We start from the raw sequence: 72089 nt of genomic DNA, 5'->3' as shown, positions 1-72089 counted from the left end.
GGCTGTGAGACCGGCCTAGCATGTCGGTCATAGCTTCCAGGAGTAGTTGTTTAGCGATGAGGTTCTCATTGGTGTTCTCCGCAATATTTCTTAGAGATAGGACTTCAAGTTGAAGTTGAGTTGCAGAATGCCTTTCTGCTAGAACTTTGGACTGAAGAAGTCGAACTGATTCAGACAACGAATTCTGTGAGCTTGTCTGACCGTTAGTCTCAAGTAACTTGAACACTGCATCAAGACAAGACTTTGGGGTTGTCTCGCTATCTTCAAGATGTTTTGCCTTCTTTGCTGCAATATATGTTGGGTTTGTCTCACAGCCTTCAGCAGACTTGTGCATGCCATCAGGCATATCACCCTGAAACAAAGAAGAGAGATGACAGGTTTTGCACGTGTATAAACAAAGATGATAACTGTTCTATTAATTCTATCCAATTTCAAATTAGAAAATAAAGAGTATGTTCAAAATATCAATAGCATAATTTGGCATTGCTCATAATGCAGGGAGCTTCACCACACTATTGGATTACCATGTCAACATAACAAGCATAGATGAAGGGCAAAGAAAATCATTGTATCTATTTTGGATAATGTGCATGGCATGTTGTTCATATCATCAGCCACATCAGTAAGATAAAACAGGAGATGACAAGGTGCAAACGTGGGCTGCTTCACCACACACTAGATTATAGATCCACAAAAACAAGCATACATATAGGGAGTATTAAGTAATGTGCATGGTATGAATAAGGAATTTGGTTTTACAAGTAAAACTTAGAACTTACGGTTCTTACGAACATGCATTTTGGTAGAAACAGCAAACTAAACAGCAGTAAACGATAGGGAGTATGAGCAAATTAAACAGCAGTTGAGGATAAAGTCTTTAGAAGGACTGACTTACATTAACAGTTAACACCGGCTTTATAATGCCCTTCTCCATGGCAAGGGAAGGATAACTCAAGAATTTCAGCAAAGAATCTTCTTCATAAGCATTGCCTGTACTCTATGATACGTCTCCAACGTATCTATAATTTTTGATTGCTCCATGCTAATCTACTGTTTTGGACTGTATTGGGCTTTATTTTTCACTTTTATATTATTTTTGGGACTAACGTATTAACCGGAGACCCAGCCCAGAATTGCTGTTTTTTGCCTATTTCAGTGTTTCGGATAAACAGAATATCAAACGGAGTCCAAACGGAATAAAATCTTCAGAAACGTGATTTTCTCACCGAATGTGATCCAGGAGACTTGGACCCTACTGCAAGGGATCAAAGAGGTGGTCCGAGGGTGGGGGGCGCCCCCCCCCCTAGGGCGCGCCCCCTGCCTCGTGGGCCCCTCGGTGCTCCACCGACGTACTCCTTCCTCCTATATATACACACGTACCCCCAAACAATTATAATAGGAGCCAAAACCCTAATTCCACCGCCGCAACTTTCTATATCCACGAGATCCCATCTTGGGGCCTGTTCCGGAGCTCCGCCGGAAGAGGGCCGTCATCACGGAGGGCTTCTACATCATCCTAGCCCCTCTGATGAAGTGTGAGTAGTTTACCTCAGACCTTCGGGTCCATAGTTAGTAGCTAGATGGCTTATTCTCTCTCTTTGAATCTCAATACAAAGTTCTCCCCCTCTCTTGTGGAGATCTATTCGATGTAATCTTCTTTTTGCGGTGTGTTTGTTGAGACCGATGAATTGTGGGTTTATGATCAAGTCTATCTATGAATAATATTTGAATCTTCTCTGAATTATTTTATGTATGATTGGTTATCTTTGCAAGTCTCTTCGAATTATCCGTTTGGTTTGGCCAACTAGATTGGTAGTTCTTGCCATGGGAGAAGTGCTTAGCTTTGGGTTCGATCTTGCGGTGTCCTTACCCAGTGACAGAAGGGGCAGCAAGGCACGTATTGTATCGTTGCCATCGAGGATAACAAGATGGGGTTTATTTCATATTGCATGAATTTATCTCTCTACATCATGTCATCTTGCTTAAGGCGTTACTCTGTTTTTAACTTAATACTCTAGATGCATGCTGGATAGCGGTCGATGAGTGGAGTAATAGTAGTAGATGCAGAATCGTTTCGATCTACTTGTCACAGACGTGATGCCTATATACATGATCATGCCTAGATATTCTCATAATTATGCACAATTCTATCAATTGCTCAACAGTAATTTGTTCACCCACCGTAGAATACTTATGCCCTTGAGAGAAGCCACTAGTGAAACCTATGGCCCCCGGGTCTATTCTCATCATATCAATCTCCATCAATTTTATATTGTTTTGCTATTTACTTTGCTTTTACTTTTTACTTTGCATCCTTATATCAAAAATACCAAAAATATTATATCTATCAGATCTCACTCTCATAAGTGACCGTGAAGGGCTTGACAACCCCTAAGCACGTTGGTTGTGAGTAGCTATCGCTTTGTGCAGGTACGAGGGACTTGAGCGTGGGCTCCTACTGGATTGATACCTTGGTTCTCAATAACTAAGGGAAATACTTACGCTACTCTGCTGCATCATCCCTTCCTCTTTGGGGAAAACCAACGCAAGCTCAAGACGTAGCACTCTACATTTTGTAGAGAGTAATTATAGATATGATAATACTGGAAGGGATAGAGGATAATGAAGATAAGATGCGGATTGATGCTACATAATCAACTACCAATCCCTGGAAGTACAAGCGTTACAGGACAAAATGTACTGACAAGAGCAATGGGCTACACTTCTGCACTGGCATTGTCTGTGTATTCTACTTGTTGGTAAGATTAAATATAGATCTGATCTTTTTTAGTAAATGGTGGGCGAGGGAGATAAGATGCAGAATGCTACAAAATGAACCAATCCCTCTTCCCATAATAGAAGAGTGTTTTGAACACTGGTGTACTGTACAAAACGTTCTTATATTATGGGACGGAGGGAGTAGCTGTTAATGTAAGTACGGTGATAGACCATGTTCAGTCCTTACAAGAGGACTGTAGAGCTAAACCTCTTCAAAAGCATTGCTTTGATTCTAAATTTATGTAAGAGTCCATATGGATCTTATAATGTCCACCAAATGGACGATTACGAGGCTAACATGTGCAGTGATGCTACATAATCAAACAGCTATGAAAGTAAGTATGGTCATATAGGGCAAGAGGTACTCACAAGAGCAATGCAGTGTGTAGTATAGTTGCGAGATTATGTGGTCCCTTGAGAACGAATGTTCTTCTGCTAACAGTTTTCATACAAGTCGGACATTAAGGCAAATGCAGAAATGTAGTTCAAATTGTGATGTGATATCATAGACAGTACCTTACGCTGCAGCCGAGACCAATGTGTAACAAGATTATTCCAGTCACCGTCGGATAAATGTAGCACCTGAGACTTTACAGAAATTTCATTCAGAGGCTTGCCATCGAAGTGCGCTTGCCTCAGGTAGGAACGATACTTCATCAACGAGTGCTTGAAAAGCGCAACCAACCCTTGCTCGTCATCACAATCCAGTTTGCACCTCGCCTATTTAAAAGGATGAAATCTTGTGTCTTCTGTCAGCAGAAACATATGCAGTAATGACCATGAATAACATTAGTACATTACTTACGCGTAAGTTGCGGAGGAAGACTGAAAATTGTTCTGTGTCTACGGTATAATCTTTCCATGAAGGAAAGACGCGCACAAAGTTCCTGACAACAACATAAGCTTCATCTTCTAAACTGGGAAGAAATGGAACAGGGGTCCTATTTGCTGCAATTGGGGCTCTCTCTGGTTCAAAAAGGGATTTGGCAACTGGATTTGGTGTACTCTTTGCTGGAATGGGGGTTTTGCGTCGTACAGCTGGTGCTATGTCAACTAGCATAATCATACTGTTTGCTGCAGTTGGGGTCTGCTGAGTTGGGGCATCAGAAATGACCAGTGTAGTAGGGCTAGAGTCTGCTAGAGTTGGGGTATTTTGTGGGTCAGGTGATATTGCAACTACACCTAATGGGCTATTTGATTTATCAGGTGCCACTACCTTTTCCAAATACTTTTCTTGTGCTCCTCCACGATCAGCAATCGCCCTCTTCCTTTTGAACGTCTGATACACAAGTACAGCATTTGAATGGATAAATATGGTATGATGACAGATGGAATATGTACTGAAAATGGATAGGCAGGGCGTATTCACATACACGATGTGTAAACTAAGCTAATGGCAGTTCAACAAAGTAGAAGCAATGCAAAGCATCAGTTGCAAGATATGTGCGAGCAATGTAACCTTGGAAAGTTTGAGCAAGTACCTTGATGGGTGAATAAGATAGGGCATCTTCCTCTGACTCCTCCACTAGGGAGCTACATTGACTTAGGTCTCCCTCTAGCTCAGAATCACTGTTAGGATCATATTCTGAGCATGAATCTGTAGGTGGAGAGTGTTTGCATTGCATTGCATCCAGACTTGATTTCAGTCCCTTAATGCTAAGTTTGACAGCCATGGCATTGTTCTGCTTTATTCTTTTCATGCGCGCAAGCTCGTAATCATTATGATGTTGTTCAGAATCTGAGATTCATGAAAACATAAAAAGTAGTCAGATTATCTATGGAATGCATTGCAGTTTGAACTCGGAGAGTGTCTCCCTATAAACCCCTGCATATGCAAAGTTCACCTCCCCAACCGTGCTGACCAGACCACACACAGAGATACACACCCGAGCGGCAAACATGCATTTTCAAAACTAATTTAGGAACATTTAGCTGACCAATTAAACAACTCTGTTTTAATAATATCAGATTCGTATTTGAACAACTAAGCTTGTTTAGCTTGATGGGTGCAGCAGTGTTATTATGACACAAAGCATGTATTCTGATTGTATAGTGATCATAAAAGGGGGAAACTCTAAGCATATATTTTTTAGCAAAAGAGGGTTTCCCCTCTGATTTCTATTAAAGAAACCACCACGGAACCAACATGATCAATTAAACCCTAAGCATGATCAATTAAACCGTATTATGGTTGTGCCATGGCAGATTTGAAGCTGCAAACCGGAGAAATGATATTTAGCATCCATTGTTTGCTTCGAACTAAGAACTAAATTCTAAGAGCTGAAAAGAAAGTAGAGTAACCAAGTTAAGATCTATTTTCTGGTTGAGATCAAAAAGTTGTGGAGATATGAAGTACCACCTCTCTTGCGGCCCGTGAAGGCATCGGGGGTGTGATGGCTGTCGGTGGCGTTGAAGCAGATCTGCGGCGGTAGACGGGTGCATCGGGGGATAAGTCTCGTTGCGGTGGAAGAGAAGGTCGTGTGAGCGGCCCCGGCAAAGAGGGCGACGGCGTCGATGAAGCGAGAGGACACGATGCAAGGCTATTGGTCCATCGCCGTGGATGAGAAACGTCCATCTCTAGCAGTGGATGACGCGGTCTTGGTAGGCGCTCCGGCATGGTGGAGGACGGTGGCGATGGATGTGGTGGAGGACGGCGGCGATGGATGGGGTGGCGGACGAAGGCTGGTGTGGAAATGGGGTGTTCTAGCGCGGACGGTGTATGAATGGGAAAATGGAGGGAGAGGTATGGGGAACCATGTTTTTTGGACGCGCCTGTCTGAAATATGGGAAAGTTACGAAATTATCCCCCGTTTCAAATTTGGATGTCTCGTCGGTTGGGGATAGGACGGTAATCTCGCATCTCCCAAATATTTGCCGGTAACTATTTCGGGCGAGGAGAGGGTGTTTTGCCGCCCACGGTTGGCGCCCACGGTGTATGAACGGGGCTGACAGGTAGGGCGGTTGTGTCACGTCTGATGGAAGTTACACATCTGCCCCTATTTAAAATATTAGCCTACATCTATTTCGGACGAGGAGAGGGTGTTTTGCCGCCCACCGTGTATGAATGGGGAATGGAGGTAGAAAGAGAGGTCTTTCGGATGAGCTTGAATCAAATGAGTTTTTCCGCACATGTTTGATGCCCACCATGTCGGAATGGGCTCAGATGCGGTCGTGTCACGTCTAATTGTAGTTACTAACCTACCCCTATTTAGAGCAGTGGAAATCGGGCCGATGGATTGTCCGTGTAATGGGTAGACAGTAATTTCCATCTCCCAAACACTTGGCTTCGGGCAGCCGATGTGGGAGTGGACATTTTGCTGTTTCTTTCGAATTTTGGGACAATAAGCATCCATGTTTACCCTGGCAACTAAATTCGAATCCATTTTGTATTCCTATATGAATCTTTATAGATCATTCTATGTGTTTTTATATATCTTCAAAAGGACGACAAAGATGTATTCCACTGTCATATATGAATATGGTTTACAAATGCCGATACTCAAATTCAGAAACTAGAATCCAGTTTAAGGTGAATTCGAATATTTGGAACACTTCATGTCCAACTCAAATGTCACACGCAGCATAATGTGTACTCCCATTTAGATATGTACACAAGCGATGTATCAAGATTCAAATACCGAGTCAATCAACCAAGAATGTACGGAACTAACAAACATATAAACACTTGTAGAGTATATGGATCAATAATATCAACTAACATACATAAGCCAGGCCGTTGTACTTTTTTGGCTACAATAGCATCCTTTTTTTTAGCCAGCATCTTGGCCCTTTCCGATGCATGCCACTTATGGTCCATCTATACTACTATTGCTGAATGCACATTCAGCCCGATTGGCATATTTGTAGGTCTGGCACAGCAATCCAAATGAAATGTCTCCGAGTCTTATCAATTAATACAGACTTGTGCTCAAATAAAATTACAAACAAAAACAAAAACAAATTATTACATGATCTCTAAAACAAATGGTTTGATTGATTACATGAATAGACAACACAAAGGTTATTCAACTATGGAAAGAACATTTCACCTATGATTTACCAAGTAGGAATTTAATTTCCTTTTTTCCTTCAGGACCTTAACAATCTGGTCAGTCTCAGCTTGCTTTGTTTTGAAATCCACCAAATATTTAATGGTTTTCTTGAGTACTGCTTGTGATTGTGTTGTTTTCTTCCTCAACATGTCAACTTCATCTCTAAGTGCAGAAGCAGAATCTCTTTCTACCACTAGTTTAGCCTGTCACCACGATTAGGCCGGTGCCACTGCTGTGGGATGATGCAACGTCCATGGGGACCTCGCTCTTTGATCTTGGGCTAACCTGTTTTGCCATTAAAGTTTTGATTGGATTCAGAAAAGTTGAAGTTTGCAAAACATCTCAACTGGGAGTTATAACAGCAAACCAGTTAAACAAACAAGGAATTAAAGAGTTTCAATTGGATGCTGAAAAGTAGTTATTAACATCATTGTGACCCGCTGTTGCAGCAGCAAAGCAGTTAAACAAACAAGTAGATATTTAAGTTAAGGCAAACAGGTAATTCTTAACAGTAAGTATCAAACACATAGATAGGCGCAGTCTACAATATGATTAATAGGCTGTGCCATTATGTAATCAGTAGCAAACTAAATTAAGCCAAGCAACGTAATTGAACAATTTTGCAATAAGTGGCTAACTAAAATTCCGAGAAGCAGGTAACTGAACTTACGCTAGTTCTTTGTACAGGCACACTGCAACTTCTTTTTCGCTTACAAGGTTGTATGAAGGAGTCCATGGCATCAATTGCTTGGATACGCAGTCCCAATACTTGTTTCTTCCCACACTGCATGGGTGAGTCGAATGGTTAATCTGGTAAGATGGTGCGTCCTTGATATGTTATATGAGGACGTGTAGTCAGACTAGTTGTAGACAAACACATCACACTAGCTTTTACTGTATATTTCATGCGATTACTTTTGGCATATCGAGATCTAAGCAATCTACAATAGGATGAAAAGACTGGCATCCTTCACATTATTGGCGAACTCAGTTCATAGAAACAAGCAATTCAACCATTCTGTGGGTAAATCAAAAGCGCCACTGGAATATTTTTCACTATCCAATCATACACACAAAAAGGGGCGACGCCACCATAGGGGCTGGTATGGGCGGCCGCCTCAGGTGGCTGGAAAGTGTGCACCTAGTTTGCGTCGTCCAAGTTGGCCCACGCTAATTTTGTTCATCCCAACGCACGAGCAGGCAATGTAAAAAATGAAGAAAAATGTTTCAATTTGGATGGGCCAATAACATAAGTGCAAGGCAGGCCCTATAGCAGGCTCGCGGCCCAAACGAGCGCCTCCCATATCGATCGACAGCAAGAAAAATCCCAATTCATTCGCTCCAGCCTCCAGTCTGGTTCGCTCCTAACCTAGCCGCCGCTGGACAGACCGACACAGCACTTCCTCGCGCCCTCGCTTGAGGGCGGTCGCTGGGCTTCAAGCGGACGGAAGGACAAGAAGATGAAGATCCAACCCTGGGTGTAGCCTGCGTGGGAGGCAGCGGCGGTAGCACGGGCATGGCATCGAGCTTGCGCAAATGGGCAGTCATAGCTTGCAAGAGTAGCATGCGCAATGAGTAGGTACATCACATCCCTGATTATATCTAATTCAACTCTTCAATTTCTGTCCAATAGTTAAACCTGACGGTGTTGTAAAACTGCTTGTATGTAGGGAATCTATGAGAAAATGAAAACAATTTCTACTTATTTTATAACTCCCCCAATCAATACTGAACTGACTGAATCTGATGTATCTAATCAAGTTTCCGGTGCAAACATACAAGCTCATGTTGTTCTTGAGCCCGAAGTGTCTAATGAACAGACTGCTAATGAAGGATTTGATGCAAACATTTTACATGCTCCTGGTGATGAACATATAGTGTCTAATGAGGGATCTAATGCAAGCATTTTGCAAGCTCATTGAAGGATTTAGTGTCTAATGATGATCTACTATGTTGAGAGAGACAGAGATTTGCAGGCATTGATGACAAGCAAATTATAGTGCATTTTCATAGCTTGAGGAAACGTCGAGGCCATCTACCAGAAAGTCCCCGTATCATGACAACATAGCATAAATACTTTTCTAATCTGTTGTTTGAAACTATTGGCACACTTGAGCAGGATAGATATATTGATATGCAGTTTGCACACTGGTTATACGTGCAATTACACTTCGATATTTTCAGCCAAAGAACGAATAATTCAAGCAGGTACAGACCATGTTTGTAGTCCTTGTACACCATGTTGCATTTTGTGTTTTTTGGTGCTTGCGTCATTTAGTGTTTATAATGTGAACTACTTTGGATCATTAGCTGGTTTTCAAAGTGCATGTAGCTTCACATTTCTCAAGTTATGTTGATTTCGGAGTGCAAGTGCCTTCGTATTTTTAAGTTAAATGTTCGCCCCTGGTAACTTGAATTCGTGCATCAGCCACTCCACACAAATCATACACGAATGCCAGTACGAATTAAATGAAATGCAGGGACTTACACTAGCTCGTTGTATAGGCTCACTACAGCTCTGCTTGCGCTTGGGATGTTCCATGTACAAGTCCATGTTACCACTTGCTTGGATGTGCAGGCCATGTGCTCCTTGCATCCCCCTCTGCATTTTTGACACAGTGAATGGTTGATCAAATAAGAGGAATCGACCTTGATGTTGTACCGAAGGACAGATACTTACAAGGTTATACGGGTGTGCAGGATGTGTACCAAATCCCGTAGCGTCGTCACGCTTCGCTAAAATATGGATTTGCTTGTTTCAGATGATATCTCCAGAAGAAATAAGAGTTAAGGTCAGAGTTGCATAGGCGTGTAAGCTAAGAGAGCAGTGAAAGGATATCCAAACATCGTCGGAACAGTGCACAAGGGAGTGTTGTGGGGATACCTAGTTCCGGCCGGCGTTTGGGCATGCTCGCCTAGCTAGAGTGCGGGTCACTTCAGAGCCGCTGAGGGTGATGCGCTGGCGTTGGCTGGCCGCGCACGGATGCAGATCTTGAGTGGCAGCGGAGAGCTACGATGCGGTGGACGAGACCGTTGGTGAAGCCCCAACGGCCTCGGGGGGCGGAGGTGCGACGATGTGCCCGGTGAAGTAGCCCCGGTGAGCTGGGAGATGGCGTCGGTGAAGCGCACCTGATGCGGTGGAACTCGGTGTCTGTGAGGCACGTCGGTTGCGGCGGCCGACGTTGTCGGTGGACCACCCGGTGCGGTGGACGAGGGCGTAGATGAGGTAGCTCCGGTGCGGTGGTGAAGCGCGACCGTCGACTTCGTCGTCGTCGTCCGGCACAGAGGTGGGGAACGGTGGGGAAAGAGACGAGACGAGGGGCGATTCGAGGGTTGGCGGCGAATTAGGGATTTGAGCAATCTGGGCGCGGAAGGGGACGGTGGAGAAGAGAGATTTTGTAGGGCTGGAATTGGGGCTGCCAGATATTTCAATCTGAAACATGGAAGCGCGAACTTATATTGTTGTCGTCCTTTGGGGGGGTGGCTGGGTGCTACGCGTCCGTCCGACACACGCGACCACCCTGACAGGACTATGCTTTGGTGCCTTAAGTTACCTGCCTTTGTGTCCATGACATATGGGCCCAACAGGTGGCTGGCCCACATGTCAGTGACCCAAAGGCAGTTGCCTTTAAGGCACCGAAGCAGCGTCCACCCCGACACGACCCTGGTTTGCCGGGTGCGCCTACATTTGAGAATGCAAACGAATCTTCTTTCATTTGCAAACGAATCTGTATGCATTACCATGCCCATGTTTTCCTTGCAATAATTAGTCATTTGAAACGAGATACTCCATCCATTCACTTTTGTAAGTCATTCCAGACAACTTAAAATGAACTGTTTTGCACATTGTATGAAATGTCTTCAAGGTCTTATAAAAGTGAACAGAGGGAGTACTATAAATTAATTAATGAGGAGTTATTTGAAAAAAATTGAAACAGTACCCACGCTAACGTGGATTAGAGTGTGTGTCACATAATTAGTTATTTGAATTAGAGTGTGTATCACGTAGTTAGTTATTTGAATTAGAGTGTGTGTCACGTAGCGATCTCCAATTCTAACGTGGATTTTGCATTTCATTGTATCCATGCTACTTTTTTAATACAAATTCATATGTATATGATGAACACCATGGTAGTGAGAAATTTTTTGGATGGATTCAAACATATGACCTACAAAATAGCACAACAAACTGAGTCAATGTCAACTTTCCGAAACTTAGTATGGCACGAATTTGAAATAATTACCCGTATGCCTGGTCCTCGGTTCAAATCTTACAATGTACACCGAATTGAAACATCGATATTAAGTCTCGTACTATGTACATTCAAATGTTGTTTTTAGCCCCCCCCCCCCCCCGCACAAACCCTACATACTTCCTGTATCGGTCAATCTTCCTCTCCTAACCACCTTAGGAAGCTATCGGTTTCCAACACACGTTCATTCTTTCTCTCCATGTTTCGATCTCTTAGTCTCTCAACTGCACAACCCCTTTTTCCACTCTGTTACCAAATGTATTTACCTCACACACCCGCCATTGCACCCCATGCCGAGATCTCTCTCTCCCCCTCTCCCTCTCACCCTCTCGCGCTAAATACATGCATTGCCTATCTAGCCCCCAACCTCTCATGCATGCACACGCACGCACGTTGTATATCTAGGTCACTCCCTCGAGACTGTCTCACTCTTTCTTCCACACGGCGGGCCACACTCGCTCAATCTCGCTCTCTTTATCTGAGTCTCATTTAACCTCGTTTTCTTTCACACATAAATGATATATCTCCCTGTTCGGGCCTCGATCGACACACTCCATACTCTCTCACACAGATTGTCTATCTAGGTCAGTCCATCCAAGCCGCCACCACTCTTTCGACCTCATGGTGGGCCACGCTCACTCAATCTCTCTCTCTCCAAATCTCTCTCTCTCTCTGTATGTCTCGATTGACCTCGCTCTTTCTCGGACAAAAACGATATATCACCATGTTGAGCCCAATTCGACCTATTCACATTGTATACTCCCTCACGCACATCGTCTATCTAGGTCACTCTCTCCAACTCGTCACACTCTTTCGATCGCACGGTGACCCTATGTGATCGGTTGACCTTGCTTCCTCTCACGCACAAAATATATCTACACGTCTGTGACTAGATCATGTCTCAAGCTCTATCTTACAGCCCTCACCCTTGCCAAAAAGCTCAATCGGACAATATCTCTCCAGAGCATATATATTTGTTCAATGAATGTCGGACCACACTCACTTTGTCTCTCTATCTATATGTCTCTCGATTGACCTCGCTTTCTCACACCATATCTTCCACGCGTTGAAGCTACTACCTCCCCATCCCTCGCAAAGCCGGAGCTATTTACATTGCGAGGGGCACTCCAACCTTGGATTAATTTGTGTAGGCATTTATTCTGGTCGGTTTAGATTATATTTTTGTAGCATTCGGCCCACAACTACTCCAATCACCGTAGCGGGTAATTAAGCTACGGGGAGCACCTAATATGAGCACCGGGGAGCCGTTAGATCGAAGATGCAGCGGCACACACGAGGCCTGAATGTTTTATTTGCAAAAAAATGTTTGGAGAGTTTGGAAATTGCGCATAATTACAAAGACTACTCCCAAGCCATTGGATCTCACTTCCAACGGTGTAAAAACTCATATCACCATAGTATCTAAGCTGCGGGGTGGATGTGATATTCTATGCCGCTGTCATTTTTGTTCGTAAACTTGCAAAAAACGTGTAACTCGTGCCGTTACTTGTCTAACCGCACAAAGTGTTTGTTCAAAAAACCATCCTACACTAAAATATCGGAACAACACACGGGGGTCCCACTTGTCATTAATCAAATTTGGACCTAAAACTAATAAATCTGAAAGACGAGATTCGAACTAGCAACCTGGACTACAAAGCGTAAGTCGATAGCCGGAAAAAACGAACGGTTGTTGGCTTTGTCCCATAACTTGATTTTATACAGTACTTGTGTTGAGTAGAGTAGAGGGAGTGCCTCGTCAACACGTGCATGACCGTTATCTCACTTAATGGTGGGTCCCAGGTCTGCGATCTCAATCTCTCTTCTCTCCATCGTCTAACCTTTGCACGGGCACACACGAAGAGCGGCGCTAGCTTGCCGTGGTGTTATTACAACTAAAAAAACTTGGAAAATAGAAGAATCGCCTAGAACAAGAGACGTTGTGCCTGGTCGAGACGGAGCTAACCACATCTATCCTCCATGCCACGTTTGCATGATGAAGCTGTGTGGCTAGTGGGGTGTTTTCAACCGACTGGCTGGGTCCTGAGGTCGAACCATAGGTACTCTACTACGTCTGATACAGTATATTTTTACACGCACATTTTTCCTCCGTGCCGAGACGTGGCACACCCTACCGCGCGGTTTCGGGGTCCTCCCGGGTGGTGCACGCATATATTCTTCCTGACATGGGACGCCCTACCGCGCGTTTTTTGGGTCCTCCTCGGTCGTAGCGCCGAAGCAAGTAAATGAGTCGTCAAATCACGAAAGACCACCTTTCCCGCTGAGTACATCAGTGAAGCACTGTGGCTAGCTAGTTGGGCTAGTTCAACCGATTAGCTAGGCCACTGCCACATTTGTTTTTTCACCCCTTTTTTATCTACTTGTCGGCGGGTAAATTTAAATATCCACCGCGGCGTTGCTCTGGTGTTTGGGTGCGGCAGGATTTTTAATTTTTTTGATTGACGGGAGCAGGCGCGGCAGGATTTTTAATTTTTTGATTGACGGGAGCAGGCGCGGCAGCAATTAGTCACGATGACTCCGCCTGTACCCACTGCTCCCTGATGTGAGAAGTCGTCGACTGGTGTTTTACCATGGTGAAAACCAAAAGATTCCCCGCTCCCTCCGCCTTCTTGTAGATTGCATTGCCTTTCAGCCATTTCACCCCCTTTGCTTCCTTTCCCCATTGCTTCTACCTGGTGCCATGGCGGCGCAGCAGATCACGGAGTCCGAGGTGAGGCTCCTGACACAGGAGCTCCATGCCCAGGATGCGGAGCTTAGGGCCAAGGACGTGGAGCTCCGTGAGCTCAAGGAGGAGAGGAGTGCTATGCTCCTCCGTTATGTGCGGGAGTTCACGGAGCTTCAAAAGCGGTAGGCGTCCACCACAAAGATGCTCGAGGCGTCGGCAGCGTTGCTGCAGAAAGCGGGAGATACGATAGGCCGTCAGGGAAGCCTGCTGGAGCGCGAGCGGGCCGATCGTGATGAGGTCCAGGATCGCCTCAGCCACTTGGTGAACCAAGTTGCCACGCACGTGTTGAGGCTGCGCTATGCCTACCGTCGTGCCAGCACGACGATGCCGGCCATCGGGCTAAACCCTCTGCATGGGCATGTCCATGTCTCGGCGCAACATGACCGTTGGATCAAACTCAGACGGTGCAGATCAGTCACTGTAGCACAAAGCGTGTGGGTGTGTTTGGTTGCATTCTCATCTCAATATAGTTGTTTCCTCTTCGTGTATTTTTGTCAACCTACTAGTGTGGACTCATGCACCCTTCATGCACTCTGCCAAACACCCAAAAGTGGGTCGAGAAGGGAACTTTTGCTCCCATCCCGTGCACCCTTCATACACCCTGCCTAACACTATTCGTGCTTCATGTGGTTCATGTTTCATGGAGTACTGTAGCATCGTACTCTCCGTGTGCTGTGGACCTAGTTCTGTTAACATTGATCTCACCGTCCATTCTCGACCGGATAGTCGAAAAAGCGGTACTATGTTACATATAGGAGTAGTTGACATGCGCACAACATCATTTTTTATCGTCATATCTTACTACACTAGCAACAAGATTGTGTAGTACTGACGTATGAACCACTGCACATGCCTATTAGTAGGAGCACTGTGTATGTTCAAGTGGCTGCCGTGTTTCGCACTCCTCCGTCGTAAGAGTGGAAACGCTTGCTGTAATCATTTTTTTTCTGAAAAACAATGGACACGCTCTACCGTGCGGATCCTCCTCTAGCCATGCACTAAAGTACTCACTTTGGCCGACGTGTGGGACAGCCAGCATCGGGGTCCACCAGCCATGCACTAAATTACTCTGTAGTAGAGTGACGGTAGACTACCCCGATCGAAGCACCGCAATAATGCCCAATGAGCCGTCAAATCACAAAAACCCCTCCTTTCCAGCAGTAAGTCGGACGGACGAAGCAACCATCATTTCACTCTTCTCTCTCAGCTTCGTCTCTACCCAACCCTCGCTTCTACCTCATCTTTTTCCTCATTTCTTCAAGAAAACCCCGACCTGCTTCTGTCATTGTTCTTCTCTCCCAAAGAAGGAAAGGTGAGCGCATCAATGGTGTTGATTCTGGACAAGGCACGGTCTTGCAACCCCGAGACTGATCCTATAACTCCCTCTCTTTTCTTATTTTGGGTTTGTGATTATGGTTTCTTTTATTTTATTTCTATTTGACAGTTTCTTGATGGACGCTGGAGCACCGGCCGAAGTGATGTCTATGGCTCCGTCCAAAACCGTCGAGGCTCATGGTACGAAGAAGCGCAAGCACCCCGCCGAGACTATCGCAGACAAGCTCAAAGCCATCGCCCTATCCAAGCCCCCCTCTCTGGGATCCCTCATTAAGCAAGTCCAGGTAATATCTCTTCTTGACGATATTTTTCTCGATCTTGATCGTGTTTTTTCATCTAACACGCAGTACTAGTACTAGTAGTACAACTTTCTGGGTGATCTTGCATGTGATTTTTGTGTGCCAAATGACGGTTCTAAATTCCTCTTTTGACCAAAACATGCAAGAGGTTGACACTGATTTCTTATAGATTACTTTCAACTGCTCCCTCTGTCCCAAATTTATTGTCTTAGATTTGTCTAGATACGGATGTATCTAATACTAAAATGTGACTTGATACATCCGTATCTAGACAAATCTAAGACAAGAATTTTGGGATGGAGGGAGTACTTTATGAACATCAATGCTACCTTTTAAGAGGGTATATTTGCCTCAGTAACTTGTGTTATGGATATTGCATGTAATCCCTCTGCTCTCATGCCTTTGAAAATATGTTCTAGTGTCTTTGTTCACTCATTTCTGTGCGTATATGTAGTCATATATGGAGTATAATATCGAAAATCATCTTATATTTCTGAACGGAGGTAGTAATAAAATATGGTTTCTGTTTGAATTAGAACCAGGTCCGCGGTGGAGATGAAGTTCTCAAAGTCATGCCTTGTGAACTGGAAGACCTGATGATGAGTTCTACTGCTGAACTATCCAGCTGCTGTGTCCTTGTCGCCACGTGTCTTGAACTAGTGTTTTCCTGTAGCATTGTTGTCAGGCGTGTTCTCGAGGCTGTACTTGACCACAACAATTTCCTGGCTGTGCCTTCGATTACGAAGGGTGTGGTTCTTGTAAAGCTTCCCAACAAATCTGATGCGGCATGTCTTCATCATCATGTTTATGAGTGGAAAGACCACTCTGTTTGGTTCTCCAAGGTTGACAAGATGGTGATGGTGCATGTAGACATCTCACATGAAGTCCATGGCCCAGTCAGTTATGCGGGGTTCATCCCGTAGGTCGATGGCAAAAAATAGTCTGCAGAGTTTAGTTAGTGCAACTTTGCTTGTCTGTAGTAAGTACCATTGTTCAGTACTTGATTTGTGTTTGTGAACCCTATATTGTTTATTAGTACTGCCGCTTTTGGTGTGTGGTCAGTCCTGAGAACGGTCTATGTTAATCTCTGTCCACTCAATTCAGTCTGTATATTTTGAAGTATCCATATCATATTTTTTGTGAGGACGGTCTATCAATTATGGTTACACTCCAATATCTGTATGCATTGCAGGGTTTATCGCACCCACCAGGATTTCCAGCCCCATGGATGTTCGGTCCATACGATTTGTCACGACCTTTGGACTATCCTGCTTGTGGGAGTACGCGGGGGCCCTGCATTCCATGCGTAGTTGAACGATCAATCTTCTATTTAGTACTTCAACATAGTGATTTCCTGGTAAGGATTCACTCGTGTCACATCAAGTAAATCTTATTGATTTACTGTCTAAATCTTATTGATTTAATGTCATGTTTTCTTTCTTTTCCTGCAATTTTATGATGCAGGTTTTTCCATGTGACATTCATCATAGAATAAACCGTTTGGTTTGCTCTACGATGGCTATTTTTGCAGGTTTCACTTCTTATGTCGTGTCAGTAACGAAGGCACTGTCCATCACTTATATTACTGGAAAAAATTGGATCAGTCTGTTGTCTGAGTACAAGTTGAATCCCTATGATGAACTGCAGTTTGGTTTAACAAAAACGCCACAGTTAGTCCTTCTCGCGTTTAAAAGAAATGAAGAAAAAGACTGGATCACGGTCACGGATCCTAGTCAAGTTAGAAAGTTGATCATAGCAGACCAGACACGATCGCCGTTGTCTCGCATAGATCGAGCACCAACAGTTGCTCTAGCACTGACAGCGGCAGCAGCTCAGTCTGATCCAGCTGAGGATTGGGCACTGACCGCGTCAGCGGATCAGTCTGATCTACCGGAGGATCGGGCATCGACACCGGCACCTGCTCTGACACCGGCACCAGCTCTACAAGGAGCACCATCTCCGGCAGCAGCGGCGGCTTCGGCACCTGCACCAACACTTGCACTTGCATCTGCTCCGGCCCGTGCAGTTGCACTGGCAACAGACTGCGCTGCAGTTCGCACTTCATATACCAAAGTCCTTACAAAAACCGACATGTCCACCTTCTTAGTAAGCATTGGCCGCCCAAGTGCTTCGTTCTTTTTTCTTTCCATGTTGTTTCACATGATTCACTATGTTGATCTAACTGTTTGGGTATGTCTTCTTGTTTGCAAACAGAGAATTCCTAGAGCAACGAGGGAGTCGTTCAACAATCCGGGCGACCGCGGCCAAGTTTCTCTTACCATGCGCAGCCTTGGTGTGAATGAACCTGCTCAATATATCGTAAGTACAAAGGATGGTCGCATGATGATTGATGCTAAAGGATGGTCAAGGTTCAAATCTAAATCATATCTTGCGGTAGGGGATGATGTCAAAACCGAACTTTCTCGGCAAGGAGAGCTGGTCCAAATCAACTTTGAAATTCTTTAGTAGCAGCACACAACTGCCTAACTGATCTATCCTCCGAGAGATTTTGATGTAATAATCTGGCATGGTGAAACAAGTGTCCTGTGTGTATAAGTAGTACTATAGTATTATTTATCACATGGTATATCGTTGATAGAATTGCAACTCTGATTGCTGGTTAGGAACTGTCGTTCGATTTCATTCCAACAGCTGTCGTGCTTTATTCAATTTTGTGTATTCGCCTTGCGACAGGATCTAAAACCAGCGCCGTACCGATCGCTTGCAATATGAAAAGCGCTGAGGTAGAACACATGGGCCCCCAAACATGCAGGGTCGGCCTGCGGCCCAAAGTCCAGAACCTGGTTTCGAGAAGCACTAGCTCAGTGCAGAAGTGGTGTCCTCCTCCTGCTGTGGGTTGGGCGAAGATGAATGTTGATGCTGCGTTATCTCGCAATGGTGAAAGGGAGGCCCTGGCAGTTGTGAGCCGCGATCATACAGGCTTCTTCCTTGGAGCATCGGCACTGGTGTGCGAAAGTGTTACTGATCCAGAGATCCTAGAGGCAATGGCATGTTGCGAGGGGCTATCTCTGGCTCTTGACTTAAACCTGCAACAAGTTCATATTAGCACCGATTGTTCAGCAACAGTCAAGCATATCGGAGAGGCATACTTGGGGCCCAGCAAAGTTATTATGGACGAGATCAAGATGAAGAAGAATATGTTCCAAACCATGGAGATCATACATGAAAAACGCGAGTGTAATGTTGAAGCGCATGTGCTCGCAAAGCTGCTACTTCTTTGCCCTGTGGACGCCATCTTTGGCTCACAGGAACCCCCGAAATTATTTGTATACCTATGACTGTTAATCTTCTAAGCAGCTTTTATCCCTAAAAAAACATCTAAGTATTATATTCTCAGCTGAACCCCCATAATGCCCGTGCGTTGCAGAGGGAGTATTTTTCTCGACAAGGTGAGCCGTGATATAAAAGATTTGTATATTTCTTTACAGAGGGAGTATCTCTCTGTCAAAAAATATATTTATGTGTAACTAGCTACTCTTGTCTTTCTACTTCCTTTCGCTGATATGTGGGGCAACCGGCAACGGGGTCCACGTGCCATATGCACAAATTAGAGTGCACAACTTCACGGTAGACACACCCCAGTCGTAGCGCCACAGTAATGCCCAATGAGCCGTCAAATCACAACCCCCCTTTCCAGCTTTAGTAGTAAGCTGGACGGACGAAGCGGCAATATTTCACTGGGCCTGAATCCCTTTCTCCCTCATCTGCTTGTTCAGAGAAAACCCCCTCTCGGCGATTGCATAGGGTTTTCGCATGGAGAACCAGGTACGAATTCTTCATCCATCCCCGATAAACCCAAGTCCCTTGGTCGCAGGTAATCCTAGGATGGCAGCCGCCGCCGTTGATGCATTTTTCTTCCTACTGAATCTAGTGTGTTTCATTTGCAGTGCCCAAAGTGCAAGTACCCTACAGGTTTCTGCACCCTCAGTGAGACGCCACACTTGTTCCTTCTCATCCTAACACAGCATTTTGAAACGCGCACAGTATGTTCATAGAATCCTCTTTTCCATCCGGGAGGGTGGGGGTTTTTTGAACATGATGTGTTCTCATATTATTTTTCCTACAGTGTATTAGTTGCTCTGCCAGAACACATGTACTCAAGATGCTCGGCCTTGCCATAACTGAATACACTAGTTTAATGGTCATAGTGAAGACAAGCCATGGATATAAGTTCCGAGTTGGGTTCATGAACCAAGAAAATCGCTGCTTTTTTTATGGCCGAACTTGGATAAACTTTCTCAAGTGTTACAGACTGAAAGTTGGCGCACGAATGTTGATGGAAATAGCAGAACCTGGTCTCATCTTCACTGTGATCTTCCACCCCGACGTCGTTCCAATTGTTCATCCATGTTAGTTTTGTATCTGGTTCTTGCTTATTGCCTCGATTACTTCTTAATCCACCTATTCTATCTAACTAATCACAATTTAACTTTAGAAGTAGCAACGAATCTCTCACGAAGATGCTACTTCTAACTAATATTTTCTTATAATTGGTGGCACGTGTAGGTTTTTTCAGAGTAAAGAAGTCTGCTCATTTGTTACTCTGTAATAACTCGGCTGTTACTAATGGCACTAAAGTTGACTGGATCGACATCCATAAGTTCCTACAATTTATTGATTGTCTTGAGGTCCTTGTGGGGCGTTTCAATGGTGGAAGGCCACGTGGGATATGTGTGCCACTGCTGCACTCGTTGAACAGGTCCAACTGTGTCGAGAAACTTATGGTACAAGCTGTTTTGTGTTATATATGTTGTTCATAAACTATTGCTTATACACAGTTTTACAGTTGTGATCTTCTTGAAACAGGAACTGTCGAGTTCTATTGTTCCTATACAGATACCTGACCATGGTCGGGTCAGACTTGCGCTTGGTCACAACATGATGTTTATGTCGACCTACTCAATTCCCCTTGGAGGTGAAAAGATACTTATTCATGGCTGGTCTCAAATAATGAAGGCCCGTCCATCTTGGAGAATAGGACAAAGATTATGTTCATGCTTTTCCATGGCTCTAAAGCGAATATCCTATTTATTGACCACGTTGCGAGATGAAGCCGCTTTCAGAAGGTTGTGGATGCGCGGGGTGGTGCCTGGGCCTTGTCCTGGGGCTTGGCGGCCTCACCCTTGGTTAACTGTAGGCGAAGTAGCACTGTTCGAGGCATGCTTTGTACGGGTTGAACCTGTATAAGTACTCATACTGCTTTCAGCTTTGGTTGTTAAGTGCCCCTGCTGGTTTCAGTTAAGGTTGTTAAGTACTACAGTCTGTCATGTTTCTTCAGTCCTGTCTTCCTCCATCCGCCAAAACCAAACCAGCACCGGCAGGGCCGCCTGCTTCTGCCTCCCACGGCTGGCTGCGCCTCAACGCACGCATCGCCGCCCCACCGTCTCCTAAATCGTTAACGCCGACGTCCTCCGCGCGCTTTGGTGCGCTCGCCATGGCGCCGCCCTCTCGCGTTGTCAACATGGTCAACAAACAACGGGAATCGGCAGAAGTACGTGGAGCGGATGACAGTAGGGGCCCACCACATCAGCGTATAGAAAAATAAAATGCTTCCTCCTAGTGTTTTCCTGACATCTGGGACCCACGACATTGGGAGCGTATATAGTCAATAGACAAGAGAATAGCACAAGATCGGCTGACACCTGGGACGTAGCTACTCGAGCAGTATTTTTTTGTTTGGTATTGTTGAGACGGAGCAGGGTTTGAACTGGGCTGTGGCCCGTCTGGCCCAGGCTTATATTTTATGTTCACCATGTGACCAGCCCAGCTATTTTTTCTTCGTGAAAATGAGCCCAGTTTATTTTTTCTGAAGAATACGCAATCCAGGCCTACTTATTTTTCTACGCCCTGATGGGCTGCAACTCTTTCAAGACGCCTGCAAATCTTGAAAGTAATATGAAATGGGTTGTAAATATAAAAACCGATGACAAATTGGCAATTACTTTATAATTTCTGAATTTTATTACATTTTCAGATTCCTATTTCACTGGGCATTAACCTAATTTAAATATATCTTCAAAGTACTTTAAATCTGGCTGGACATTTCGGTATTAAAAATAGTTTGGAACCCACAGAAATATGCGAATTTGGCCCTGGCCAACCAAAAAAATGACTGCAATAAATTGCATAAGAAGTTGCCATGAGCTATATATAAATTATTAAAAAAAGAGGGAGTGGTCTGACTTGTGGGCCTGTTTAGTTGACGTGTATGCAAGATTTTTTTAGTTATTATATACGTCAAAAAACAATTCTAGCAGACGTAACCGTTGGATGTCAATCCAACGGCCGTAGTGTTTCTTCAATCTCTGATCTTCTTGCTTCAGCCGCCAAAGCAGCACTGGCAGGACTGCCTACTCCCGCCTCCCATGGCCGGCTGTGCTGCCGCGCAGGCCTCAGCGCCCCCTACTACTCCCACCGCTGGCCAGGGCATCCCTCTAATCAACCACACCCCCTGTTATTATACGGCGACGGTAGCCTCACACCGCAACCGAACCGGTGAACGCTCGTACTCCTCTCCGTGTGGGCATCCACTGCCACGTCTTCCCCGGCTCCGTGTTGTCCCCTTCCTATGCCTCGCCGTCGTCCACCGCCGTGGTGCTCTCGGCACCGCATGGTCAATGTGGTCAACGACCGACTTCCATCGGAAGAGTACTGTACGTGGAGAGGCTGACAGTTGGGTCCACGGCAGCCGCAAGGAAGTTCCTCCTTATTACGCGCAAAATAATTATTCCTCCACTTGACAGCGGGGACCCATCGGATGGGCCACCAGTATTTTGTGAAAAAAACGTTTCCCCCTGACTGCTGGGACCCACCGGACGGGCCACCGTATTTCACGAAAAAAACGTTCCCCCCGCTGTCAGCTCGGACCCACCGGAAGTGCCTCCTTATTACGCACAAAAAAAATGAATACTCCCCCGGCTAGCTGGGACCCACCTTGGTGGGAGCATGACTTGTGGGCCTACTAAGTTGACGGGGACGAAGGGCTTTGTCAACTTAGTCAATATGAATGATTCTAGCTCCAGTGACCGTACGATGTCCATCCAACGGCCGTAGTGCTTCTTCAACCTCTGATCTTCTTGCTCCAGCCGCCCAAAGCAGCGCCGGTCGTGCCACATGCTCCTGCCTCCCGTGGCCGGCTGTGCTGCCGCGGAGGCCTCACCGCCCCCTACTATTCCCACCGCTGGCCAGGCCCTGCGGCGACGGCAGCCTCACACCGCAGCCGAACCAGTGAACCCTCGTACTCCTCTCTGCGCGGGCTTCCACTGCCGTGTCTTCCCTGGCTCCGCATCGTCCCCTTCCTAGGCCTCGCCGTCGTCCACCGCCGTGGTGCTCTCGGCGCGGCATGGTCAATGTGGTCAACGACCGACTTCCATCGGAAGAGTACTGTGTGTGGAGACGCTGACAGCTGGGTCCACGGCCGCAGCAAGGAAGTGCCTCCTTATTACGCGCAAAATAATTATTCCTCCACCTGACAGCGGGGACCCACCGGACGGGCCACCGTATTTCGTGAAAAAAACGTTTGCCCCTGACTGCTAGGACCCACCAGCTACATCTTCGCACGCAAGGAAGTGCCTGACAGTCGGGACCCACCTGGTCGAAGCATACGTAGCGTTGTCATTCTGGTCATGAACATGTACGTACATATATACTGGTCGATGTAGAGGCGCGCATGTGTTGTAGTAGAGGCGAGCACATAGCATGTACACGTACGTACAGCGGCCAGGGTGCAAGAAAGATAATACGGCCACGTATGTGTACATACGGGTGGGGTCTCGAACGCCTACTCGCGGATACGTACGGCCAGGGCTCGTGTACATGGCTGGGTAGGAACGGAGAAACAGCGTCATCGTCGTGTTCATGGGGAGGCAACGGAATGCGTCGTGTTCATGGGGAGGCAACGGAATGCGTCGTGTTCATCGGGAGGGCTTGGACGGAACAGACAATGGAAACGAGGCCTGGCGTACTGTAGAACGGAGGAAACGGCCTTGTGTTCGACCGACCACGTTCGAAACAGGATCTTGTTGATCGGGAGGAGTCTCGCGTACCGCAAAACGGAGGAAACGGACCTCCTACAGTCGAAATGGGGGTCCTCTTCATTGGGAGGGGTGTGGCGTACCGCAAAACGGACGAAACGGACCTCCTACGGTCGAAACGGGTGTCCTGTTCATCGGGAGGGTTGTGGCGTACCGCAAAACGGGACTCCATGGGATACTGTTCATCTCCACCGTCGACCCCCTCCAGCCTTCACGAGCTACTGTTCATCCACCGTCGACCTCCTCCAGCCTCCACCTGCGACTGTTCATCCACGGGCTCATGTTCATCCAGCCTCCACCGCGCGCTACTCCACCGGCTACTGTTCAACCAGCCCTCTCCACGGGCTCCTGTTCAACCACCCCTTCCTGCCCTCCACGGGGTGGTCCTGTTCATCCAGCCCCAACCGGCTCGATCGATCGGGGTCCTGTTCATCCAGAGGCAACACCACGGGGTCCTGTTCATCCACCCCCACCGGGAACTGTTCATCCAACCCCCACCCCCCCCCCCCCCCGCAACGCTCACTGTTCATCCAGAGGCAGCATCGATCGGCTTCAGTTAGCAGCAGTAGCGAAGGAATCGCTTGATCGGGTTCAGTTAACAGCCATCGATCGATCGCTCGGGTTCAGTAACGCGTAGACTGCAGTGCAATTGCTCGGGTTCAGTTAGAGCCCAACGCCTCGCTCGGGTTCAGTTAGAGCCAACGCCTCGCACACACGCGCGTATGTTTATGAGAGAAACGCACATCGCTCGGCCCCCGACCTCCCACCATAACCGGGAACTCCCCGAAATTTTCCTCCCCCTCGCTTCTACCACGGTTTTTTCCGTCATGCACGGCCCAAAGAATGTCATGCAGCTGCGTCTCCGACCTGCCCAGGACGAAAAGCCCATTTTCTGTCATGATTTTTTGTCATAGAAGTAGGAGCCCACCACATCTATGATGATACCGGGTTTTGTCACAATTATCGTCATAGAAGTGTCATATGTATGACAGAAGAAAATTTCGTTCGGCCCAAAATGTCATGGATGTGTGTTTTTTTTGTAGTGATCATACGCTGGTAGTGTAGGCTTTAATGCTTCCTCCTCTAGTTGGGGTAGCAGCATGCGCTTTGGGAAACTTTTGGTTGGGTGCTCGGGTTCGTATTCCTCGACTGCCAGGACCTCAGTCCATTTATCCGCTAGCAGATCTTGATCAACTTGAAGCTATTGCTGCTTTTTCTTCAGGCTTTTTGATGTGACTATAAGCCAGCGCTTGAAGCGCTCCTGCTCGACGGGATCCTCAGGCACGATGAATTCTTTGTCGCCGAGGCTCACCTCATCTTCGGAGAGGGGCATATAATTGTCGTCCCCTGGTTCTCCGTCTGTCGCCTGTTCCTTAGGGCTCGCTTGCCCGTCCTCCTGTTCGAAGCATGGCTGGAGGGGATTGTCTTCGTCTTCGGAACTGTCCGCAGCGTTATTGTCTCTTGTGCCGGTATTGCTGCTTTTGCTATGGCAGGGCTTAGAGCAGCGTCGATGACGCCGGTGCTTAGATTGCTTCTCGATGGGGTTATCCTCCATTGCATTATTGCCATTGCTTTCTTTGGGGGTGTCCACCATGTATATATCATATGATGAGGTGGCTGTCCAGCGCCCTGTGGGGGTGGTTCCTGTTCTTCTCCTGCATCGTCGTCCATATCGTCGATGTCTTCGGAGCCGAAGTCAAGCATGTCGGTTAAGTCGTCGACAATGGCTATTAGGTGGGTGGTGGGTGGGGAATGAATTTCGTCGTCCGCTTCCCACTCAAGTCGGACATAGTTCGGCCAAGGGTCTCCTGACAAGGAGATATACCTCAATGAATTTAGCACGTCACTCGAGGGCGAGTGCTGAAAGATATCCGCGGAGGTAAACTCCATGATCGGTGCCCAGTCAGATTTGATAGGCACGGACGCAAGCGGTTCGGAGCCTATGGCCGGGGACGAATCCAAGGGTCCGGTAACACGGTCTCATAGGAGGTGAAGTCAGTATTCGGCTCTATCACCGCTGAGTGTGCGGCCTCCGTGGCGGGGTCTATCCACCCGTCCTCGGACGGCACGATCTGCTCTGGATTAAGGGCCGGAGTAGCCACAGGTGCGATCTCCCGAACACCGTCCGACGGCAGAGCTAAGTCATGCTCGTTGTGACTGTGCGGCGCACCTGACATGGGCTCGAATCTGTCGAAGATCAAGTCTCCGCGGATGTCAGCAGTATAGTTCAAGCTTCCGAACCTGGCCTGATGGCCAGGGGCATAGCTCTCGATCTGCTCCAGATGGCCAAGTGAGTTGGCCCGCAGTACGAAGCCGCCGAATACGAAGATCTGTCCGGGGAGAAAAACTTCACCCTGGATCGCATCGTTGCCGATGATCGAAGGAGCCATCAAGCCTTTATCATGACGGCACAGTGGAACTCTCAATGAAAGCACCAATGTCGGTGTCAAAACCGGTGGATCTCTGGTAGGGGGTCCCAAACTGTGCGTCTAAGGCTGATGGTAACAGGAGGCAGGGGACACAATGTTTACCCAGGTTTGGGCCCTCTCGATGGAGGTAATACCCTACTTCCTATTTGATTGATCTTGATGATATGAGTATTACAAGAGTTGATCTACCACGAGATCGTAGAGGCTAAACCCTAGAAGCTAGCCTATGATTATGATTGTTCCTGTCCTACGGACTAAACCCTCCGGTTTATATAGACACTAGAGGAGGCTAGGGTTACACAAAGTCGGTTACAAGGGAGGAGATCTACATATCCGAATTGCCAAGCTTGCCTTCCACACAAAGGAGAGTCCCACCCGGACATCGGACGAAGTCTTCAATCTTGTATCTTCATAGTCCAACGGTCCGGCCAAAGTATATAGTCCGGCTGTCCGAGGACCCCCTAATCCAGGACTCCCTCAACGTACTCCCCCAAGCTTAGGCCTCCTAGAGGGTAGTAGTTGGGGTACTGAGGAGCGGGCATCCACTGATCCCACTGTGGAGGCTCCTCCTGTGTTGCCTCCTCAGCAGCCTGAGCGTTCCGGTAGGTGATGATGTCTGCAGGCATAATCCTATATCCGCCCCTGGCAATAGAATCAAACAGAGCAGGAGCAGGCAATGGAATAACATCACGAGTCCTCACACTAAAACCAGGTTATACGGAATAGGGATGTGAGGGGATTCGATATCAGTGAAATGGTGGTGATCCATGTGAGGGACTCCTGGACTAAGGGGTCCTCGGGCGTCCGGCCTGTTAGCCATGGGTCGGACTGATGGGCTGTGAAGATACGAACACCGAAGACTGCACCCGTGTCTGGACGGGACTCTCCTTGGCGTGGAAGGCAAGCTTGGCGATCAAATAAGTAGATTCCTTTCTTTGTAACCAACCTTATGTAACCGTAGATCCCCCCAGTGTCTATATAAACCGGAGGACTTAGTCCGGAGGGGGGACAATCCTCATAATCATAGCCAGACTAGACTTTTAGGGTTTAGTCATTAAGATCTAGTGGTAGATCAACTCTTGTAATACTCATATTCATCAAGATCAATCAAGTAGGACGTAGGGTATTACCTCCATAGAGAGGGCCCGAACCTGGGTAAAACATTGTGTCCCTCGTCTCCTGTTACCATCGATCCTAGACGCACAGTTCGGGACCCCCTACCCGAGATCCGCCGGTTTTGACACCGACATTGGTGCTTTCATTGAGAGTTCCACTGTGACGTTGATGACAAGATCGATGGCTCGCCTTGTTCTCAAGGACAATATCATCGTTGGAGGAGCACTGGCCCTAGGCCAAACCCTCCTGCTGGGCGGCTTTACCATGACTGCCCATTCGGCTGTTAATCCGACGATGACCTCCCGAGTCATCGAAAATCCCCTTCATATCGACTCCGAACACTCCAAGCAGATGGATCCAGCGGAGCTTTCGTCTTTAAACGAGCTCCTAGATCGCATCGCCGCCCTGGGGGTCGCCACAGACTATGATCGAATTGGGCTTAAACCTGATTAGAGAGAAATCAAATCTCCACCGATCACCCACCAGATAGCGATAGTCGAGGAGCGAGACAACAACTCTTCCTCCATACTAAAGACGGACTATGTTCGGATCTCCGGCTTCGAAGAGCCGGACACCCACCTGCGAGGAGATGCATCCTGCCCTCCGAACATAGAATCGGATGACGGGCCTAAGAAATCATTGGATATCCCGGAGCCCGATCTGTTAAGTTCGGAATTCCTTCAGACTCCGGATCCAAAATTGGGTTAGGGTTCAGATTTAAAACGACCGACCCGCCCAAACATAAGCGCTCTCATGAGCATACAATAGCAGTCTCAGGAAACGGTCCACCACTTCTAGGCCAGATTCCTTCTTGTCAAAGACAAGATTAAAGATTGCCACGACGAGGAAGCGATCTCAACGTTCCGCAACAATTGCACGGACGAAGCAATCCTCAACGCCATCAACCGCCGTCGCATACTATAGTTCGCTGACTTGGCAACTATCATACAGAAGTACAGCGCAATGGAAAGCACCTGGAAAACTCAGGCAGCCCGTTGGGAACCATCGGTCCCCACTCAATCCCTCATTCAGGCGAAAAGGGCGCACCCTTGCAACACGCCTGGTCCAATAGTAAAGAAATATAAGTCCAGTACGAGGCGTAGAACCGTTCTGGAAGGATGGATCTATGGGCCATGCAAAATACACGCAACACCAGATAACATACCAACAGATAGCCTCAGAGCATGTTGGATACTCCGGCAAGTGGCCAAGAGCGGCGAGGATATCCTCACCAAGAATACCCCAGATCGAACAACACCCCCAGAAGACGACGACCCCAAAATACTGACGGTCTTTGAGACATTCGCCTCAAACAATAGGCGCAAAAGAGCACTGCGCGGACTCGTCGAAGTCTGTCAAATAGCAGCAATAAACCCTTGGAACGACACGGCTATAACTTTTAATGCCGGTGACGAACCAAAATATAGGACAGTCCGAGCACCAGCCACCTTGGTGCTCAGTCCAATCATGGATGGCTTCCGTCTCACCAAGGTTCTCATGGACGGCGGCAGCGGACTAAACCTCATCTACGAATATACACTCCACAAAATGGAAATAGACAGGAGCCGCATTGAGCAAAGCAGCACGACCTTCCGAGGAATCATTCCCAGTCGGGAGGCGCGGTGTGTGGGAAAAATAACACTTGACGTGGTATTCGGCATGCCGGAGAATTATCGGTCCGAAGAAATAACCTTCCAAGTGGCCCCTTTCAACAGCGGATATCACGCCCTCTTGGGGCAGGAGGCATTTACACGCTTCCAAGCTGTACCTCATTATGGGTACATGAAGCTTAAGATGCACGGGCCCAAAGGCATAATCACTCTCGCCAGTGGTCCGGACATAGCACTCCACGCCGAAAATATAATCGCATCCCTGGCCTTTGAGGCATTATCTGAAGCCCTCGCGGCCGAAGAATTAACCGCATTGCGCTCCACGATGGACAGGGACGATGTGATCTTAGACAAACGCCCCAAATCCACCTCCTTCAAGCCAGCGGAAGAAATAGTCAAATTCTAGGTCCATCCAACAGACCCCAAAAAGACAGCATCTATTGGGGCACAACTAGACCCAACGGTCGACGTCGCGCTAAGAGATTTTCTTCGCGAAAAGTGGGATATATTCGCCTGGCACCCTTCTGACATGCCAGGAATCCCGCGCAAACTAGCCGAACACAGCCTCAACATATTAAAGGGATACAAACCGGTCAAACAAACACTGTGGCACTTTTCCGAACCTAAATGTCAAGCCATCGGAGAGGAGCTAGCCAAGCTAATCAAGGCCAGATTCATTAGAGAAATAAAACATCCGGACTGGCTGGCAAACCTGGTGATGGTACCAAAGAAGGATAAATCCTGGTGCCTGTGTGTTGATTTTAAAGACCTCAATAAGGCTTGCCCTAAGGATCCCTTCCCCCTCCCCCGCATTGATCAAATCATTGGTGCTACCGCAGGACACGACTCACTGTGTTTCCTCGACACATATTCCGGATACCATCAAATCAAAATGAAGGAGTCCGACCAAGCTGCAACAGCATTCATCACCCCATATGGGCCATTCTGCTTCAACACCATGCCCTTTGGGCTCAAGAACGCCGGCGCCACCTACCAACGCATGATCCAAACATGCCTGGAGAAACGGATCGGAAAGACAGTTGAAGCCCATGTGGACGACGTCGTAATCAAGACAAGGCGCGTCGAAACACTAATAGACGGCCTACGTCTCACACTTGACAACCTCCGCGCATATGACATTAAGCTCAATCCAGAAAAGTGCATTTTTGGCATCCAAGCAGGAAAGCTGCTGGGCTTCATCGTCTCCAATAGAGGAATTGAAGCAAATCCAACCAAAATCCGAGCTCTGTCACAGTTGGCTATGCCAACAGACCTTAAACAAGTCCAAAAACTCGCGGGTTGCGTGGCAGCTCTAAGCCGCTTTATCTCCAGATTGGGAGAAAAGGCACTGCCACTCTATCGCCTTCTGTGGCGAACCGGTCACTTCGAGTGGACGGACGCGGCAACAGCCGGACTGGAAGAAATAAAAACACTCCTAGCGAGCAACCCAACCCTGGCCGCGCCAAACGTCGGCGAACCCATGCTGCTATACAAATCGGCAACACATCAAGTGGTGAGCGCCGTTCTCGTCATTGAACAAGAACACTGTCCTTACACCATTAAAATCCCGGTACCCCCATTATCAAAAGATAGCATGTGCGGTCTTCATGGCATACTGAAAGCTACGACAATACTTCCAGGAGTGTTCGATCACGGTGGCTTCCGAAGTACCTCTCAACGACATAATAAAGAACCGCGATGCCACGAGCTGGATTGCCAAATGGGCCATGCTATCTCTTGAGCACTGCGTTGGTTTTCCCTTGAAGAGGAAAGGGTGATGCAGCAAAGTAGCGTAAGTATTTCCCTCAGTTTTTTAGAACCAAGGTATCAATCCAGTAAGAGGCCACACGCAAGTCCCTCGTACCTACACAAACAAATAAGAACCTCGCAACCAACGCGGTAAAGGGGTTGTCAATCCCTTCATGATCACTTACGAGAGTGAGATCTGATAGAGATAATAATGATAAGATAAATATTTTTGGTATTTTTATTATATAGATTGAAAGTAAAGATTGCAAAATAAAATAGATTGGAAACTTATATGATGGAGAATAGACCCGGGGGCCATAGGTTTCACTAGTGGCTTCTCTCAAGATAGCATAAGTATTACGATGGGTGAACGAATTACTGTTGAGAAATTGATAAAAAAGTGAATAATTATGAGAATATCTAGGCATGATCATGTATATAGGCATCACGTCCGTGACAAGTAGACCGGCTCCTGCCTGCATATACTACTATTACTCCACACATCGACCGCTATCCAGCATGCATCTAGAGTATTAAGTTCATAAGAACAGAGTAACGCCTTACGTAAGATGACATGATGTAGAGGGATAAACTCAAGCAATATGGTATAAACCCCATCTTTTTATCCTCGATGGCAACAATACAATACGTGTCGTTTCCCTTTCTGTCACTGGGATCAAGCACCACAATATTGAACCCAAAGCTAAGCACTTCTCCCATTGCAAGAAAGATCAATCTAGTAGGCCAAACCAAACTGATAATTCGAAGAGACTTGCAAAGATAACCAATCATGCTTAAAACATTTCGGAGAAGAATCAAATATTTTTCATAGATAGACTTGATCATAAACCCACAATTCATCGGATCTCGACAAACACACCGCAAAAAGAGTTACATCGAATAGATCTCCAAGAAGATCAAGGGGAACTTTGTATTGCGATACAAAGAGAGAGAAGAAGCCATCTAGCTACTAGCTATAGACCCGAAGGTCTGAAGTAAACTACTCACACATCATCGGAGGGGCCATGGAGTTGATGTAAAGGCCCTCCGTGATCAATGCCCCCTCCGACGGAGCTCCAGAAAAGGCCCCAAGATGGGATCTCTTGGGTACAGAAGGTTGCGGCAGTGGAAATAGGGTTTCGTGGTGCTCCTGGATGTTTTCGGGGTATGTGAACATATATAGGAGGAAGAAGTAGGTCGGTTGAGCCACGAGGGGGGAGGGCGCGCCCAGGGGGGTAGGCGTGCCCCCTGCCTCGTGGACTCCTCGTCCGTTTCTTGACGTCCACTCCAAGTCCTCTGGATCACGTTTGTTCCAAAAATCACGCTCCCGAAGGTTTCATTCCGTTTGGACTCTGCTTGATATTCCTTTTCTGCGAAACACTGAAATAGGCAAAAAAAACAGCAATTTGCACTGGGCCTTGGGTTAATAGGTTAGTCTCAAAAATGATATAAAAGTGTAAAATAAAGCCCATTAACATCCAAAACAGATAATATAATAGCATGGAACAATGAAAAATTACAGATACATTGGAGACGTATCAAGCATCCCCAAGCTTACTTCATGCTCGTCCTCGAGTAGGTAAATGATAAAAGCAAAAAAAATGTGGAATGCTTTCTAGCATGTTCTTCAATGTATTTTTCTCTATTGTGTCATGAATGTTCAGATCCGAAAGATTCAATATAAAAGTTTATTGTTGACATAAAAATAGTAATACTCCAAGTATGCTAATCAAATAATTATGTCTTATCAAAATACTATAGCCAAAGAAAACTTAACCCTACAAAGTCATATAGTTTGGCCATTCATTTTCGTCACACAAAATGCTCCCATCATGCACAACCCCGATGACAAGCCAAGCAATTGTTTCATACTTAGCCTTTTCAAACTCTTTCAACTTTTACGCAATATATGAGCGCGAGCCATGGACATAGCACTATGGGTGGAATAGAATATGATGATTGAGGTTGTGTGAGAAGACAAAAAAGGGAGAAAGTCTCACATTGACGCGACTAATCAATGGGCTATGGAGATGCCCACTGATTGATGTCAATGCAAGGAGTATGGATTGCCATGCAACGGATGCACTAGAACTATAAATATATGAAATCTCATGAATGAAACTAAGTGGGTGTGCATCCAACTTGCTTGCTCACGAAAACCTAGGGCATTTGAGGAAGCCCATCATTGGAATATACAAGCCAAGTTCTATAATGAAAAATTCCCACTAGTATATGAAAGTGACAAAATAAGAGACTCTCTATCATGAAGATCATGGTGCTACTTTGAAGCACAAGTGTGGAAAAAGGATAGTAACATTGTCCCATCTCTCTGTTTCTCTCATTATTTATTTATTTTTTATTTGGGCCTTCTTTCCTCTTTTTTTATGGCCTCTATTATTATTATTTTTCGTCCGGAGTCTCATCCCGACTTGTGGGGGAATCATAGTCTCCATCATCCTTTCCTCACATGGGACAATGCTCTAATGATGATCATCACACTTTTATTTACTTACAACTCAAGAATTATAACTCGATACTTAGAACAAAATATGACTCTATGTGAATGCCTCCGGCGGTGTACCGGGATTGCGATGAATCAAGAGTCACATGTATGAAAAATTAAGCATGGTGGCTTTGCCACAAATACGATGTCAACTACATGATCATGCAAAGAAATATGACAATGATGATGCGTGTCATAATAAATGGAACGATGGAAAGTTGCATGGCAATATATCTCAGAATGGCTATGGAAATGCCATAATAGGTAGGTATGGTGGCTGTTTTGAGGAAGATATAAGGAGGCTTATGTGTGATAGAGCGTATCATATCACGGGGTTTGGATGCACCGGCGAAGTTTGCACCAACTCTCAAGGTGAGAAAGAGCAATGCACGGTACGAAAGAGGCTAGCAATGATGGAAGGGTGAGAGTGCGTATAATCCATGGACTCAACATTAGTCATAAAGAACTCACATACTTATTGCAAAAATCTACAAGTCATCATAACCAAGCACTACACGCATGCTCCTAGGGGGATAGATTGGTAGGGAAAGACCATCGCTCGTCCCCGACCGCCACTCATAAGGAAAGCAATCAAAGAACACCCCATGCTTCAGATTTGTCACATAACTTTTACCATACGTGCATGCTACGGGACTTGCCAACTTCAACATAAGTATTCATCAATTTCACACTGCCACTCATAAAGAAAGCAATCAAAGAACACCCCATGCTTCAGATTTGTCACATAACTTTTACCATACGTGCATGCTACGGGACTTGCCAACTTCAACACAAGTATTCATCAATTTCACAATTACTCAACTAGCACACCTCTAATATTACCACCTTTATATCTCAAAACAATCTATCAAGAATCCCACTTCTCTTAGCATTTAAAATTTATAACCAAAGTGAATTACCATGATGTTCTAAAGGACTCTCAAAATGATATAAGTTAAGCATGAGAGATCAATTATTTCTATAAAATAGAACCACCGCCGTGCTCTAAAAGATATAAGCGAAGCACTAGAGCAAAAATTATTCAACTCAAAAGATATAAGTGAAGCACATAGAGTATTCTAATAAATTTCAATTCATGTGTGTCTCACCCAAAAGGTGTGTACAGCAAGGATGATTGTGGTAAACTAAAAAGCAAAGACTCAAATCATACAAGATGCTCCAAGCAAAACACATATCATGTGGCGAATAAAAATATAACTCCAAGTAAAGTTACCAATGGACGAACACGAAAGAGGGGATGCCTTCCGGGGCATCCCCAAGATTAGGCTTTTGGTTGTCCTTGGATTTTACCTTGGGGTGCCTTGGGAATCCCCAAGCTTAGCCTCTTGCCACTCCTTGTTCCATAATCCTTCAATTCTTTGCCCAAAACTTGAAAACTTCACAACACAAAACTTAAAAGAAAATCTCGTGAGCTCCGTTAGTAAAAGAAAACAAACCACCACTTCAAGGTACTGTAATTAACTCATTATTTATTTATATTGGTGTTAAAACCACTGTATTCCAACTTTTCTATGGTTTATAAACTCTATTATTAGCCATAGATTCATCAAAATAAACCAACATCACACATAAAACAGAATCTGTCAAAAACAGAATAGTCTGTAGTAATCTGTAGGTTTTGAATACTTATGGAACCCCAAAAATTCTAAAATAAATTGGTGGACGTGAGGAATTTATCTATTAATCATATTCAACAAGAATTAACTAAATATCACTCTCCAATAAAAAATGGCAGCAATTCTCGTGAGCGCTAAAGTTTCTGTTTTTTACAGCAAGATCGCAAAGACTTTCCCCAAGTCTTCCCAAATGTTCTACTTGGCACAAACACTAATTAAAAGCACAAAACCACATCTAAACAGAGGCTATATGAATTATTTATTACTAAACAGAACCAAAAAGCAAGAAACAGAAATAAAATTGGGTTGCCTCCCAACAAGTGCTATCGTTTAACGCCCCTAGCTAGGCATAAAAGCAAGGATATATCTAAGTATTATCATCTTTGGTATGCAATCCATAAGTGGCTCTCATAATAGATTAATAAGGTAATTTAATTTTCTTTCTAGGAAAGTGTTCCATGCCCTTCCTTAATGGAAATTGGAATCTAATATTCCCTTCCTTCATATCAATAATTGCACCAATCGTTCTAAGGAAAGGTCAACCAAGAATAATAGGGCATGTAGGATTGCAATCTATATCAAGGACAATGAAATCTACGGGCACATAATTCCTATTTGCAACAATAAGAACATCATTAATTCTTCCCATAGGTCTCTTAATGGTGGAATTCCCAAGATGCAAGTTTAAAGAACAATCATCAAATTCACGGAAACCTAACAAATCACACAAAGTTTTAGGAATCGTGGAATCACTAGCCCCCAAATCACATAAAGAAAAGCATTCATGATCTTTAATATTAATTTTAATAGTAGGTTCCCACTCATCATGAAGTTCTCTAGGGATAGAAACTTCCAATTCAATCTTTTCTTCATAAGATTACATTAAAGCATCAACGATATGTTTAGTAAAAGCTTTATTTTGACTATAAGGATGCGGAGAATTTAGCACGGATTGCAACAAGGAAATACAATCTATTATAGAACAAGTATCATAATTAAATTCCTTGAAATCCAAGATAGTGGGTTCATTGCTATTTAAAGTTTTGACCTCTCCAATCCCACTTTTATCAATTTTTGCATCAAGATCTAAAAACTCTGAATCATTGGGATGCCTTCTAACAAAGTTGACTCATCTACAGTCCCATCATTATCAATATTCATATTGCAAAACATATATTTAATAGGGGACACATCAATAACTTTTAGATCTTCATCCTTATTATCATGGAACTAGAAGAACACGCTTTTATGAAGCAATCTTTTTTAGCACGCATCCTAGCGGTTCTTTCTTTGCACTCATCAATTGAAATTCTCATAGCTTTGAGAGACTCATTGATATCATGCTGAGGTGGAATAGATCTAAGTTTCAAAGAATCAACATCAAGAGAAATTCTATCCACGTTCCTAGCCAACTCATCAATCTTAGACAATTTTTCTTCAACCAAAGCATTGAAACTCTATTGCAAAATAATAAATTCTTTAATATTAGATTCAAAATCAGAGGGCATCTTATTATAATTTCCGTAATAATTGTTGTAGGAATTACCATAATTATTAGAGGAATTACTAGGAAACAGCCTAGGATTAAAATTACCTCTATACGTGTTATTACCAAAATTGTTCCTACCAACAAAATTCGCATCCATAGATTCATTATTATTCTCAATCAAAGTAGGCAAAGGCATATCATTAGGATCAAAATAAACACTTTTATTAGCAAACAATTTCATAAGTTCATCCATCTTTCCACGCAAAACATTGATTTCTTCTATAGCATGCACCTTTTTATTAGTAGATCTTTCAGTATGCCATTAAGAATAATTAACCATAATATTATCTAGGAGTTTAGTAGATTCTCCTAAAGTGATTTCCATAAAAGTGCCTCCCGCGGCCGAATCTAAAAGATTTCAAGAAGCAAAGTTCAATCCGGCATAAAAATTTTGTATAATCATCCAAAGATTCAAACCATATGTAGGGCAATTATGTATCATTAATTTCATCCTCTCCCAAGCTTGTGCAACATGTTCATGATCAAGTTGCTTAAAATTCATAATATTGTTTCTAAGAGTGATGATCTTAGCGGGAGGAAAATACTTAGAGATAAAAGCATCTTTGCACTTATTCCCTGAATTGATACTATTTTTAGGCAAAGACGAAAACCAAGTTTTAGCACGATCTCTAAGAGAAAACGGGAATAACTTCAGTTTAACAATATCATTATCCAGATCTTTCTTCTTTTGCATATCACACAAATCAACGAAGTTGTTTAGATGGGTAGCGGCATCTTCACTAGGAAGGCCGGAAAACGGATCTTTCATGACAAGATTCAGCAAGGCAACATTAATTTCACAAGATTCAGTGTCGGTAAGAGGATCAATCGGAATGCTAATAAAATCATTATTATTGGTATTGGAAAAGTCACACAACTTAGTATTATCTTGAGCCATCGTGACGAGCAAGCAATCCAACACACAAGCAAACAAGAGACAAGCAAAAAGAGGCAAATTGGAAAAGAGAAGGGGAACGGCAAAAGAGGGCGAATAAAACAGCAAGGGTGAAGTGGGGGAGAGGAAAACGAGAGGCAAATGGCAAATAATGTAATGTGAGGGATAAGAGTTTGTGATGGTACTCGGTATGTCTTGACTTGTGCGTAGACTCCCCGTCAACGGTGCCAGAAATCCTTCTTGCTACCTCTTGAGCACTGCGTTGGTTTTCCCTTGAAGAGGAAAGGGTGATGCAGCAAAGTAGCGTAAGTATTTCCCTTAGTTTTTGAGAACCAAGGTATCAATCCAGTAGGAGGCCACACGCAAGTCCCTCGTACCTACACAAACAAATAAGAACCTCACAACCAACGCGATAAAGGGGTTGTCAATCCCTTCATGGTCACTTACGAGAGTGAGATCTGATAGAGATAATAATGATAAGATAAATATTTTTCGTATTTTTATGATATAGATTGAAAGTGAAGATTGCAAAATAAAATAGATTGGAAACTTATATGATGGAGAATAGACCCGGGGGCCATAGGTTTCACTAGTGGCTTCTCTCAAGATAGCATAAGTATTATGGTGGGTGAACGAATTACTGTCGAGCCATTCATAGAAAAGCAAATAATTATGAGAATATCTAGGCATGATCATGTATATAAGCATCACGTCCGTGACAAGTAGACCAACTCCTGCCTGCATATACTACTATTACTCCACACATCGACCGCTATCCAGCATGCATCTAGAGTATTAAGTTCATAAGAATAGAGTAACGCCTTAGGTAAGATGACATGATGTAGAGGGATAAACTCAAGCAATATGATATAAATCCCATCTTTTTATCCTCAATGGCAACAATAAAATATGTGTCATTTCCCTTTCTGACACTGGGATCGAGCACCGCAAGATTGAACCCAAAGCTAAGCCCTTCTCCCATTGCAAGAAAGATCAATCTAGTAGACCAAACCAAACTGATAATTCAAAGAGACTTGCAAAGATAACCAAGCATGCATAAAAGATTTCAGAGAAGAATCAAATATTGTTCATATATAGACTTGATCATGAACCCACAATTCATCGGATCTTGAGAAACACACCACAAAAAGAGTTACAACGAATAGATCTCCAAGAAGATCGAGGAGAACTTTGTATTGATATCCAAAGAGAGAGAGGAAGCCATCTAGCTACTAGCTATGGACCCGAAGGTCTGAAGTAAACTACTCACACATCATCGTAGGGGCCATGGAGTTGATGTAGAGGCCCTCCGTGATCAATGCCCCCTCCGACGGAGCTTCGGAAAGGCCCCGAGATGGGATCTCTTGGGTACAGAAGGTTGCGGCAGTGGAAATAGGGTTTCGTGGTGCCCCTGGATGTTTTCGGGGTATGTGAACATATATAGGAGGAAGAAGTAGGTCGGCTGAGCCATGAGGGGCCCACAAGGGGGGAGGGCGCGCCCAGGGGGTAGGCGCGCCCCCTGCCTCGTGGACTCCTCGTCCGTTTCTTGACGTCCACTCCAAGTCCTCTAGATCATGTTTGTTCCAAAAATCACGCTCCCGAAGGTTTCATTCCGTTTGGACTACGTTTGATATTCCTTTTCTGCGAAACACTGAAATAGGCAAAAAAACATCAATTTGCATTGGGCCTTGGGTTAATATTTTAGTCCCAAAAATGATATAAAAGTGTAAAATAAAGCCCATTAGCATCCAAAACAGATAATATAATAGCATGTAACAACCAAACATTATAGATACGTTGGAGACGTATCAGGCCATTGAGCTCCTTCCATTTGATATTACATACAAACCACATTGAGCTATTAAATCCCAAGTACTGGCTGACTTCGTCACCGAATGGACAGAGGCCGAACTCCCTAAAGAATACGGCACATGTTCCAATTGGGTTATGTATTTTGATGGCTCCAAAATGCTGGCAGGGCTAGGAGCGGGCGTCGTTTTAACGTCCCCCACTGGAGACGTCGTTCAGTACGTACTCCAAATACTATACACAGACTCCAACAACACAGCCGAATACGAGGCCTTACTGCATGGTCTCCGGATGGTTGTCTCCATGGGCATACAGCGCCTGGAAGCGCGCGGGGACTTAAACCTTGCAATATCTCAAATAAATGGGGACTTCGATGCCAAAGATCCGAAGATGGCAGCTTATCATAATGTCGTCCTAAAAATGTCGGCTCGGTTCAAGGGGCTCGAGTTCCATCACGTGGCCCGAGAAAGTAATCGAGCGGCGGACGTTCTTGCTCGTATCGGCGCCAAGCGCGACCCCATCCCACCCAATATCTTTCTGGAAAGGCTTTTTAAGCCATCCGTAGTGTGGCAGGGGGAGAGCAGTAACAGCAGTCCGGATCCAAACACAACCCCAGATTCCGAACCCACCGATATGATCGGAGGCTCAGCCACCAAAATAACACCATCGGCCCATCTCATTATGGCAGTCATTGCCCCATGGACCGAACCCTTCCTGGCCTACCTTAATAGGAAGGAACTTCCTGAGGATCAGAATGAGGCCTGCCGCATTGTCCGGCGTTCGAAGGCCTACAAGGTTCACGAAGGAGAGCTCTATAAGAAAAGCGCTACCGGAGTCCTTCAAAGATGTATCTCCGATGAGGAGGGGCGACGGCTCCTAGATGATATTCACGCCGGTCTCGGCGGGCACCACGCAGCAACTCGGGCCCTTGTTAGCAAGGCCTTCCGTACAGGGTTTTATTGGCCGACGGCCCGAGCAGATGCACAGGACCTTGTCCAACGTTGCGTCAGATGCCAACTCTTCGCCAACCAAAGCCATATGCCCTGCACCGCCCTACAAACAATCCCCATCACTTGGCCTTTTGCGGTTTGGGGACTAGATATGGTTGGACCCCTTAAAGGAGGAATCCATAAGAAAAAATATCTGCTGGGTATGGTGGATAAATTCACTAAGTAGATAGAGGCCAAACCAGTTAAAACGGCCGAGTCCGGGCCGGTGATAGAATTCATATCCGGTGTTGTACACCATTATGGCGTTCCGCACAGCATCATCGCCGATGACGGCTCCAATTTCATAGCCGACGAGGTGAAAACCTGGTGTGTTAATCTGGGCATTAAACTCGATTATGCCTCTGTCTATGATCCACAAACAAACGATCAAGTCGAACGAGCCAATGGTCTTATTATGAGCGGCATCAAGCCCAGACTAGTGCGCTCTTTGAAGGAATCAGACACACACTGGGTTGAGGAGCTTGACTCCGTACTCCGGGGGCTGTGGACCACGCCCAATCGCACTACCGGATACACACCTTTTTTCATGGTGTACGGCGCAGAGGCTGTGCTACCCTGCGACATTATACATGACTCACCTCGGGTGCGCATGTACGAACAGAGAGAGGCCGAGCTCGATCGGCAGGACAACCTAGATGCCCTGGAGGAGGAGCGTGACGTTGCAAAAGCTCGTTCCGCATTTTATCAACAACAGGCCCGCAGATATCAAAGCAGAGAAGTACGGGCCAAGACTTATAACGTTGGTGAACTTGTTCTACACTTGTCGGAGAAGAAAAAGGACAAACTCAAGCCCAAATGGGAGGGTCCCTTCATCATTGACGAAGTTCTCACCGGAGGAGCGTACTGCATGCGTGACGCGTCAGATAATCGCCTCGAGCCGAACCACTGGAACGTGGCCAGATTCTGAAGATTCTATGCCTAAGCGCCGAACTCTTTGTTCGTCTCCTTCTCCCTACCGTTTCCATAATACATTTTTTTGTCTTTCTCTCAATTTTCATTTTTCTCTTTAGCCTTAAAGCTTTTGTGCAGTTAGACCGCGCACCCCTGACGCACACATATGCTTTCAAATATGTACGTCCATTATACCTGGGGGCTTCTTGTACAGAAGCTTGCTATTATTATCCAAGCATCAAGCTCATCACATATGCGTTTTTCCCATATGTACCTTTTCTTCGCCATTATATGCATCGATATGACTTAAGTTTTGGCCAAGCTGGGTTGCCTGGCTCCTGTGCTTATGCCCTATGTTTCTGTTAGTTCGGCTAGGGCATAAAGGGAGCACCTCTGCGATTGTTACTGTCGGGTCATCCGGATGTGTACCTCAGACTGGGTGAAGCCGAAAGCTAGCATTCTTAAGGGAATATTCGGTCGGTGGATTGAAGATGTTTCTTGCATTCGCTCCATTGCGAACCCCCAGAAGATATATATATATATACTGCTATTTTTTCAATCATAGTTCGGACATGCACTGTAACGCATGCACACCCAGGGAAAGGAACCCTTCACGGAACTATTCTCTCTGGAAGATGTTTCTTACAACCTTAATGTAATATAACATAACTAGCCGAATACAACTTGTCTTTTCAAGCAACTATGACCCCTACACCTGGTTTCCATGCATTCCCTGGTCTATTCGGCCGCATGGGTATTCGGAAACACTTCGCACCTTCGGGTTCCGAGGTTGAAGCGAAAAGGTCTGCCATGACAATCGTTTTACAATTCAGCTAGAATTTACATATGTCAAGGAAAGTACATAGTCACTTAGACTCATAAATTTCCTCCTCTATACCATCCAGCAGGCTATCTAACTTACAATCCTGTTGGGAATATTTGGCAGCTACTGCTACTTGGGCATATACCAAATTAACGGGCACTTCTTTCCCATCTGACCCTAAAGGTCCGACCCGGGCAATGTGATTTGGATCAAGCTTGGTATACCGTGTTTTCACCATGGCCCAAGCCTCTCGCGCACCCTCCCGACAGGCCGATATTTTCCATAATCAGATACGTCGCCGCGCTCCCTTGGATAGCTCTACAAGATCCTCCATACTTCCTGGAGGGGAGGAGGATGGCCATAAGGCCTTAGCAAACACTTCGCATTGCCTGCCGAGCTTGCTCGTGCATTTGTGATAGCCCCTGTAGCAGATCATCCGACTGTCCGGACACCTCCTCTTCGGGACGGCCTGTTAGCATACCTGAAAACATAAATTTGTCAGTACCTTTCATCTCTGAACTATTATAAGGTAAGTCCGGCCACATATTGAATATGCCGCCTCGGAGCCTTTTATTCTCCTTCACGGAGTCGGCCAGTTGGGCCCGCACATCTTTCAGTTCCTCGCCCAGCTAGATGTTGCAATTCTGGAGTTTGTTTTTCTCCTCTCTGACTCGGGTTAGAACGCCCTCACCTGCGGCGTGCAGTCTTTTCGCATCTTTCTCGTCCGTTTGAGCGGCCTTCAATTTCTCTTCCAGTTGGTCCGACGGCCCTGTTATGAGACAAGCAACATTATCAGCATAGCTGGCATATAATCATTGTTTCTTGATGGAGGGAAACATTACCAGGAGACGCCTTCTTGGATTTCTCCAGTTCGGCATGAGCAGCAGTGTAACACCCTCGATGCGACTATATCTCCCACGTGTCGAGGCACGACTTAGAGGCATAATCGCATTGAAGGCATATGTCGCAAGTAAGGCAATCTTCACAACATCCCATGTAATATAAATAATAAAGGGGAGATAACATAGTTGGCTTACACTCGCCACGTCAATCAAGGTACATAAATAACATTACATCATCCAAACACTCATGGCCCAACTACGGCGCCAAAATAGAATAACCCAACATGCGACACGGTCCCAATCACCCCCAACTGGGCACCACTACTGATCATCAGGAAAGGAAACATAGTAACGTTGAGAGTCCTCGTCGAACTCTCACTTGAGCTTGAGCGCGTCTCCTGGAGCGGAATCATCAGGCCCTGCATCTGGTGTAATAGTAATCTATGAGCCACAGGGACTCAGCAATCTCCGCACCCTCGCGATCAAGACTATTTAAGCTTATAGGTAAGGCAAGGTAAATATGTGGAGCTGCAGCAAGCGACTAGCAAATATGGTGGCTAACTTATTCGCAAAAGAGAGCGAGAAGAGGAGGCAAAGCGCGAGCGAGAAACTAGAGAGCAACCTACGCAAACATTACTCCAACACCGTGTCCACTTCCCGGACTCCGCCGAGAAGAGGCCATCACGGTAACACACTCAGTTGATTCATTTTAATTAAGTTAAGGTTCAAGTTATCTACAACCGGACATTAACAAATTCCCATCTGCCCATAACCGCGGGCACGGCTTTCGAAAGTTCAAATCCCTGCAGGGGAGTCCCAACTTAGCCCATGACAAGCTCTCACGGTCAACGAAGGAATAGACCTCCTCCCAAGACGTTCCGATCAGACTTGGTATCTCGGTTCTTCAAGACACTTCGACAGGTTAAAACAAGACCAGCAACACCGCCCGAATGTGCCGACAAATCCCGATAGGAGCTGCACATATCTCTTTCTCAGGGCACACTCAGATTGTCTAAACTTCCGGTAGGCCAGCCCAGAGTTGCCCCTGGTAGCCACCGGCGGCTGACAGTTTGGACCAACACTCAGAGGAGCACTGGCCCGGGGGGGTTTAAAATAAGATGACCCTCGGGCTCCGGAAACCCAAGGGAAAAAGAGGCTAGGTGGCAAATGGTAAAACCAAGGTTGGGCATTGCTGGAAAAGCTTTAATCAAGGCGAACTATCAAGGGGTTCCCATTATAACCCAACCGCATAAGGAACGCAAAATCCGGGACGGAAACTAGGGCGGCAAGAGTGGAAAAAAACACTAGGCAAGAGGCCGAGCCTTCCACCCTTTACCAAGTATATAGATGCATTAAGATAACAAGATAATATAATGCTATCCCAACAAGTAATTAAATGGTCCAACAAGGAACGGCCTTCAATCTTCACCTGCAACTAGCAACGCTATAAGAGGGGCTGAGCAAAGCGGTCACATAGCCAATCAACGGTTTGCTAGGACATGGTGGGTTAGAGGTTTGACATGGCTATTTGGGAGGCTTGAAAGCAAGTGGTAGGCATCGTAGCATTGGCATAGCAAAAGAACGAGCAATCTAGCATAGCAAAGATAGTGGTGATTTCGAGGGTATGATCATCTTGCCTGCAAAGTTGTCAGAGTTGACTGGATCCTCGAAAGCAAACTCACCGGGCTCCTCCTTAGCGAACTCGTCTCCCGGATCTACCCAAACAAGACAAACAAGTAACAAGGAACGGCCTTCAATCTTCACCTGCAACTAGCAACGCTATAAGAGGGGCTGAGCAAAGCGGTCACATAGCCAATCAACGGTTTGCTAGGACATGGTGGGTTAGAGGTTTGACATGGCTATTTGGGAGGCTTGAAAGTAAGTGGTAGGCATCGTAGCATTGGCATAGCAAAAGAACGAGCAATCTAGCATAGCAAACATAGTGGTGATTTCGAGGGTATGATCATCTTGCCTGCAAAGTTGTCAGAGTTGACTGGATCCTCGAAAGCAAACTCAACGGGCTCCTCGTTAGCGAACTCGTCTCTCGGCTCTACCCAAACAAGACAAACAAGTAACAAGGACAATCAACCACGTGCAAGGATCAACACGATGATGCAAAGATGATATGCTAATGTGGGATGCGATGCGGGATGCATATGCAAGATGTGACAAGGAATGCATGAACCCTGGCCTCAACTTGGAAATCCAAGTGTGCCACTAGAAATATGAGATTAAATCACTTGAAAATGATATAAAGAACGCCGGAATTGGAGTTACGGTTTGGAAATGGCAAGCGATTCAAATATGACACCGGTCTGCGATTTACAGCAAGTAGCCACCTAAATGCAATGAGATGAACATGCTACAGCACTCAAACATGACAACAAAATACATGGAAGGGATGAAATCAAGATGCTTAACAAAAGTCTAGCACTGAGCTACGGCCAATTCATCCATTAACAGGTTCAAACAAGCATGGCAAAAATGCATATGGTAAACAGATTTCAGACTTAGTGAAATTAACACTTGTCTGAAATTTCAGATCAGGTGGCACTCTTCGGAGCAACAAAACTACATGCTACAGGACCTGAACATGGCAAAGTAAAACATGGCATGGAGATACTCAAATAGCTTAACAAAAGTCCCTTAGAGACCTTGAGCCAAAAGGGATCATAAAATATACTAACAAGCATGTGAACATAGCAAAAACATAATCAGTTTTCAGACTTAGTGAAAACTGGCAAATGCTGAAACATAACTCAAGTAGGCATGTTTACGAGCTCGATGCACTCACTACGGTGCAAGTCATGACAAGCTAAGCATACATCTATCAAGAACACACAAAATTCAAGCTAGACATGTTAAGAACAATAGCATAGCATGCACGGATCAACTACAACATCATCGGCAAAATTGCAAACAAGTTGACAATCTGCCCAGATTCACAAAGTAGCAAAAGTAGAGCTCGATTGACTCAAGCTAGGGTGCTCCATAATTGCAAACAAAGACATGGATGGATAGAGCACTACAAGATTAATAAAACATCCTTACTGATCATCCTCAAAAGAGGCATGGGTCACTAGGGAACAACATGAACATATGGCATCATGAGGTAAACAGCTCAAGGACTTAGTGGAAATGCTAAGTCCCTGAAATCAGAATTACCAAGTGCACCACTTTGCAAGCTCGTGCTAGTCACCACACACATCACAAAAATACATGGGTTGCACCTCTGGAAAGATGACAAAACCCTTACCAAAACATATGTAGAACTCATGGGCATATCATGCACACATTAATCATGGCAAAAATGACAAAAAGCTAAATGGAGTAGCAGATCTGACAATTATCTCAAGTAGCCCTCTTCTAACAGCATTTCAGGCATCAAGATGAACTCAAATGAAAATGATGCAATGGAATGAAATGATGTACTCTCTGAGATGAACATTTTCATATGATATATGCCCAAATCGGAGCTACGGATGCAAAGTTACGAGGCTATGAACATGAGCACATGAGCTAGGGTTTCGGGAGAAAAAGTCAACCGAGTTAATTCCAGATCCAGATCTGGGGCACGCGGTTCGAGGTTCGTCGGATCTCTCATCGGGGTACACTGTAGACGGCCGGAGTGGGGACTTGGCAGTGGTGGCGCACGCCAGCGACGAGGAGGAGGCGGTGGGCGGCCGGAGCGGCGAGGTCGGCGCCGGGTACGGACAGGGCGGCGCCGGCTCGGGCGAGGCTGGGCGGCGATGTCGCGGAGGCGGCGGGCGGCCGGACCGCGTTGAGGTGGCGGCGGAGCGGCGGGCGCCGGCGTCGGGGGCGAGGAGGCGCGGGGCGGCTCTGGCGGCTGAGCCCGGGAGGGCCCGCGGCGGGCCTCAGCGGGCCGGCGGGGCGGCCAAGTGGCGGCGGCGGGGTGGATCCCGACAATGTCCGTCGGTGGCGAATTGTCCGGCGGCGCGCGGTGATGAGATCTAGGGTTTTCGGGGGGAAGGAGAAGGAGATTTTCGAGGGATCTTTAAATAGGCATAGGAGGAGCTAGGAGAGTCCAAATGAGGTGCGGTTTTCGGCCACGCGATCGTGATCGAACGCTCTAGATGATGGAGAGGTTTTTGGTGGGTTTTGGGCCAAATTGGAGGGGTGTTGGGCTGCAACACACACGAGGCCTTTTCGGTCCCTCGGTTAACGGTTGGAGTATCAAACGAAGTCCAAATGATACGAAACTTGACAGGCGGTCTACCGGTAGTAAACCAAGGCCGCTTGGCAAGTCTCGGTCCAATCCGGAAATGTTTAATCCCCACACATGAAAGAAAGGTAGAAATGACCACCGGAGGAGAACGAAGCGCCGGAATGCAAAACGGACAACGGGGAAAAAGCTCGAATAGATGAGATGAACACGTATGCAAATGCAATGCACATGATGACATGATATGAGATGCATGACAACGATAACAACACATGGAGTCAAAGACCCGAACCCGAGAAAATAAAATAACTTAACGCCGGAAACGGCAAGAGTTGGAGTAAAAATTGGGAAAGTCATATCTGGGGTGTTACAACACTCCACCACTACGAAAGGATCTCGTCCCGAGATCTAGGACTGAAAGAACGCCGGGTACTCAGAACGGAGGTGATCCTCGCGTTCCCAGGTAGCTTCATGGTCGGAATGGTGTGACCACTTGACTTTGAGGAATTTGATTGACTTGTTGCGAGTCTTGCGTTCAGTCTCTTCAAGAATAGCAACTGGGTGCTCACGATAGGAAAGATCTTCTTGGAGCTCAATGTCCTCGAAGTTGATGGTGTGGTCAGCCGTCTTGAAGCACTTTCGAAGCTGAGAGACGTGGAACACGTCATGAACATTTGCAAAGTTTGAAGGAAGCTCGAGTTGATAGGCGAGGTCGCCTCTCTTGCTGACAATCTTGAAAGGTCCCACGTATCTAGGGGCAAGCTTCCCTTTGATACCGAAGCGGCGAGTACCTTTCATAGGAGAGACGCGGAGGTAAACATGATCTCCGATCTCGAAAGCCAAATCACGGTGCTTACTATCATAGTAGCTCTTCTGGCGGGATTGGGCTGCTTTGAGGTTATCACGAATGACTTTGCACATCTCCTCTGGCTCTGTGATTAAGTCATTTCCCAAAAGCTGACGTTCACCGGTTTCAGACCAGTTGAGAGGGGTACGGCACTTCCTGCCATACAGAATTTCAAATGGGGCCTTGCCCGAACTTGCTTGAAAACTGTTGTTGTAGGAGAATTCGGCATAAGGAAGACAATCCTCCCATTTCATGCCGAAGGAGATCACACAAGCCCTGAGCATATCTTCAAGAATCTGGTTGACACGCTCGACTTGACCGCTAGTTTGAGGATGGAAAGCTGTGCTGAAGCGGATGTTGGTGCCCATGGCCTTCTGAAAAGAATCCCAAAACTTTGATGTAAAGATGCTGCCATGGTCTGAAGAGATCACTTGTGGAATACCGTGCAGAGAGACAATACGAGAGGTATAGAGTTCCGCCAATTGAGCTGCAGTGATTGACTCTTTGATAGGCAGAAAGTGAGCCACTTTGGTGAGTTTGTCGATGACAACGAATATAGCATCATTGCCACGCTTGGACTTTGGAAACCCAGTCACGAAGTCCATCTCAATGTGGTCAAACTTCCATTCTGGAATGGAAAGAGGTTGGAGGAGACCAGATGGCCTTTGGTGTTCTGCCTTCACTCTTCTGCAGACATCACATTCATTCACGAATTGAGAAATCTCGCGCTTCATTCGAGTCCACCAATAAGCCTGCTTAAGGTCCTGATACATCTTCGTGCTCCCAGGGTGGATGAAGAGGAGAGAATTGTGAGCCTCGTTCATGATCACTTTACGAAGGTCACCTTTGGGTACAAAAATACGATCCTCGAAAAAGAGAGTGTCCTTGTCATCAAGGCGGTAGCACTTGTACTTGGGTTGACTCTTGGCAATCCCAATCTTCACCTTTTTCACCATAGCATCAAGAAGCTTGGCTTGGTGAATCTGGTCTTCCAAGGTAGGAGAGACTTGAAGGTTGGCGAGGAAACCTTGAGGAACAACTTGCAGATTAAGTTTGCGGAAGGCTTCACAAAGCTCGGGTTGATAAGGCTTGAGAATCAGACTGTTGCAATAAGCTTTTCTGCTCAATGCGTCAGCAATCACATTGGCCTTGCCTGGAGTATACTCGATACTCGGATTATACTCTTGAATCATTTCGACCCATCGAGTTTGCCTGAGGTTGAGATTAGGCTGAGTGAAGATGTACTTGAGACTCTTGTGGTCAGTGAAAATGTCCACTTTTCTTCCCAATAGAAGATGTCTCCAAGTCAAAAGAGCATGCACAACTGCCGCCAACTCGAGATCATGAGTGGGGTAGTTCTTCTCATTAGGCTTCAATTGGCGAGAGGTATAAGCAACAACTTTCTTCTCTTGCATCAACACTGCGCCAAGACCTTGGAGAGAGGCATCACAAAAGACCTCGTACGGTTTGGATTCATCAGGCGGAGTCAGAACTGGAGTAGTGATTTCTCTTTCAAAGTGTTGAAAGCAATGTCACACTCCGGAGACCAAACGTACTTGACGTGCTTCTGAAGAAGATTAGAGAGAGGCTTCGCAATCTTAGAAAAGTTTTCAACGAATCTTCGGCAGTAGCTTGCGAGACCGAGGAAGCTACGGAGTTGCTTCACGTTCTGAGGAGGTTCCCAATTCACAATTGCAAACACCTTCTTAGGATTCACGGCAATGCCCTTGGCAGAGATGATATGACCAAGATAAAGAACCTCATCGAGCCAAAATTCACACTTGGAGAACTTGGTGTAGAACTGGTGTTCCCTCAGCTTATCGAGTACCAAACGCAAATGCTTGGCATGATCTTCCTTGTTCTTCGAGAAAACCAGAATGTCGTCGAGATAGACCAAAGCGAAGTCATTGGTGTAGGCGTTGAAGATGAAGTTCATCATGCGAGAGAAAGTCAAAGGAGCATTGACGAGGCCAAAAGACATGACAGTATATTCGTATGAACCATAGCTTGTCCTGAAAGCCGTCTTGGGAATATCTTGCTCACGGATTCGAATCTGATGATAACCCATACGGAGATCAAGCTTGGAGAATACTTGGGCACCTTTGAGTTGTTCGAACAGCTCATTAATGTTGGGAAGTGGGTATTTGTTCTTGATGGTCTTCTTGTTCAATGGGCGGTAATCAACACAAAGTCGGTCCGTTCCATCCTTCTTCTTCACAAAAAGAACACCAAAACCCCACGGAGAAGAACTAGGCCGGATGAGACCCATTTTCTCTTTAATATCGAGTTGCTTCTTCAGCTCCTTCAACTCTTCAGGTCCGAGCTTGTAAGGATGCTTGCACACAGGTTCCGTACCAGGCTCAAGATCAATGACGAATTCAACTGGCCGGTGCGGAGGCATTCCTAGAAGCTCTTCTGGAAAGACGTCTTGATATTCACAAACGACTGGAATTTGCGACATGGCATCGAGTTCACCCTTCTCATTGAGAGAAAACAGACGGATAGTATTATCCCAAGCGGCAAAGACAATTACATCCTCAGACTAATGAGTCAATTGGATCTTCCTGGCTGCACAATCAAGCTGAGCCTTGTGCTTAGAAAGCCAATCCATTCCGAGAATAAGATCAATATCCGAGTTACCAAGGATCATTGGAGAAGCCAGAAACTTGAAATCACCCATCGAGATAGAAATATACGGAACTTCGTAGTTAGCAAGCAAGCATCTACCCGGAGAGACAACTGCTAATGGCTTATGCATAACTTGAGAAAACCACCCATGCTTAGATGCAAAAGGTCTCGAGATAAAACAATGCGATGCACCAGTGTCAAAAAGAACTTTTGCAGGAACATCGTTAACAGGAAGGTTACCCATGATGACATCTGATGAATCCTCTGCCTGAGCTGCATTCACCATATTGACCTTGGTGTACTTGGGGTTATGCTTGACCACAGCTGTACTTGCCGATCTGACCGGAGGAGGAGGAAGACGCCACTGGTTGAAACACTTGTTGGCATAGTGGCCCTTCTGTTGGCACTTGTTGCACGTGACCTCTGAAAGCGGACGGTGATACGGAGCACTCGATCTTGGAGCTTGAGACGAAGTCTTGTTCTGAAAACCAGGGTTGCGTGGGTGGGAAGATCCACTGCCACCTTTGCTCTTCTGCTGATACGGCTCACGGAATGGAGGAGGAGGAAGCCAATACTTCTGCTGCTTGGCCACTTGAGTAGAGGAAGAAGGAGTAACATCTCTGACTCGCTTCTTGGAAGCATCACACCTCAACTGAGCAGCCTCTTGCTTCAGTGCCATGTTGTAGAACTCATCGTACCTCAAGGGCTCAAAGAGGACAAGGGCTAGCTGAATTTCTTCTCTGAGACCACCCCTGAACTGGTATATCATGCTCTTCTCATCAGGGACGTCCTGCTTGGCAAAGCGGGTGAGCTTCTGGAACAACTTGTTGTAGTCATAGACAGACAAAGAGCCTTGCTTCAGGTTGTGGAATTCCTCACGCTTACTTTCAACCACGCTCTGAGGGATATGATGAGCTCGGAAATCTTGACGGAATTCATCCCAAGTGATAACACGTCCACCTCTGGAATCCTTGTACTGCTGGAACCATTCTGCAGCTTGATCTTTGAGTTGGAAGGAAGCGAACTTGACAAAGTCCTCAGGCCTGACGTTACTGCACTTGAAATGCTTGCACAGATCCACAAGCCAATCGTCAGCATCGGTTGCCTCAACACAATTGCTAAAAGTCTTTGGCCCGTTAGCAAGGAACTGGTTGAGTGTAGCAAAGTGATTCTGATTGTTGCCTTGGTTCCCTTGGTTGCCTTGATTGCACTCTTGAAGAATTTGCATGATCAACTATGTGTTTGCATTGGTTGCGGCCATCACAGCTTGCCATGCCTCCGGAGGAGGTGGAGGTGGTGGCGGATAGGATTCGGAGTCGTGCGCGTTGGAGGAGCCATCGTGAAGAGGTTGACCACCATTATCACATTGATAGACAAATATTGAAGCTGAATCCAACGGAATGAAAATTGCAACATATAGTCTTCACATCCGAACAAAATGAACGAATGCATTCCTCTTGAAATGGTCACATATCCATAAATTGAGAAGCCACGTAGAATTCAGGTAGAGAAATAAATCAACAAGGTACGGATCAAGAACGAATACTCGGTAAGAAATCCCAATCTCAAACCAATATCCGTGGAAGAAGAACTAGAGCTACAAGAATTCCCACCTATGGAACTCCCGAACCTTTCCGGTTATGCAATCAGGTGTTGGGGATACAGGGGAAGCATAATATCTCACCCAAATCTAGCAAATCCTACACCCAGCTGTATCCATCCTTCAACACATAACCGAGAAAAACTTCGGAAACCATCTACCTCAACCTTCGAAAAGCATCTGTTATACAAGGTATGGCGATACTCCCGAACTCCCACCCCAGTACTGGGTGGCGTCGAGGTTATCTCACCAATGAACTGCATAAAAGAGATTTTCGATGTTGGCGTACTAAACTCGGGTATTCCAGAACTGCAACGATAAAATTATGACGACAACACCTCAGAGCTCAACTCCCCGGGACACTTCCACAAAACCCCTGACAGGAGGCACCAAGACAATGTTCTCATCATAAAACCATCGGAACGATTCCAAGATACCCGCGTGATCCTAAAAAAAAATTAGTGAAATTTGAGAAGAGAAGAGTCAAAACTCTACGTCAGGATGCCTTACCAGAGAGATGAGGAGACTGGGAAGTAAAAAGAATTCCTAAACTCTCTGATATATAATTCCTAAATGACTCAAAACATTTTTCTAGACACAACTCGGTCGCTAATAACGATCAAGCAATGGGGCTCCTAAGGTCGGGGAAGGCTCTGATTACCAACTTGTAACACCCTCGATGCGACTATATCTCCCACGTGTCGAGGCATGACTTAGAGGCATAATCGCATTGAAGGCATATGTCGCAAGTAAGGCAATCTTCACAACATCCCATGTAATATAAATAATAAAGGGGAGATAACATAGTTGGCTTACACTCGCCATGTCAATCAAGGTACATAAATAACATTACATCATCCAAACACTCATGGCCCAACTACGGCGCCAAAATAGAAGATAACCCAACATGCGACACGGTCCCAATCACCCCCAACTGGGCACCACTACTGATCATCAGGAAAGGAAACATAGTAACGTTGAGAGTCCTCGTCGAACTCCCACTTGAGCTCGAGCGCCTCCTGGAGCGGAATCATCAGGCCCTGCATCTGGTGTAATAGTAATCTGTGAGCCACAGGGACTCAGCAATCTCGCACCCTCGCGATCAAGACTATTTAAGCTTATAGGTAAGGCAAGGTAAATATGTGGAGCTGCAGCAAGCGACTAGCATATATGGTGGCTAACTTATTCGCAAAAGAGAGCGAGAAGAGGAGGCAAAGCGCGAGCGAGAAACTAGAGAGCAACCTACGCAAACATTACTCCAACACCGTGTCCACTTCCCGGACTCCGCCGAGAAGAGGCCATCATGGTAACACACTCCGTTGATTCGTTTTAATTAAGTTAAGGTTCAAGTTATCTACAACCAGACATTAGCAAATTCCCATCTGCCCATAACCGCGGGCACGGCTTTCGAAAGTTCAAATCCCTGCAGGGGAGTCCCAACTTAGCCCATGACAAGCTCTCACGGTCAACGAAGGAATATACCTCCTCCCAAGACGTTCCGATCAGACTCGGTATCTCGGTTCTTCAAGACACTTTGACAGGTTAAAACAAGACTAGCAACACCGCCCGAATGTGCCGACAAATCCTGATAGGAGCTGCACATATCTCTTTCTCAGGGCACACTCAGATTGTCTAAACTTCCGATAGGCCAGCCCAGAGTTGCCCCTGGTAGCCACTGGCGGCTGACAGTTTGGACCAACACTAAGAGGAGCACTGGCCCGGGGGGTTTAAAATAAGATGACCCTCGGGCTCCGGAAACCCAAGGGAAAAAGAGGCTAGGTGGCAAATAGTAAAACCAAGGTTGGGCATTGCTGGAAAAGCTTTAATCAAGGCGAACTATCAAGGGGTTCCCATTATAACCCAACCGCGTAAGGAACGCAAAATCCGGGAACATAACACCGATATGACGGAAACTAGGGCGGCAAGAGTGGAACAAAACACTAGGCAGGAGGCCGAGCCTTCCACCCTTTACCAAGTATATAGATGCATTAAGATAACAAGATAATATAATGATATCCCAACAAGTAATTAAATGTTCCAACAAGGAACGGCCTTCAATCTTCACCTGCAACTAGCAACGCTATAAGAGGGGCTGAGCAAAGCGGTAACATAGCCAATCAACGGTTTGCTAGGACATGGTGGGTTAGAGGTTTGACATGGCTATTTGGGAGGCTTGAAAGCAAGTGGTAGGCATCGTAGCATTGGCATAGCAAAAGAACGAGCAATCTAGCATAGCAAAGATAGTGGTGATTTCGAGGGTATGATCATCTTGCCTGCAAAGTTGTCAGAGTTGACTGGATCCTCGAAAGCAAACTCAAACGGGCTCCTCATTAGCAAACTTGTCTCCCGCCTCTACCCAAACAAGACAAACAAGCAACAAGGACACAATCAACCACGTGCAAACTCAAACAACACGATGCAAAGATGGTATGCTATGCGGGATGCGATGCGGGATGCATAATGCAAGATATGACAGGAAATGCAATAACCTGGCCTCATCTTAGAAATCCAAGTGCGCCACTGGAAAGATGAGATGAAAACGCTTGAAAATGATATAAAGAACGCCGGAATCGGAGTTACGGTTTGGAAATGGCAAGCGATTCAAAAATGACACCGGTCTGTGATTTACAGCAAGTAGCCATCTAAATGCAACGAAATGGACATGCTACAGCACCCAAACATGACAACAAAATACATGGCAGGGTTGCATACAAGATGCTTAACAAAATTCTAGCACTGAGCTACGGCCAATTCATCCATTAACAGGTTCAAACAAGCATATGGTAAACTGCATATAGTAAACAGATCTCAGACTTAGTGAAATTAACACTTGTCTGAAATTTCAGATCTGGAATTTCAGACCAAGTAGCTCTCTTCGGAGCAACAAAACAACATGCTACAGGACCTGAACATGACAAATTAAAACATGGCATGGAGCTACTCAAATAGCTTAACAAAAGTCCCTTAGTGCCCTTGAGCCAAAAGGGATCAGAAAATATACTAACAAGCACGCGAACATCGCAAAAACATAATCAGTTTTCAGACTTAGTGAAAACTGGCACATGCTGAAACATAACTCAAGTAGGCATGTTTACGAGCTCGATGCTCTCACCACAGTGCAAGTAATGATAATCTAAGCATACACCCATCAAGAATACACAAAATGCAAGCTATACATGGCAAGAACAATAACATAGCATGCACGGATCAACTACAACATCATCGGCAAAATTGCAAACAAGTTGACAATCTGCCCAGATTCACAAAGTAGCAAAAGTAGAGCTCGATTGACTCAAGCTAGGGTGCTCCATAATTGCAAACAAAGACATGGATGGATAGATCACTACCATATAAATAAAACTCCCTTACTAATCATCCCCAAAACAGGCATGGATCACTAGGAAACAACAAGAACATATGGCATCATGAGATAAACAGATCCAGGACTTAGTGAAATTACTAAGTCCCTGAAAACAGAATTACCAAGGGCACCACTTTGCAAGCTTGCACTAGTCACCACACACATCACAAAAATACATGGGTTGCACCTATGAAAAGATGACAAAACCCTTAACAAAACATATGTAGAGCATCAAGGCATATCATGCACATATTAATCATGGCAAAAATGACAAAACTCTAAATGGAGTAGCAGATCTGGCAATTAACTCAAGTATCCCTCTTCTAACAGCATTTTGGGCATCAAGATGAACCTCAAATGAAAATGATGCAATGAATGAAATGATGTACTCTCTGAGATGAACATTTTGATATGCTATATGCATGAATCGGAGCTACGGATGCAAAGTTACGAGGCCATGAACAGGAACTTGGATCGGAGATTTCGGGACTTAGAAGAAATTTACCCACGCGCGGATCTAGGGTTTACTGTTCATCCGGCGCGATCTACTGTAGCGGCGGCGGATCCGAAGCTCGCCGGAGATGGCCGCGCGGCCGGAGGCGACGAGGAGGACGGCGGAGGGCGGCGGAGTCGTCGGAGAGGCGGGGAGGCGGCGACCGGTGAGGGTCGGGCGCGGCGCCGGGTGGTGGGCGCCAGGGCGGCGGAGGCAAGGGCGGCGGTGGCGGCCGTCGATGCCGACGAGGAACGGCGGCGAGGTCCGGCCGGGGCGGGACCGCGGCGGAGGCGGCAGACCGGGTCGCCGGCTCGGGAGGAGAAGGCGGCGGCGGGCGCGGGAGCGGCGCCCGGGAGGACGCGCGGGAGGGCCGGCCTCGGGCCCGTGCGGGCCGCGGCTGGCGGCGGTGGCCGGGTGCCACGTGGCGGGCGGAGACAGGCCGGGGGGAGCGGGGCGGACACGTCCGTCGGTGGGATTTTTGTTCCGGCGGCGGCGGCGAGGGGATTTTTAGGGTTTCAGACGAGGGGGATCCGGATTTTCGGGAGGGGATGTATATATAGGCATAGAGGGAGCTAGGAGAGTCCAAACGAGGTGCGGTTTTCGGCCACGCGATCGTGATCGAACGATCTAGGATGGAGCAGAGTTAGGTGGGTTTTGGGCCAAATTGGAGGGGTGTTGGGCTGCAACACACACGAGGCCTTTTCGGTCCCTCGGTTAACCGTTGGAGTATCAAACGAAGTCCAAATGATACAAAACTTGACAGCGGTCTACCGGTAGTAAACCAAGGCCGCTTGGAAAGTCTCGGTCCAATCCGGAAATGTTTAATCCCCACACACGAAAGAAAGCTAGAAATGACCACCGGAGGAGAACGAAGCGCCGGAATGCAAAACGGACAACGGGGAAAATGCTCGAATGCATGAGATGAACACGTATGCAAATGCAATGCACATGATGACATGATATGAGATGCATGACAACGATAACAACACACGGAACAAAAGAACCCGAGAAAATAAAATAACTGTTAAGGCCGGAAACGGGAAGATCAAGAGGTATTGGGAGGAGATGAGCGGGACGACATGATGCTTAGCTTTGACAACCCTGGCAGAAAACAGCTCGAAACAAGAACAAGAGATTTTTGCGTGATACGGTGGTCAAAACCCGGAGATTATATAATGAATTTTTACCGACCAAAATACGTGTCGCAAGAAAACGGAGTCCGGAGAGCACACGAGGTGCCCACGAGGTAGGGGGCGCGCCAGTAGGGTAGGGCGCGCCCTCCACCCTCGTGGGTGTCCTTCCCGGACTGCTTCTTATTTTTCTATTTTTCTAAATATTCCAAAACGGAGAAATATTGCCTTAAAAACTGTTTTGGAGTCGGTTTACTTACCGTACCACATACCTATTCCTTTTCGGAGTCTGAAACATTCCGGAAAGTGTCCCTTATGTATTCCTCCGGGGTTACGGTTTCAATAACATTGTTTCAACATTTTAGGATTACCTGAGATATAATGTTTGATTCTTTGACCGTTCACCACCTTCGGATTTGTGCCTTCGAAGTTGTTGATTTTTATGGCACCGGAACGATAGACCTCCTCGATAACGTAAGGACCTTCCCATTTAGAGAGAAGTTTTCCTGCAAAAAATCTTAAACGAGAGTTGTATAGCAATACATAATCACCTACATTAAACTCACGCTTTTGTATCCTTTTATCATGCCATCTTTTAACTTTTTCTTTAAACAACTTGGCATTTCGTAGGCTTGGGTTCTCCATTCATCAAGTGAGCTAATATCAAATAACCTCTTCTCACCGGCAAGTTTAAAATCATAATTGAGCTCTTAATAGCCCAATATGCTGTCTAGTCGAGAGGTAAGTGAGACTGTTGGAAATATGCCCTAGAGGCAATAATAAATTTATTATTATATTTCCTTGTTCATGATAATCGTTTATTATCCATGCTAGAATTGTATTGATAGGAAACTCAGATACATGTGTGGATACATAGACAACACCATGTCCCTAGTAAGCCTCTAGTTGACTAGCTCGTTGATCAATAGATGGTTACGGTTTCCTGACCATGGACATTGGATGTCGTTGATAACGGGATCACATCATTAGGAGAATGATGTGATGGACAAGACCCAATCCTAATTAAGCATAGCACAAGATCGTATAGTTCGTATGCTAAAGCCTTTTATAATGTCAAGTATCGTTTCCTTAGACCATGAGATTGTGCAACTCTCGGATACCGTAGGAATACTTTGGGTGTGCCAAACGTCACAACGTAACTGGGTGGCTATAAAGGTACAATACAGGTATCTCCGAAAGTGTCTGTTGAGTTGGCACGAATCGAGACTGGGATTTGTCACTCCGATGTAAACGGAAAGGTATCTCTGGGCCCACTCGGTAGGACATCATCATAATGTGCACAATGTGACCAAGGAGTTGATCACGGGATGATGTGTTACGGAACGAGTAAAGAGACTTGCCGGTAACGAGATTGAACAAGGTATCGGGATACCGACGATCGAATCTCGGGCAAGTATCGTACCACTAGACAAAGGGAATTGTATACGGGATTGATCGAATCCTCGACATCGTGGTTCATCCGATGAGATCATCGTGGAACATGTGGGAACCAACATGGGTATCCAGATCCCGCTGTTGGTTATTGACCGGAGGACGTCTCGGTCATGTCTGCATGGTTCCCGAACCCGTAGGGTCTACACACTTAAGGTTCGATGACTCTAGGGTTATAAAGGAAGTTTGTATGTGGTTACCGAATGTTGTTCGGAGTCCCGGATGAGATCCCGGACGTCACGAGGAGTTCCGGAATGGTCCGGAGGTAAAGATTTATATATGGGAAGTCCTGTTTTGGTCACCGGAAAAGTTTCGGGTTTTATCGGTAACATACCGGGACCACCAGGAGGGTCCCGGGGGTCCACCGAGTGGGGCCACCGGCCCCGGAGGGCTGCATGGGCCAAGTGTGGAGGGGACCAGCCCCAGGTGGGCTGGTGCCCCCCCCCACAAGGGCCCAAGGCGCCTAGGGTTTGGGGAAGGGGCGCCCCACCTAGCTTGGGGGGCAAGTTTCCCCTCTACCCCCCCCCCTTGGCCGCCCCACCAGATGGGATCTGGGCTGGCCGCCGCCCCTAGGGTGGAACCCTAGGTGGGGGCGCAGCCCCCCCTCTCCCCCTATATATAGTGGAGGCAAAGGAGCAGCCCACAGACGAAGTTTCTTCTCTTGTTGGCGCAGCCCTACCTCTCTTTCTCCTCATATCTCGCGGTGCTTGGCGAAGCCCTGCTGGATCACCATGCTCCTCCACCACCACCACGCTGTTGTGCTGCTGCTGGATGGAGTCTTCCTCAACCTCTCCCTCTCTCCTTGCTGGATCAAGGCATGGGAGACGTCACTGGGCTGTACGTGTGTTGAACGCAGAGGTGCCGTCCGTTCGGCACTAGGATCTCCGGTGATTTGGATCACGACGAGTACGGCTCCTTCAACCCCGTTCTCTTGAACGCTTCCGCTTAGCGATCTACAAGGGTATGTAGATGCACTCTCCTTCCCCTCGTTGCTGGTTTCTCCATAGATAATCTACACGTAGGAAAATTTTGAATTTCTGCTACGTTCCCCAACAGTGGCATCATGAGCTAGGTCTATGCGTAGTTACTATGCACGAATAGAACACAAAGTAGTTGTGGACGTCGATATTGTCAATTATCTTGCTGTTACTAGTCTTATCTTGATTCGGCGGCATCGTGGGATGAAGCGGCCCGGACCGACCTTACACGTACTCTTACGTGAGACTGGTTCCACCGACTGACATGCACTAGTTGCATAAGGTGGCTAGCGAGTGTCTGTCTCTCCCACTTTAGTCGGATCGGATTCGATGAAAAGGGTCCTTATGAAGGGTAAATAGCAATTGGCATATCACGTTGTGGTTTTTGCGTAGGTAAGAAACGTTCTTGCTAGAAACCCATAGCAGCCACGTAAAACATGCAAACAACAATTAGAGGACGTCTAACTTGTTTTTGCAGGGTATGCTATGTGATGTGATATGGCCAAGAAGAATGTGATGAATGATATGTGATGCATGAGATTGATCATGTTCTTGTAATAGGAATCACGACTTGCATGTCGATGAGTATGACAACCGGCAGGAGCCATAGGAGTTGTCTTTATTTATTGTATGACCTGCGTGTCATTGAACAACGCCATGTAATTACTTTACTTTATTGCTAACCGGTAGCCATAGTAGTAGAAGTAATAAGTTGGCGAGACAACTTCATGGAGACACAATGATGGAGATCATGATGATGGAGATCATGGTGTCATGCCGGTGACGATGATGATCATGGAGCCCCGAAGATGGAGATCAAAAGGAGCAATATGATATTGGCCATATCATGTCACTATTTGATTGCATGTGATGTTTATCATGTTTATACATCTTATTTGCTTAGAACGACGATAGTAAATAAGATGATCTCTCATTAAAATTTCAAGAAAGTGTTCCCCCTAACTGTGCACCGTTGTGAAAGTTCGTCGTTTCGAAGCACCACGTGATGATCGGGTGTGATAGATTCTTACGTTCGAATACAACGGGTGTTGACGAGCCTAGCATGTACAGACATGGCCTCGGAACACATGCGAAACACTTAGGTTAACTTGACGAGCCTAGCATGTACAGACATGGCCTTGGAACACAAGAGACCGAAAGGTCGAGCATGAGTCGTATGGTAGATACGATCAACATGAAGATGTTCACCGATGATGACTAGTCCGTCTCACGTGATGATCGGACACGGCTTAGTTGACTCGGATCATGTAATCACTTAGATGACTAGAGGGATGTCTATCTGAGTGGGAGTTCATAAGATGAAACTTAATTATCCTGAACATAGTCAAAAGGTCTTCGCAAATTATGTCGTGGCTCGCGCTTTAGTTCTACTGTTTAGATATGTTCCTAGAGAAAATTTAGTTGAAAGTTGATAGTAGCAATTATGCGGACTAGGTCCGTAAACTGAGGATTGTCCTCATTGCTTCATAGAAGGCTTATGTCCTTAATGCACCGCTCAGTGTGCTGAACCTCGAACGTCGTCTGTGGATGTTGCGAACATCTGACATACACATTTTGATAACTACATGATAGTTCGGTTAAACGGTTTAGAGTTGAGGCACCGAAGACGTTTTGAAACGTCATGAAACATATGAGATGTTTCGAGGGCTGAAATTGGGATTTCAGGCTCGTGCCCACATCAAGAGGTATAAGACCTCCGACAATTTTCTTAGCCTGCAAACTAAGGGAGAAAAGCTCAATTTTTGAGCTTGTGCTCAGATTGTCTGAGTACAACAATCATTTGAATCGAGTGGGAGTTGATCTTCCAGATGAGATAGTGATGTTTCTCCGAAGTCATTACCACCAAGCTGCTAGAGCTTCGTGATGAACTATGATATATCAGGGACATATATGATGATCCTTGAGATATTCGCGATGTTTGACACCACAAAAGTAGAAATAAAGAAGGAGCATCAATTGTTGATGGTTGGTGAAACCACTAGTTTCAAGAAGGGCAAGGGCAAAAAGGGATACTTCATGAAACGGCAAATCAGCTGCTTCTCTAGTGAAGAAACCCAAGGTTGAACCTAAACCCGAGACTAAGTGCTTCTGTAATAAGGGGAACAGCCACTGGAGCAGAATTACCCTAGATACTTGGTAGATGAGAAGGCTGGCAAGGTCGATAGAAGTATATTGGATATACATTGTGTTAATGTGCACTTTACTAGTACTCCTAGTAGCACCATGGTATTAGATACCGGTTCGGTTGCTAAATGTTAGTAAACTCGAAATAAAAGGTTGCGGAGTAAATGGAGACTAGCTAAAGGTGAGCTGGCAATATGTGTTGGAAGTTTTTCCAAGCTTGATGTGATCAAGCATCGTACGCTCCCTCTATCATCGAGATTGGTGTTTGCGTTGAGCATAGACATGATTGGATTATGTCTATCACAATACGGTTATTCATTTAAGGAGAATAATGGTTACTCTGTTTATTTGAATAATACCTTCAATGGTCTTGCACCTAAAATGAATGGTTCATTGAATCTCGATCGTAGTGATACACATGTTCATGCCAAAAGATATAAGATAGTAATGATAGTACCACCTACTTGTGGCACTGCCACGTAAGTCATATCGGTATAAAACGCATGAAGAAGCTCCATGTTGATGGATCTTTGGGCTCACTCGTTTTGAAAAGTTTGAGACATGCGAACCATGTCTATTGGTGTATATGCATGAAGAAACTCCATGCAAATGGACCGTTTGGACTCACTTGATTTTGAATCACTTGAGACATGCAAATCATACCACATGGGCAAGATGACTGAAAGCCTCGTTTTCAGTAAAATGGAACTAGAAAGCAACTTGTTGGAAGTAATACATTTTGATGTGTGCAGTCCAATGAGTGCTGAGGCGTGTAGTGGATATCGTTATGTTCTTACTTCACAGATGATTTGAGTAGATGTTGAGTATATTTACTTGATGAATCACGAGTCTGAATTATTGAAAGGTTCAAGTAATTTCAGGGTGAAGTTGAAAGATCGTCGTGACAAGAGGATAGAATATCTATGATATGATCATAGAGATGAATATCTGAATTACGAGTTTGGCACAGAATTAAGACATTGTGGAAATTGTTTCACAACTAATACAGCCTGAAACACCATAGTATGATGGTGTGTCCGAACATCATAACTGCACCCTATTGGATATGATGCATACCATGATGTCTCTTATCGAATTACCACGATAGTTTATGGGTTAGGCATTAGAGACAACCACATTAACTTTAAATAGGGCACCACGTAATTCCGATGAGATGACACCGTATGAACTATGGTTTAGAGAAACCTAAGTTGTCATTTCTTAAAAGTTTGGGGCTGTGACGCTTATGTGAAAAAGTTTCAGGCTGATAAGCTCGAACCCAAAGCGGATAAATGCATCTTCATAGGACACCCAAAACAGTTGGGTATACCTCCTGTCTCAGATCCGAAAGCAATAAGGGATTGTTTCTAGAATTGGGTCCTTTCTCGAGGAAAAGTTTCTCTCGAAAGAATTGAGTGGGAGGATGGTGGAGACTTGATGAGGTTATTGAACCGTCTCTTCAACTAGTGTGTGGCAGGGCACAGGGAGTTGTTCCTGTGGCACCTACACCAATTGAAGTGGAAGCTTATGATAGTGATCATGAAACTTCAGATCAAGTCACTACCAAACCTCGTGGGATGACAAGGATGCGTACTACTTCAGAGTGGTACGTAATCCTGTCTTGGAAGTCATGTTGCTAGACAACAATGAACCTACGAGCTATGGAGAAGCGATGGTGGGCCTGGATTCCAAAATGGCTCGAGGCCATATAATCCGAGAGAGGATCCATATATGAAAACAAAGTGTAGACTTTGGAAGAACTGCTTGATGGTTGTAAGGATGTTAGGTACATATGGATTTTAAAGGAAGACGGACAATGATGGTAAGTATCACCATTAAGAAAGCTCGACTTGTCGTTAAGATGTTTTCCGACAAGTTCAAGGAGTTGACTACGATGAGACTTTCTCACTCGTAGCGATGCTAAGAGTCTGTTGGAATTATATTAGTGATTACTGCATTATTTATGAAATCTTGTAGATAGGATGTCAAAACATTGTTTCCTCGACGATTTTCTTGAGGAAAGGTTGTATGTGATACAACCGGAAGGTTTTAACAATCCTGAAAGATGCTAACAAGTATGCAAAGCTCTAGCAATCCTTCTAAGGACTGGAGTAAGCATCTCGGAGTTGGAATATACGCTTTGATGATGATCAAAGATTTTGGGTTTATACAAAGTTTATGAGAAACTTGTATTTCTAAAGAAGTGAGTGGGAGCACTATAGAATTTCTGATGAGTATATGTTGTTGACATATTGTTGATCAGAAATGACGTAGAATTTCTGGAAAGCATATAGGGTTATTTGGAAAGTGTTTTTCAATGGAAAGCCTGGATTAAGCTACTTGAACATTGAGCATCAAGATCTATATGGATAGATCAAAACGCTTAATGGTACTTTCAAATGAGCACATACCTTGACATGATCTTGAAGGTGTTCAAGATGGATCAGTCAAAGAAGGAGTTCTTGCCTGAGTTGTAAGGTATGAAGTTAAGACTTAAAGCTCGACCACGGCAGAAGAAAGAGGAAGGACGAAGGTCGTCCCCTATGCTTTTGTCATAGGCTCCATACGGTATGCCATGCTGAGTACCACACCTGATGTGTGCCTTGCCACATATTTGGCAAGAGGGTACAAAGGTGATCTAGGAGTAGATCACCAGATAGCGGTCTAAATTATCCTTAGAGGAATAAGGATATGTTTCTCGGTTATGGAGGTGATAAAGAGTTCGACGTAAAGAGTTACGTCGATGCAAGCTTAACACCTATCCGGATAGCTCTGAGTAGAGATACCGGATACATATAATGGAACAACTATTTAGAATAGCTCCAAGTAGAACAGTTATTTGAAATGGCTCCAAATGTAGCGTAGTAGTTGCATCTATAAGATGACATAGAAATTTGCGAAGTACATATGGATCTGAATGCTGCAGACCCGTTGACTGAAACCTCTCTCACAAGCATAACATGATCAAACCCAGAACTCTTTGGGTGTTAGTCACATGGGGATGTGACCTTGAGTGTTAATCACATATCGATGTGAATTGAATTATTGACTCTAGTGCAAGTGGGAGACTATTGGAAATATGCCCTAGAGGCAATAATAAATTGGTTATTATTATATTTCCTTGTTCATGATAATCGTTTATTATCCATGCTAGAATTGTATTGATAGGAAACTCAGATACATGTGTGGATACATAGACAACACCATGTCCCTAGTAAGCCTCTAGTTGACTGGCTCGTTGATCAATAGATGGTTACGGTTTCCTGACCATGGACATTGGATGTCGTTGATAACGGGATCACATCATTAGGAGAATGATGTGATGGACAAGACCCAATCCTAAGCCTAGCACAAAGATCGTGTAGTTCGTATGCTAAAGCTTTTCTAATGTCAAGTATCATTTCCTTAGAACATGAGATTGTGCAACTCCCGGATACCGTAGGAATACTTTGGGTGTGTCAAACGTCACAACGTAACTGGATGGCTATAAAGGTACACTACAGGTATCTCCGAAAGTGTTTGTTGGGTTGGCACGAATCGAGACTGGGATTTGTCACTCCGTGTAAACGGAGAGGTATCTCTGGGCCCACTCGGTAGGACATCATCATAATGTGCACAATGTGACCAAGGAGTTGATCACGGGATGATGTGTTATGGAACGAGTAAAGAGACTTGCCGGTAACGATATTGAACAAGGTATCAGGATACCGACGATCGAATCTCGGGCAAGTATCGTACCACTAGGCAAAGGGAATTGTATACGGGATTGATCGAATCCTTGACATCATGGTTCATCCGATGAGATCATCGTGGAACATGTGGGAACCAACATGGGTATCCAGATCCCGCTGTTGGTTATTGACCGGAGGACGTCTCGGTCATGTCTGCATGGTTCCCGAACCCGTAGGGTCTACACACTTAAGGTTCGATGACTCTAGGGTTATAAATGAAGTTTGTATGTGGTTACCGAATGTTGTTCGGAGTCCCGGATGAGATCCCGGACGTCACGAGGAGTTCAGGAATGGTCCGGAGGTAAAGATTTATATATGGGAAGTCCTGTTTTGGTCACCGGAAAAGTTTCGGGTTTTATCGGTAACGTACTGGGACCACCAGGAGGGTCCCGGGGGTCCACCAAGTGGGGCCACCGGCCCCGGAGGGCTGCATGGGCCAAGTGTGGGAGGGGACCAGCCCCAGGTGGGCTGGTGCCCCCCCCCACAAGGGCCCAAGGCGCCTAGGGTTTGGAGAGGGGGCGCCCCACCTAGCTTGGGGGGCAAGTTTCCCCTCTCCCCCCCTTGGCCGCCCCACCAAATGGGATCTGGGCTGGCCGCCGCCCCTAGGGTGGAACCCTAGGTGGGGGCGCAGCCCCCCCTCTCCCCCTATATATAGTGGAGGCAAAGGAGCAGCCCACAGACGAAGTTTCTTCTCTTGTTGACGCAGCCCTACCTCTCTTTCTCCTCATATCTCGCGGTGCTTGGCGAAGCCCTGCTGGATCACTATGCTCCTCCACCACCACCACGCCGTTGTGCTGCTGCTGGATGGAGTCTTCCTCAACCTCTCCCTTTCTCCTTGCTGGATCAAGGCATGGGAGACGTCACCGGGCTGTACGTGTGTTGAACGCGGAGGTGCCGTCCGTTCGGCACTAGGATCTCCGGTGATTTGGATCACGACGAGTACGACTCCTTCAACCCCGTTCTCTTGAACGCTTCCGCTTAGCGATCTACAAGGGTATGTAGATGCACTCTCCTTCCCCTCGTTGCTGGTTTCTCCATAGATAGATCTTGGTGACACGTAGGAAAATTTTGAATTTCTGCTACGTTCCTCAACATGCTTCCCTCCACGCAACTTGAGGGCGGCATATTGCGCCTTGAACTTCTCCTCGTCTTTGATGACCCTAAAGCAATGGGAGAGGTTGAAGCACTTGCCATTGTGTTGGACCTTGAATGCCTCCAAAGCTTGAAATGCCTGCAAACGTTTTCATGCAAGCATATTGGCAAATGGTAGGCAAATGAACATGCAAGCATAAACTTGATGACACAAAAGCGGGCGGCTTGCTAGCATACCATGTCTTGCATGCCGATGCCACTCACAGGGCGGGCCTTGACGCTCTCAAGGGTGGCACAAAACTTGTTGCACTCTTGTTGGATCACCCTCCAACGCTTTAAAATGGACACCCACACGCGCGTGCTCACAATTTGGTAAGGCGGAAACTTCTTGCACTCATGAAACTCTCGGTGGACACGAATCCAAAAAGTTGAATGCTTTTGTTCGGCGCCGGTCTTGGGGTCTTGTCCAATGTCTCGCCAACACTCGCAAAGAAGATTGTCCTCGGTCGCCGTGTATGTCTTCGTCCGCTTGCTCTTGCGCATCGGCTTCGGCCCAGCGGCTTGGTTGGCGAGCTCGTCCTCAAACAAAGGCTCCACTTCGATGTTGCACTCGTCCTCTTCCTCTTGCCCGTAGTCGTCCGGAAACACGTGGTCAAGTGGGAAGCCGTCCAGGTCCATGCCGACCTGATCACGCATGAAAGTCGCTTGATCGTTATCATAGCCAGCGGCCGGCGTGAACGCCCCGTGGCCATCCTGGCTTTGTGTCTCGTCGGAATCGTAGCCAGCAGTCGGCGCACCGCCCTTGAAGATGAGGTTCTGCATGTAGTCCTTGTCGCCGGCGGCCGGCATTCCCTCGAAGAGGTTGCGGGCGTCCGGTAGCACGTCGGTCGGCATCTGCCTCGCGCGTTTCCTTGCGCCTCCCAATGACGAGCCACCGGCCACCGGTGTGGCGTTGAGGTCGATGGGTGCGGGCGTGGGCATGGAAAGCGCCACCACGCTCACGTCGGGCGAGCACTCCCCGTAGAGGCGGGAGGCCTGCGGGTACACGTGGAAGCCGGGCATCGGGTTGCAAGCCGACGCGCGGGGCGAGTCGGGCAGTACCATCCGAGGAAACGCGGATGACCCGGTGCTGGCCGCGGTGGCATTGACGAGGCCGTGCTGGCTAGGGTTTAACCCTAGCATGTAGGGTGCCTCCCTTGTTGCCGCCGCGACGCGGGCGTTCGTGACCTCCTGCTGCACGGCGGCGACGACAGCGGTAGCCGCGACGGCTTCATCGCTCGCGTCTACGGCGTGCCTCCGGCCCTTCCTCTTGGCCGACTCCCTCGCCGTTGTTCGGGCATCAGCGCCTTCTTTGGCTTGGGTGCGGCGGCGGTCTTGTGCGGGGCACGAGGCTTGCCTTTGCCGAAGGGGGCGGTCGTCATGCCGGACGAGGCGAGGGAGGCGAGGCCGGCGGCGCCGTCGCGGTTGAGGTCGTCGTCCATGACGGGTTTGGGGCGGTAGCGCGCGTGAGGGCGGGAGGTTTTTAGGGAAAATGAGGGGAAAATGGTGGTGGTTGTCACCGACCGGCGGCCCGAGGGAAAGAAATAGACGCGCGCACGGGCGTCCGTCCCGTGTCCACGCTGACGCAAATCCGGCTTAAAAATGGGCCGAGAATAGGTCGACATACAAACGCCAAGCAAACACACGTCCGTTTAGATCAACGTGTTGGGCCGATTTTTGTGTCTACGCCGACTCTAACGGGCGGCGATGAATGAAGTGAATCGATCCATTAGAGTTGCTCTAAGGGATTCTCCAGAGAGAACCGGGGGCGTTTGCATAGGCATTACTAGAGCATGCCAGCAGAAAAGTCGGCCCCGATGCCATCGACTTGCATTTTTATTGGCTTTTCATTTTTATCCGTAAGCTGTGAGCAGATCCTAAAAAAGCATCTACAGACATACTGCATATGCAACCCGATGCATGAATGAATCAAATAATTGAACCGGGAGGCAACTCTGACCAGTCGCCGATCGACTGTACGTACAAAAAACAGTTTTGCTAGAACTCATTTAGATGAGATATAGTTTGGTCTCATTCATCTTTTATAGCCATTGAATATGATGCTATAAGATGTATGTGTGCTGACGTGGGTTGTATCTGTTCTTGTTTTCAAAGTGAATGAGACCAAATTATATCTCATTTAGATGAGTTCTAGATACTCCTTACAAGAAAACTGAACAATCCATCACCTCTCATCGCAAGCAGATTTGATCGATCTAACTATCACCCGCGCCGCTCGCGACTTCGCGAGCTAAGGCAAGACTAACTCACTCACTCGCCATGGAACTCTCATCCCTTCCCCTCCTTCTCCTGCCTCTCTTGTTTGTTTATGTATGACATTGTTGAGCTAAGTAGCGATGGTCGAGAGTGGTATGCTCAAGGCTTGAGTTTCTTTGTTTCTAATGTTGTGAGCACAAAATTCTGAAAGTTTTTGAGAATGAAGATGGCCCGGCTAGCATGTTACATAAAATTCTCCACTTTGGGTGGCTGAATTGTTGCCAAAATGAAGTCACCATACACAAAATGATGTGCTAAAGAAAGAAAGAAAAAGAAATAAGTGGCTTGCTAGCTGGCGGATCCATGTGGCAAACAACAGCGGGCCGGCAGCAGAAATACACAAACGAGAGCCATCTCGTACGTGCAACAAGCAGCAAATGCGAGACTGAAATTGCAAGACTAAGGTTGCTAGATTGAAACTCGATATATATGGCCAAAGTAGTACGCAGCGTGTGTGCGTGTGCGTGTGTATATATAGGTAGTTATTAACCCTTCAAAAAAAAAGATGGCTAGATACTACAGGGAGATGCAAAAGTTTGTCTGGCTTCTGCATATCCCGCTAAGATAGTTGCTGCACGCTCGACGAAAAAACAAACAAGGAAGGATTGACGTAGCGATTTCATTCGCGCGAACCTCTTTCCCTTTAATTCACCCTTGCAACGAGGCGCCGTCTCCTCTTCCCTCCCTCTCGTTGGTGCTACTATCGGCCGCCTCTCATGGATCGACCTAGCATCCAACGCCTCCCCACGCTTCTCTCCCGCTCTCGCCGTCTTCCTCTCCCTATAAATCTTAATCCAATCCCTTCTCAACGCGTTCCCACATCCTCTCCATATCCTCACCTCGCGCTCATCTACAACGCATGCACACACGGAGACCCAAAGCCGTACCACACGGTTCCGGCTAGCATCTCCCATCCTTCTCGGTGAGCTCCCTTCCACCCTATCCCCTACCCCCTTTCCCTTCGTTTTTAAACCGATTTGGATAGATTTGTGTGCTGTGAGTTTTGTGAACTTATTTGTATGATCTGTTTCAGCTGGATATGTTGGCAGCCAGCATGGCTGCCGTGGCGAGTACTATGCGCATGCCAGAGGAGGTCCTGGGTGGAGGCGTTCCGAGAGAGGAAACACACTTTGAGAAGGAGCCAACGACGGATTGGTCAGAGGAGGAGAGGGCAGCAGCATCGGTACGTTACACCAAACACAAGCTTTAGAGACATTCTATATGACTAGCAATAGACGTGAGCTAGTCAATAATAATGATAAGACTGCATGTTCTACATATCTGGAGAGACATGTCCATTTTTTTTAGAACGAAGGCTCGCGAAGAGCCCGGCTTTGAATTAACAAAGCCATCAACCGGCCAGGAGTTACAGCAGACAACCCAACTTACAACGGTCAAAACGATACAACAGGGAACACTGGAAAGACTACTCACTACAACCTCCACGGGCCACAAATGAATACAGCTAGTAAAGGCCGAGCACTCCACACTAGGATCATATATGGCAGAAACGGAGCAGCGCATCAGGACATAGCCGACCTTCGAGGATGGACCGAGCTCCAGGAACACTTAGAGAAGAGAGGAACCAACATCTTCCTTCTCAATCACCGAAGAGGGACCCTTCCCCCTCGCCATGGCTCGTAGGCGCCGCACCATCGGGATTTCGAGAAGCTCACCCTAGAGCTGGAAGAATGTCGCCCTCGCATCGCAAGGTGGACATGGGATGACCACATCGATTTGGGATATACCTCGCCGGCTGCTCCACCACAGTCCAAGCCCAACTAGTTGGAGACAAGCTTCAGGAATCGGACGACACAGAGGAGGTAGTGCAATCCCTCACCTGCATAACCTCCCGACCGAGCCCCGCACCCTTGACGACGCCTCCAGCAAGGTCACGACGCGCAAGGCGCCGCCGCCGCCAAATCCGTCGGGGATAAAGGTATTCACTCGGGCAGGGGGATCGGGGTGGAAAGCAGGGGACCTCGGCTGCGCCCCCATGGAGGAAAGCAGCGCCCTTGGGCGTTGCCGCTGCCGGGCCGGCCGGACCGGCCAAGGTTTTCCCCGGTTCCCTGGCTGACCACCAACACACACCAACGCCGGAGCCAGGCAAAGCTAGCCCACCACGGAGGCGAGAGAGAAGCCGCAGAGACATGTCCATATATATGTTAACACATCTAGTATTTAGCTGAGTTTTGCTCAAGTTTTGAATAAACTCAAAGAAATATTTAAAATAATTCTGACCGTGGACAATTTATTTGTGAAATGTATGTCTATTTACATAGGTGGATACTAATGTAAATATGAATGCTAATTCAGTAGTCAACTCATAAACTTAGGTGGATCCTAGTTGTATGCAGGTATGACATATTCTACATGAAGTAGCCTAAGAAGTAGTTGCTTCACTGTTTCATAAGATGACACACTTTAACTTTTAACTGCTATGTGTTCGCTGCCGAACTTATGCTGTTTCTAAGCAATTAATGTCTGAATTTGCGTTTAAACTACCACTGATGTTGCTACGCTACCACTAATGCTGCTATACTACTGATGTTGTTGTTGTACTACTGGCTGCTTGTTTTTCAAAATAGGCAACGGAATTCACCGCTCAAATCAAAACTTAAGCTTCAAAACCACACACAAATATTGATGCATTTCATATAATCAAAATTTAGGTTGGTTCACTACCAGGCACATAATTTCTAGTAACGCATTATGTTAATCAATATACAAATATTAATGCATCATGCTAACAATTCTTACTACATTGATTAGGAACTTTTTTAACATAATACAGACGCAGACGCTCATACATACGCACATAGACTCACTCCTATGAACACACGCAAGCACACCCTATCCTTATGAGCACCTTCAATACACTGAGCTGGCACATCATTTTGAGATTGACAAAGTTGTCACGAACATCTTCGTAGTCGACGGGAACCGTCTCCTCCCACTGAGCGTCGGCCATGAGCTTGGTGGAGTGACGAAGCGTGGGTCGACGAAGAAGAAGGCTTCAGCGCACCCCTACCTGGCGCGTCAAATGTCGGATTTGGGGTTCCGGCAAAACTCTTAAGGTTCGAACACTAGGATGCGCACAAAGATCTCCCCCCTCTCTAGCTCGCGCACTCAACGATCTCACGGCCTAGCTTGACCCAAAGAACACGAGACACAAGATTTATACTGATTCGGGCCACCATTGTGCTGTAATACCCTACTCCAGTGTGGTGTGGTGGATTGTCACTTGGGCTGTGGATGAACAGTTACAAGGGAAGAATAGCCTCCCGAGGAGAGGTGTTCTTGTGCTTGGTGAGTTTGTGTGGTTGAGGATGATCTGTATCCTCTGGATCCTCCGTTATGGTGGTGGCTAGTCCTATTTATAGAGGCACTGGTCCTCTCCCCAAATATTAAGCGGGAAGGGATCCCACAACGGCCAAATTCGAAGGGAGACAACTAGTACAAGTTATCCTGGCAAAAGTAGTCTTCGCCTGCCAAAGGCTCTGGTGGTGACGCCGTCTTGGGCTCCACGGTGACCTCCGTCCTGCCGTCCTGCTGGTCTTGGTCTTGTTGCACCGATATGGAAACATTTGCCTGATGCCTTGAAACTTCTCGCATGCGCTTGCTTCCTTAGCACCAAAGAGAAAACGAGAAACACTGTGCGCGCTGGCGTCCACCTGGCGCCCGCCTCGTCTTGATTGTCATGGCTTACGTCATTGGAACCTCGCGAGGTTCGCCTTGCCTTGATCTCTCCGCC

The 72089-nt window shown here is 46.3% G+C and overlaps 1 protein-coding gene across 1 annotated transcript; it reads right to left on the bottom strand.

The window, feature by feature from the left end:
* Nucleotides 1-42167: 42167 nt before the first annotated feature.
* LOC125546968 lies at nucleotides 42168-67081 on the bottom strand. Its single transcript, XM_048711042.1, has 3 exons — nucleotides 66257-67081; nucleotides 66011-66158; nucleotides 42168-42307 (listed from the first exon to the last, which is right to left on the bottom strand). Exons 1-3 carry the CDS (start codon nucleotides 67079-67081, stop codon nucleotides 42168-42170), a joined length of 1113 nt encoding a protein of 370 aa, XP_048566999.1.
* Nucleotides 67082-72089: the final 5008 nt, after the last annotated feature.

The sequence above is a fragment of the Triticum urartu genome, chromosome 3 (assembly GCF_003073215.2).
Source record: "Triticum urartu cultivar G1812 chromosome 3, Tu2.1, whole genome shotgun sequence".
NCBI lineage: Eukaryota > Viridiplantae > Streptophyta > Magnoliopsida > Poales > Poaceae > Triticum > Triticum urartu.
Note: the sequence above shows the minus strand (reverse complement) of the source record. Positions and strands in the feature narration are given on the sequence as shown.

Coding starts and splice junctions, on each gene's coding strand:
- LOC125546968 (XM_048711042.1), bottom strand. CDS start 67,081: ATGCCCGGCTTCCACGTGTACCCGCAGGCCTCCCGCCTCTACGGGGAG. Junction 66,159..66,256: donor GCATCGGCATGCAAGACATG/GTATGCTAGCAA, acceptor AAACGTTTGCAG/GCATTTCAAGCTTTGGAGGC. Junction 42,308..66,010: donor AGGGAAGCATGTTGAGGAAC/GTAGCAGAAATT, acceptor GTCTCATAACAG/GGCCGTCGGACCAACTGGAA.